Consider the following 72,089-nt stretch of genomic DNA (forward strand, 5'->3'; position numbering starts at 1 on the left):
AGGAAGCGGCGCTTGTGGATCGTCTCCAGGCGCGGCAGAAGGTAAGTGAGCCCGCTGTTGTGTAGCTTGTGGGAAAGGTCCCGGTGGTACAGGCGACACCGGCGCCTCCATCTCTTTCGGATTATCCGCCGCCATCTTAGGCCAAGAAGCCACCTGGACATATGATTTCTTGCCCGGCCCGTACGTATGGTTCACCGGCATGGAAGATACAACTGGCCAGTCCGCGGACTGTGAGAGCGGTGGCGGAGATTCCGCTTGTGGCTGCAAGGTACCTCCATCTCCCGGCAGCGAGGGAGCGGTCTGCAGCGCGGCCTCCTCTTCCATCGGCGCCATCTTGGAGGGGACTGGCGCGGAAGCCGACGTGGCCGTAAAATATCTAGCAATATTAGGATCCGAGGACATAAAAGTAGACCTACGGCGGCCCGAACGTCTGACCATGTTCGGTTATAAGGGCCAAGGGTCCAGGAGCTCTGTAACGTGCATGTTCACCGCTGCATGCTCAGGCCATGCCCCCCTGATCTAGGTTTTAAGTCTGTCAGTGGAGGTGTAATCTCTGAACAAAAGCCCTCACTTTCCAAATGCAGACTTTCTAATGTCTGCAGAGCTTGTTGTTCTCTCTGGATTAGTTTGCCAGTATCCGTGGTCGTGCTGGCAAATTGTTTGTGCAGTCCTAACTTATGTGCGAACAAATTAATATCCTTTACCCAATAAAATTTTTCAAAACGTGGTACTGGCGTGAATGTGAGTCCTTTTTTCAATAACGTGATTTGTGCCTTTGTTAATGACAGTGCTGACAGATTAATAATCTGGGTAGTCTCTAAATTTTCCATTGTTTTCTCAATTATTTTGTATTGTAACCCCACTTGTCCCTGTCCCTCGACTAAACATTGCTCTATCCTAAAAAAAACGGGGCTATGGGTGGTGTTGCAAAGAGGTTTGATTGTCCTGACATTATTGGACCCTGATTCTGTTGCACTGTAGCATTTGTGATATTTGTGCTTCCATGTATTAGTGCTGATAATACTGTCTCTGGGGTATTCTGCACTTCTAACGTTGTTTTGGATCTTGTTAATATAGTATGGTTAGTTTGGTTCTGAGGTCCCAGACCAGTTGTATTGGAAAATACAAAACCACCCAAAAAGGAGGGTTCTCCAATTTGTAAAGGCTGAGTACATTCTGACGTATTACTCGTCAGATTACCAGTTTTTTTCAAATGACGAAATCTGTTATACCGGACCTTTCTTCCCCCCCCAGTATGGTCTTTATTATTTGTGGTTTCAGCCCCAGAGGCTTCGGATTCAGAATAATCCGTATACCTGGTGTTTCTCACCGGATAACTTTGTCTATTTTTCCAATTATATATACGATCAGTGTCGAAATCTAATTTGTCACGGATGTTTTTCCGATGCTTTCTTTCTTTTATTTCCTCTTTTAGGGCCTCCAAACTTTTTTGTAATCTGAGCTCCTGGTTTTTAAAATCCGGATGTTGTCCGAACGTAAGTATCTCCTTTATTTCCTGATTTAGTTGTTCTGCTGTACGTTCAAAATAACGTCTTTCGTAGTCCACCATAAATCTCATGAGTTTCAATGAGTTCTCTGTCAGGACATTATCCCAACCTTCTATATATTCCGGCTCCTCTATATGGATATTAGGTCTTAATGTATTTCTCAGGCCCCTATAAACAATATTTTGATTGATATATGTCTCAAGGCTAACTATTTCCCACCAAGAGCGATAATACTGTTTATAGGTTTTGTCCAGATTTTTGAAGCCAGTTTGTATGTCTGTATTATTTAAAGGGATAGCTTGATTTGAGAATACCTGATTTGCCTCCTGGGTGAAGCTATCTTTATTTATACCCTGTGCCAAAAAACCTGCCATAACATTCAATATCAATGGAAATATTTTCCAATATTAGGGCACAATTTGTGGCCTAATATATTGAATCAAAATCAGATAGGGATGCATTTTACCTTCGAAATCCACCCAAGTAAAATCTGTTTTCTGGATCTACTGATCCAGAAGGGAGAGGACAGTCAGATATTAACGGAAATTTATCGCAAGCCAACCTCGACGAACAGTCTCCTCCACTGGACGAGTTGGCACCCAACAGCCTTGAAGAAAGGAATACCGGTGGGACAGTATTTAAGAGCAAGGAGAAACTGTACTACAAAAGAGACTTTTAAAAAGGAAGCGGATGAGCTCTTTAAACGATTCAGAGCAAGAGGCTATCCGCGAAAATGCCTAAAAAGAGCGTTTAATCGCGCCAAAAGCGCGAATAGAGAGGATTTAATATCTAAAAAATATAGAAAAGACCCGACACAGAATAAAAAAAAGGATAAGATGCATTGGTACCTACGATTGCAACAACCAACAGATAATGACAATTTAAAAAAAACATTGGAAGATACTTACCAGTGATGAAGAGCTGAGCACGGTCTTGTCGCCATACCCAAGTGTCACATACAGAAGGGGACAAAATCTTAGGGACAAGCTTGTCCACAGCTTTCTTCCTAAAAGAGAGACAACAAATAAAAATTGGCTAAAATCCAGTATTGTAGGTTCCTTCCCGTGTGGCAATTGCACTCTGTGCAAATATGTACCCAGAGTGAAGAAATTCAAAAACCCAACAGATGGACGTGAATACATGATAAGAGAATTCTTTAATTGCTGTAGTAGCGGCATTATTTATGTTGCATCGTGCAATTGTCCGAAATTATATGTGGGTAAAACCACACAGGAATTAAGACGGAGGATATCAGGCCATATCAGCGCCATCAACACAGAAAAAGACACGTCACTTTATAGGCATGTCACATATGCCCACGGTGGTAATCTTGAAGTCCTAAAATGTTGGGGACTGACCAAGATTAATTTGGGACCAAGAAGTGGCCATTTAGATCAGAAACTACTGCAGGAAGAAGCTAAATGGATACATAGATTACAGACCCTGAGTCCAAAAGGCCTCAATGAAGGCTTCTCTTATACTGCCTTCATTTAACATAAAATAAGCATACAAATGAAAGAAAATTACTATTGTTATAAGACTAGACAATAAGGGACGTAAATAGACCCTCTTATATCTGCGAGGGTAGTACCCCCCATCCGGCACATTATTAATTCAATAATAGTGCATATATAATTTCTGTGAAATGTTGAGTGCCTGCAGATCTCACAGACTCTATAATCCATGCCCTATCAAGTACATTGGTCCCTAGAAGTAGCGTACAGGCAGCTGAGGTTAGGTAATCACTAGTCACCCTTCTAAAAAAGACAATTAACTTAAAAGCGGATCGGGCCAATATTGTACTTCCCACAGATCTGCTGATTCAAATGGCAATAATAAGCGATACAGAATTAGGTGGATCGCTGTTAGATATACCTTTGTGATTTAAATGACAATAGAATCTACAGTAGTCCCTGCATAGTAACAAGGGCTTGGCAAAGGATGGACATATACTCATTTATATAAAAATAAAAAGTACTGCGGTACTTGGAGAATGATCGTATATATTACTGTCAGCGATTCAGCATTGCCAGATGAACAGCAGAGTGGATGGTATGAATTAGTTAACTGGCGTTGAATGAATGGCAGTTTACGTCGCTTAGATGGGAGGTAACAATAACACCCGACCTACCTGCGACGGACCAAAACAGCAACGAGCGCAGAGTATATACGTAAGATGACGCGCTCGTATCGGATAGGATCGGAAGCATGTGAGTAAAGGGTAGCAGAGCACTCAGTGTGCACAGATATGAGATGGGCGGGACTTAGCGGTATACAAATAGAGGTCACCGCGAGCGCGCGCACGCCTATACCCCACTTCCCCTGACAAAGCCACGCAAGTGGCGAAACATGTCGGGAGGGGTGTATTAGTCTAGTGCTTCATGTTTTAGGCCTCATGCACACGACCGTTGTGTGCACCCGTGGCCGTTGTGCCGTTTTCCGGTTTTTTTCGCGGACCCATTGACTTTCAATGGGTCCGTGGAAAAATCGGAAAATGCACCGTTTTGCAGCCGCATCCGTGATCCGTGTTTCCTGGCCGTGAAAAAAATATGACCTGTCCTATTTTTTTCACGGCCAACGGTTCACGGACCCATTCAAGTCAATGGGTCCGTGAAAGAACACGGATGCACACAAGATTGGCATCCGTGTCCGTGATCCGTGGCCGTAGGTTAGTTTTTATACAGACGGATCCGAAGATCCGTCTGCATAAAAGCTTTTTCAAAGCTGAGTTTTCACTTCGTGAAAACTCAGAACCGACAGTATATTCTAACACAGAAGCGTTCCCATGGTGATGGGGACGCTTCTAGTTAGAATACACTACAAACTGTGTACAAGACTGCCCCCTGCTGCCTGGCAGCACCCGATCTCTTACAGGGGGCCGTGATCAGCACAATTAACCCCTTCAGGTGCGGCACCTGAAGGGGTTAATTGTGCTGATCACGGCCCCCTGTAAGAGATCAGGGATGCCAGGCAGCAGGGGGCAGACCCTCCCCCCCCTCCCCAGTTTGAATATCATTGGTGGCCAGTGCGGTCCCCCCCCCTCTATTGTAATAATAGGTTGGTGGCCAGTGTGCCCCCCCCTCCCTCCCTCTATTGTAATAATTCGTTGGTGGCACAGTGTGCGCCCCCCATCGGCCCCCCCTCCCTCTATAGCATTAACAACATTGGTGGCCAGTGTGCGGCCTCCCATCTCCCCCCCCCCATCATTGGTGGCAGCGGAGTTCCGATCGGAGTCCCAGTTTAATCGCTGGGGCTCCGATCGGTAACCATGGCAACCAGGACGCTACTACAGTCCTGGTTGCCATGGTTACTTAGCATGGTTACTTAGCAATAGTACAATAGTAGAAGATTCATACTTACCTGCTGCTGCGATGTTCGTGTCCGGCCGGGAGCTCCACCTACTGGTAAGTGACAGGTCTGTGCGGCGCATTGCTAAATTAACCGTCACTTACCAGTAGGAGGAGCTCCCGGCCGGACACGAACATCGCAGCTCCCAGGTAAGTAGGAATCTTTTACTATTGTACTATTGCTAGTAACCCGCTGCCACCAATGATCGGGGGGGGGGGGGGGGAGATGGGAGGCCGCACACTGGCCACCAATGTTGTTAATGCTATAGAGGGAGGGGGGGCGCACACTGTGCCACCAACGATTTATTACAATAGAGGGAGGAAGGGGGGGGGCGCGCACTGTGCCACCAACGATTTATTACAATAGAGGGAGGAAGGGGGGGGGGCCGCACTGGCCACCAATGATATTCAAACTGGGGAGGGGGGGGTCTGCCCCCTGCTGCCTGGCAGCCCTGATCTCTTACAGGGGGATATGATAGTACAATTAACCCCTTCAGGTGCGGCACCTGAGGGGTTAATTGTGCTGATCACGGCCCCCTGTAAGAGATCGGATGCTGCTAGGCAGCAGAGGGCAGTCATGTACACAGTTTGTAGTATATTCTAACTAGAAGCGTCCCCATCACCATGGGAACGCCTCTGTGTTAGAATATACTGTCGGAAATGAGGTTTCACGATCTAACTCATATCCGACAGTATATTCTAACATAGAGGCGTTCCCATGGTGATGGGGACGCTTCAAGTTAAAATATACCATCGGATTGGAGAAAACTCCGATCCGATGGTATAAAAGGGACTCCAGACTTTACATTGAAAGTCAATGGGGACGGATCCGTTTGAAATGGCACCATATTGTGTCAACGTCAAACGGATCCGTCCCCATTGACTTGCATTGTAATTCAGGAAGGATCCGTTTGGCTCCGCACGGCCAGGCGGACACCAAAACGACTTTTTTTTCATGTCCGTGGATCCTCCAAAAATCAAGGAAGACCCACGGACGAAAAAACGGTCACGGATCACGGGAAAACGGAAACCCGTTTTGCGGACCGCAAAAAAATACGGTCGTGTGCATGAGGCCTTAGACAGCGGTCAGTGAGGGAGTTTAGGAGCATTAGGAGCGGCACGATCAGGTTATAGGCAGGGCTCACTGTGGAGGACAAGCAATCAGTATATTTAATATTGAGCCAACATCAATCCTCATAGAGGACAGAGTTAGCAGGAGCCAGCAGGAGACTAGCGCACCCACCTGTGTTACCAATCAGCTTGCAGAGTGTGAGTGCTTGAGGAGACATTTGATTGCAAATTATTGCTAAAGTTGGAACATCTCCCAAGCAGAGGCATATCCAGATACAATGTATGCCCTGACAAGCTGATACACTTGGACGGAGTGTGTTAGTGATTGGGCTCCATGAAAAATCTATGGATGAGATTGACCTACAAACATTCATCAAAATAAATAAATAATAATAAACAATACAAAATAATAAAATAAATAAAAGACAAAAAATAATAAAAAATATAAAATAAAAATAAATATATTGGTTGACTAACCTTGTCTCCCAGAGTGATGTAAACCACACACTCACAAGTCTCCTGGTCCTAGCACGCCCAAAGTAATGCACCTGATAGGTACAAATATATCAAATAAGGGCTGTATTGGATAAGCTCCGTGAGTTGCTACTAGCAACCATCAGCAGACAATAGCTAAATTTGACATCTCACTGAACCCTGATCATTTTAATAATGAGTTTCCTTATTGAGTGTATATTTTAAATGAACAAAATAAAGATATAATTTTATTATTAATTAGAGACCCCTAAAGGGATTTTTGGTCCAACAGACCATTCAGCATATTGTATATTATATCCCGAGGGACTTAGATTTATCTCTAGGTGAATCGTGACATCAGAATAAATTAGTATATCATATAAATACAATAAAGAAAAGAATACATCACCGTGCATAATATATGTGAGTTAAAAAGACTGTCTGAGATTTTTTAACTGATGACCTTTCCTCTGATTGGTGGGGGTCTTTTGCCCGGGACCCCCACCGATCAGCTGTTTGAGAAGGCTCTGGTGCTCGCAGTAGTGCCGCTGCCTTCTCGCAGCTCACCAAGCACAGCGCCGTACATTGTATGGCGACTGTACTTGGTATCGCAGCTCAGCCCCATTCACTTCATTCACTGACTTTCCAAATAACACAGCATGTGGACAGGAAGTCAGTCTCTATTCCTATGGGAGCCTCAATGTCAGTCTCATAGGAATGAATAGAGAGAAGTAACTGACTTCCTGTCCTGTGTCAGTTGCAGATCAGAGTGCTGGTCACATGACACAGCTGAGGATCAGGAGGGAGGTTATAACTCACAAATACAGTCACTGGTAAGAAGATTACCTTCACTACGGATTACATCATGTACCTAACAGGTCAGAGAATAAAAATTGTGGGATTTCTACCTTAAATACAAAAGTCTGTAGGTAGAACTGTCCCCCCTTCTAAGGACAATAACACATATCATTATTCTCAAGATGGATTATTCCATTGTGCTGCCTGGCAAAACTTAAGCTCCAGCCTCTAGATGCGTGCACTAGAAAGAAAAAGAAATTCAGTTGTTTATTTTGTGGAGATAATATATTTAAGTATATTAAGGGCAAGCTTCGATTGGACATCTGACTGGTAATGGTAAAATCAACGCTCAATGTCACGAGAAGGGGATGGGGAAGGTGCAAACTGACTCCACCATTCCTCTGTCCCTACCGCACTTACCCGTCCTAGGCAACGGAGCGCAACTGATCCCTAACCTGCGTAAGTGCGGAGGAACAAACAAACATACAAACAAAGAGAAGTCGAATAGCAAGGTCAAAACCAGGAGGTCAAGGCGGTACAAGGGAAAAGGCAAAAGCAGCGTCAATGAACAAACCGAATGTCAATACCAGGAGAAGCAAGTCAGGCAAAAGGAGCAAGCAAGAGAAGAAGTCAAGTAACAAGCCGAAGTTCAAATGTCAAGTCAAAATGCCAAACGAATCACACAAGGTATAGGACCTTAATTACAGGCAACCTGTGGCCAGCAGGTTGCCTGTTAAATAGGGGAGAGCAGGAGTCATGTGACGTGGCCAGCGTCACATGACTCATCCCCCTGAAAACAGCTGAGCGCCGAGTGCCCAGTTCGGTGCTCAGACACTTCGCAGGCAGTCGCTATGGGAGCGGAGGATGGTAGCCACGCTAAGGAGGTCTGCGCGGTTGGGTCCTCTCCTCCCCCCCCTTGCTCTGGAGACGAGGACGTCCTCACTCCGAACTTATCGCAGGGGGCCGGCGGCACTGAATGGACGGAGTGCGAAGCCGGCGCCCTGTGACACTCAAGCCTCAATTCAACTTTCAAGCGCAAGTTTCTTCATAAATCAGGCGCTTCCTCCTGCAGTCCGTGCACCTACGGTAAACTGAGCTCTATGGCAGCTCAGAGATGAATATGGAAATGTTTGTTTCCACGTCTCACTGGGTCGATGCTCTGCATGGCAGCGGCGATGCAAAGTCAGGTTCTATTGACACCTCCATGTTTGTGCCAGCCTGGTTTCCACACCAGGTGCTGATTCACCTCCTCCCTCCCTTCTGTTGACCTCAAGGGGCTTTCTTCCACCACCAAAAGAATCAGGGCAGGGTATTGCTTCTATTCTGTGTCCTTTCTGCATTATCAAGCAATTCATCCTTCAATGGGATGATCCACAATCCCGTATAACATTTGATTTTCTGTATCAATTTGTTAAAATCATTTGCTGCAATGTCTCCATCCACATATGTATTATATTTATTTATCTGAAGGGTTGTTTTATTCTCTAAATAAATCACATTTGTGCCATCTACTCCCATGCCTCTACTTATGAAGAAAGCCATTACCAGTGTCTTCAGTTCTCACATACTGCCTGCTATTCCATTATTTTTTCTTTCGTAAAATTGTATAAATCCTTAAAGTACATTCTTTAATCCTTGGGCTGTAGTTTCTCTTGGCTGACTTTGAAAAGCTTCCAGACACACTGCAATGACACCATTAGACAGAGAAGAAAAGAGGATTGAGTAGATCCTCTGACTGTGACAAGTAAATATTGAAGGCTTCACAGTCCTAACATATAACATCTTTTTTTCCTCACACATATAGTCGCACCCAACATATAGTCGCACCCAACAAATAAAAAGTGCATTGTTTATTACTTTCTTGTAACAGTGTATCCCCCACATCCAACATAAAAAAGCGGCAAATATAACTTAGTATAGAAATGAAATGAATTAATTCCCACCACTCCGTAACCTAGCCTACAGACCTACCTAGCAGGTATAAGGGGCAAAAAAATGCACAAGAGAGGCTACAGACTGGTCTGCGCAGCAGCATTCATGTCATAGGCAGAGTGTAAACACCAGGAACCACACCTAAAGGAAGGACAGGGGATCCTCGATCCAGCAGCTCTGGTACAGTATCAAGGTGAAGAATGAACAGAAACATGGCAGTACATAAGCTGCTCCCTACATACAAGCATTATGTCTCACCTGGTGGCTCTGGTCTGGATGAACAGGTCAATCACTGCATGGAGAAATGGCAATGGTGAAGCAGGACAGTAGGGCAGATGCAGGAGAACCTGTGATGTAACCTAGCTATACTAGATGAATGGATGAGCATCTTTTGTTTCTGGGTTGCAGATGTAGCAGATTGTACTGGTGTAGCAGGGTTGGAGGTAGCTAAAGTGATGTATCAGAGTTGGGTGTACTACAGCTGACCTGACACTGTACAGTTGGATGTAGAAGAGCAAAACTGATATAGCAGAGCTGGACAGGCATGGAAGAGATCTGATGTAAAGAGCTGGATATAGTAAAGCTGAATTGCTGTGGTGGAGTTGGGTGTAGCAGAGCTGATCTGGTATAGCAAAGTTGGATGTAGCAGAGCTGAACTGAAGTAGTGGATTTCGATGTCAGACAGCTGATTTGATGTATTAGATATGGTTGATCCAATGCTGCATCACCATAGTAGAGTTGGATGCAGCTGGACTGAACTGGAGTAACAGAGCTTGGTGGTGACCGGGTAAATGGTAACAAAGACAGACAATTCAGGCAATGGACAGCAGGAATGCCAAGATCCTGAATAAAAAATAAAACCCAGTGACATGGCGTGACTTAATCTGTTTGGGCCGCATTGCTGTAGTAATCCAACATGCTGGAGGGGGGATAGGTCCAGCTGGATAAGAGGGATGGTGCAGCGCTTGGTGCTAGATCCCGGACAGGTGAGTAACAACCAGTTTATAATATGTAAAGAAATAGCCAAGCACAAAATGTAGTATTAGACAGCTTATTCACCCCAATTTGATAATCAAGGAGTAATAGAATTGCTTATCTATTAAACAAGGTGGACACCCAATGACAGTTAAATAACACAGCTTATTCACCCCAATTTGAAAATCAAGACATAATGGAATTGCTTATCTATTAAACAAGGTGGACACTGTTCAAATAGATATTGCTTTACCCTACACAGAGATTAATGCAAAGTGGGCTGTCTCCTATGGATTCCTTCAGCTTCAGAGTACAAAACCTGCACTGTCCCTGCAGTCTCCCTATGCTCTCCCTACAGTGTGTAAATACTCTCCCTGCAATCTCCCTACACTGTCCCTGCAGTCTCCCTATCCAATATTCCACAATTAAATGCTTCTTGAACACTGTCCCTGGCACTTTTCATGTTTTTCCCTATGCTCAGATCACAGTGAAATGGTGGAGACCATGGGGGATGAGGCTTTTAAAGGACTGTGACATCACAGGGGATGGCCATCTGCTGATTGGCTAGCTGCACAGCTTTATGGGTCAAAATTGTGTTCCCAGGCTTATTACTTTCACTTTATAACATGTGTAGCCGCTATTTTAGGGGGAAAAAAAAACAATTCATTACCACGAAGCGCAGGGAAATTCGGATTTGTTGCTAATCGAATTTTTCCTAAACTTTGGATCGAATTCCACCTTGGATGCTTCGATTTGCTCAACACTAATCTTCAGACATCTCATTTAATTGTAAGACCATCCATGGAAATCATTTGGTGAAATGTATACAATGTTCATAATGTATGTATATCATATAATGCCATCTGACAGCACATTTTATGTAAGTAGGTTCAAATATGGAGGCTGATTACTGCTATAACAGTACTGACATATGTGCAATGACCCAGGAGGAGTGCAGGGAGGATAGGAGTGGTGATTGTGGCCCTGAGGGTTGTAGCAGTATTCACCGTTCGCTGTGGCAGTCTTCCATGTTACATTACCTAGGGCTGTGCAGTGACTGGAGAGTGCACCGTTTCTTCCCTTGGTACTGGGAACCCTTCCTGATGGAAGTTGAGGTGCCCTTAATGGTGGGTAGTTGGCAGGGTACAAGACAGAAGGGCAGATGCAGAGCTTGTGACAGGTTGAGACAATAATCAGTTTATTTGCTTGCAATAAAAAAAACTAAATACTTCTTTACTGGATTGATGATGGGATCAGTAGTAAATATAGCAGCAAAAGGTACAGTTCCAAAGTATATAATGATGCATGTCTTCTCCGAATAGCTGTGTGTAGGAAACAACGACGGTAGTTGTAGTCCTCCCTGAGTCTGTCTTTCTAGATACATTTTGCAGTTTCTCCTAATTACCACGGGCATGATATTCTGTCTGGTTAACTCTTTCTGCAATTTTGAACTGAGGAGTGCAGATCTTTAGGGCCGAAGGAATATATCCTTTCTACAGCAGCAAACTCTCAATGCCAAAAAACGAGCAAATACCTTGCTGTTTGAAGCTTGCATGACCTGGTTGGTTCTGGTCTCTTTTTCTCACATTTAGGGTCCATTCACACGTCCCTAGTGTATTGCGGTTCCGCAATATACCCGGCCGGCACCCCCATAAAACCAATTGCGGACAAGAATAGGACATGCTCTATTTTTTTTCTGAAGCCGCGGACCGGAAGTTCAGGGCCGCGCTCCGGAAATTCAGATGCGGACAGCACACTGTGTGCTGTCCGCATCAATTCCTGCCCCATAGAGAATGAATGGGTCCGCACCCGTTCCGGATAATTAAGGAACGGGTGCGGACACATTCTACGGACGTGTGAATGGACCCTTACTTTGATAGTAAAGCTAATTCAAATTCTCTGGCATCTGTAGAGCCTAACCTAGCTCGCAGGAGTTTTGCACATGTAGGTCTTCTTCCTTGCTCTCCTCAAACTTGGCTTACTTAACCAGAAGGGAGGCTTAGTCTATTACCCTGGTAACCTAACTGCAGATTTCAACCATTCCAAAACAGAGGGTGAAAAATGTGGCAACCCAGCAGCATTTCGAAGATAATTTTCACAACACAATTTACAACATTTAGTGCAGATTTTGCTGCTGTGTAATGCTGGTATATCCATTTCAATATTTTACACTGCAGAAAATCCACAATAAACTTGCAATGTGTGATCATACCCTAATGCATTTTATAGAGTGTGGAGCTTCATTTTTTGATCTGAAAGACTTAAAGTGTATCTCCAGTACAGTAGAAACTTTGTAATATATGTTTATTAAAGAATTAGGTTTCCTTCTGGGCTTCTCAGACTGCATTCTTCCTTTCACTCAGCCTGTTATCTCTAAAGACACCATCTTCATCTCCAGCCTCACACACAAAAAACTATGGAGAGAGGAGGGGGAATGAGGAGACTGCTGCCGCATAGTAAGCGATTTATTATTGCACTCTGAACAGGGGTAGAGCCTAGTGTTGATCGAGCATGCTCGGCACATGGCGGTATTTGGTATTCGTCTCCTCCCCGCACGTTTGTTGGCTGCATTACAGTGATTGGCTGGCCGGAACGCGCCATTGGGTGCTATATAGCACCCGATGACACGTGTTTGGCTCAGTGTTAGCCAGGGAGAGCTGTGCTGAAGAAGGGAAAGATAGTGTAGGGAGTGAATTTTTTTTTTTGTAAGTTGAAAAACTTGTCAGAGACCCAAAAGTCCTTTTACGGACTATTGTTCTGTGTGGCAGCAGAAATATATATTTGTAGCGCAACATGCGCTAAAATGCTAAAACTTTACAGACCCAAAAGTCCTTTTAAGGACTATTGTGTGTGGCAGCAATATCTATTTTTAGCGCATCCTGCGCTAAATAGCCTGTAATAGGTAGACCGCTGCAGACAGAGACATTATCTGCGCTCCTGTGTAACTTGTGCGCATCCCAAAAATATCTGGGACATCCAGTGTACTTTTTCCGGACAGTGACATTAACTGCGGTATATCTCCTGTGTAACGTTTCCACATCCCAAATACCTGTGACATTCCCTGTAATTTTATATTAGCCGCTGGTGACATCAGCGACATTATCTGCGGTATTTCTCCTGTGTAACGTTTACACATCCAAAATACCTGTGACATTATCTGTAATTTTATATTAGCCGCTGCTGAAATCAGTGACATTATCTGCGGTATTTCTCCTGTGTAACTTTTCCACATCTCAAATTACCTTTGAAATTCCCCATAATTTTTTACTACTAATAGCATGGCTGTGATTGACCAAGTGCAGCATGTGACCCAGCCTCTATATAAGCTGGAGTCACGCAGTTGTAGGGATAGCATGCTGCTGCTGTGAGGGATAGATTAGGAAAGACTCTGATATCTGCACTTGGTGTGAAGTCTGCAATCTACAGCGTTTTTTGTTTTGGGGGTGCAATGCAACATTTGTGTACCCTGCCCTGAGCCAAGTGAGACTGAAAAAAAAGTTTTAATCCGTCTGTTAGTTAGGTGGGCGTCGGCAGCCATTTTGTGAAACAGCAGTGCACCAGCACTGCATATGTGCCAGGGGAAGGAAAAGTAATACCGTCTGTGAGTTTAGGGACCCAGGGGGTCACATATCCCCATTTTTTTCAGTAAAGTACCCCTGTGCTGCATTTCTGAGAGTGAAATATAATCAGTTAAATCCGTCTGTTCCATTGTGGGGTGACATATTTACATTTTTTGTTGTAAAGTAGCTCTGAGGCCTGCACTGCATATGTGACAGGCAGGCACATAAATTTAGCAAATCCATCAGTTCCTTTGTAGGGGTGACATAGCCACCATTTTTTATGTTAAAAACCCCTGTGCTTCATTTGTGACACTGAAATATAATCAATCTGTTTCATTTAGGGTTAAAAAAAAGTTTTTTTTGGGCAATAAAGTACCTTTTTGTCCTGAAGTTTAGTTGTTCAGTGGCTCACTAATTATGTATTATGAATAGAGGTGCTCAACTGCCAGTACACCCAGAAACCGTTTGATATGTTAAGTTAATACGTAAAGATGTGATGGCACACTCTCATCTGGTATACAATGGAATAGTTGTTTTGGATAAAAAAGTAATTTTATTATTAACATAAAAACAGGAACAGTCTTATATGCTGGACGAGATGTAGTATATTGATAATGCCTTGAAAGGTGTGATATATAGTAACTGATGAGGGATTGCCCTCTCTCTAAGGAACTCTTGGATTGGTATACTATTTGTTTCGATGATGGTGTGGCTTGTCTTCATATTTACATATGATGTTACTTTCACAAATAAATAAAGTGCTTATGTGCATAAAGTGTTGTGTGTAGACTGCGTAGGTATAAATGCTGCGTAGAGTTGAATAAATAAACGATTGGATGCAAGCTAGATATAGGCTTGGTTCAAAGTGCTATGTGCAAGCTGGATACATGAAAGTGCTGCGTGCAGGCTAGGTACACAAAATTATTTGGTATAAGCTGAGTGCAAGGAATTGTAATAAAGGTGTTAAATGTGAGCTGAGTACATAAAAGTGCTGCGTGCAAGCTGAATACACAAATAAATGTTATGAAAACAGGTTAAGTATATAAGAACCGTTGGTTGCGGTACACATGAATCTTGAGTGCACTAAAATAAGGTCCAAAGGTTAATACAAGTAATGTATGCAATAAAGTAAGAAATACGTTCAGATATAGGCATATATCACATAAGTTGAACTTATACCCATTTTTAAAGTGCACCTGCACTGCATATGTGCCAGGGGAAGGGAAAATAATACCGTCTGTGAGTTCAGGGACCCATGGGGTCACATATCCCCATTTTTTTCTGCAAAGTACACCTGAGAGTGAAATATAATCAGTTAAATCCATCTGTTCCATTGTGGGGTGACATATTTACATTTTTTGTTGTAAAGTAGCTCTGAGGCCTGCACTGCATATGTGACAGGCAGGCACATAAATTTGATCTTCCATTTTTGGGTGTAAAGTACCTCTGTGCTTTATTTGTGAGAGTGAAATATAATCACAGTTAAATCATTCTGTTTCATTTAGGGTTAAAAAAAAAATTTTGGGGAGCAATAAAGTACCTTTTTGTCCTGTGCTGCATTTTTGACAGTCTAATAAAACCGCCAAATACTGCAGTTACATTTTTTGCTGAAAAATTCTATTTTTTGTTGCTATAAAGTACATTTGCGGCCTACACTGCGTTCCTGTGAGTCAAATAAAGCCATTAAATACTTTTGTTACATTTTTGGGCTTTAATCTTCCATTTTTGGGTGTAAAGTACCTCTGAGGCCAGCACATGTGACAGGCAGGCACATAAATTCAGCAAATCCATCTGTTCCATTGTAGGGATGACATATCCATCATTTTTTATGTTAAAAACCCCTGTGCTTTATCTGTGAGAGTGAAATATAATCACTGTAAAATCCTTCTGTTTAATTTAGGGTTGAAAAAAAAACTTTTTTTTGGGGCAATAAAATACCTTTTTACCCTGTGCTGCATTTCTGACAGTCCAATAAAACCGGCAAATACTGCACTTACATTTTTTGCTGAAAAATTCTAATTTTGGTTGCTATAAAGTACATTTGCGGCCTACGCTGCGTTCTTGTCAGCCAAATAAAACCATTAAATACCGCTGTTACATTTTTGGGCTTCAAATTCCCACTTTTGGGTGTAAAGTACCTCTGAGGCCTGCACATGTGACAGGCAGGCACATTAATTCAGCAAATCCATCTATTCCATTGTAGGGGTGACATATCCACAATTTTTATGTTAAAAACCCCTGTGCTTTTTTTTGGGAGCAATAAAGTACCTTTTAGCCCTGTGCTGCATTTCTGGTAGTTAAAGAAATACAGTTAAAAATTTGTTTTAATAAAGTACCTTTGTTGCCTGCACTGCATAGCAGACCGGGCAATAAGTTTAAAAAAACTCGTCTGTTCCAGTGTTGGGTGACAGTAACCCATTTTTCCAGTCCAAAAACCCCTGCTCTACCTAGGTGACATCTGTTACTTTGGTGGGTGACCTAAAAAAAATTAGGAGAGCGTCAAACAAGGAACATGGCACTGGTCGTGGTGCTGCTGGTGTTGGTGGAGCTCCTGTTGCAGGGAGAGGATGTGGTCGATCTGTGCCAGCTACACGCACAAGTGAAACACCTTCCTCAGGTGCGAGTAGGTGACAGAACCTTCAGCGTTATTTGGTTGGGCCTAATGAGGCTCTACGAATGGTGAGGCCAGAACAAGTACAGGCGATAGTAGATTGGTTGCTGACAGTGCCTCCAGTTCCTTCACATTGTCTCAGACCCAGTCCCCTGCTGAAAGATCAGAGTTGGTACATGCAGCCCATGGCCAAAAGTCTTTCACCTCACCCCCTTGCAAATCAACCAAGCAGTCTGATCCCCAAGTCATGCAGCAGTATCTTCTGCTTTTTGATGACTCTGCTGGCAGGATTTCCCAGGGCCATCCACATAGCCCTTTCCCAGAAGTGGAAGAGATTGAGTGCACCGATGCCCAACCACTTATGTTTCAGGATGAGTAAATGAGAGGACCACCGCAACACGTCTCTGATGATGACGAAACCCAGTTGCCAACTGCTTTGGCTTTGGAGGGCAGGGGTGAAGACTGGGTGCCGAAAATCGTCGTCGTTAGCCGGCGCATGCGCAATAGTTACTGTCATGCCGTACAAGGAATGGGCATCACAGTGCGCATGCGCCGGCCAAAGGAATGAGTGCAGCTGCGCGGGATATCGGCACCATAACAAGTTAGTACAAAGGCGGTCAGAGGGAAAGGATGGGCGGGCAGAGGGTAGGAAGGGGCGGGGGGACGCAATGAGAAGGCTGAGCAAGCAGGGCACCTAAGAGAGTAACGCCACCCTGGGCACTTGCGAGCCCTCATTTGCATATCTTATAAAGATCGTTTTTGAGGGTTCTATAAGTCCAGGATTGATGCCACAGGTAACGTTTTTGTTAACTGTAAGCATGCTAGGGAGCTGTGGGAAGGGTTAAAAAAGTGAAATGCTGGTGACAGACTCCATTTAAGTCTTTTCCCTATCCACATTTGTTTGCAGAGCAGTTGCCATGCTCTTAACCACATTTTGCAGCCCTCTAGCCCTTTCCATTACTTTTTCAGAGCCATTTTAGTGCTCCAAAGTTCGGGTCCCCATTGACTTCAATGGGATTTGGGTTTGGGGTCAAGTTCAGGTGCCGAACTCGATCTTTTTTGCAAAGTTCGGCCGAACCCGTCGAACCCGAACTTCCAGCTGTTTGCTCAACTCTACCTGTGACATTCCCTGTAATTTTATTTAAGCCGCTGCTGACATCAGCGACATTATCTGTGGTATTTCTCCTGTGTAACGTTTCCACATCCCAAATACCTCTGACATTCCCTGTAATTTTTTATTAGCCGCTGGAGAAATCAGCGACATTACCTGTGGTATTTCTCTTGTATAACGTTTACACATCCGAAATACCTGTGACATTACATGTATTTTATATTAGCCGCTGCTGACATCAGCGACATTATCTGCAGTATTTCTCCTGTGTAACGTTTCCACATCCAAAATACCTATGACATTCACTGTAATTTTATATTAGCTGCTGCTGAGTTCCACATCCCAAATACCTATGACAGTCCCTGTAATTTTATATTAGCCGCTGCTGAGTCTGACATCAGCGACATTATCTGCTGTATTTCTCCTGTGTAACATTTCCACATCTCAAATAACTGTGACATTCTCTGTAATTTTGTATTAGCTGCTGCTGACATCAGCGACATTATCTGTGGTATTTCTATTGTATAACGTTTCCACATCCCAAATACCTGTGACATTCCCTGTAATTTTATATTAGTCACTGCTGACATCAGCGACATTATCTGTGGTATTTATCCTGTGTAATGTTTCCACATCCCAAATATATAAACATAGAAACATAGAATGTGTCGGCAGATAAGAACCATTTGACCCATCTAGTCTGCCCAATATACTGAATACTATGGATAGCCCTTGGCCCTATCTAATATGAATGATGGCCTTATGCCTATCCCATGCATGCTTAAACTCCTTCACTGTATTTGCAGCTACCACTTCTGCAGGAAGGCTATTCCATGCATCCACTACTCTCTCAGTAAAGTAATACTTCCTGATATTACTTTTAAACCTTTGCCCCTCTAATTTAAAACTATGTCCTTTTGTGGTAGTTTTTCTTCTTTTAAATATTCTCTCCTCTTTTACTGTGTTTATTCACTTTATGTATTTAAAAGTTTCTATCATATCCCCTCTGTCTCGTCTTTCTTCCAAGCTATACATGTTAAGGTCATTTAACCTTTCCTGGTAAGTTTTATCCTGCAATCCATGTACTAGTTTAGTAGCTCTTCTCTGAACTCTCTCCAAAGTATCAATATCCTTCTGGAGATATGGTCTCCAGTACTGAGCACAATACTCCAAATGAGGTCTCACTAGTGCTCTGTAGAGTGGCACGAGCACCTCCCTCTTTCTACTGTTAATGCCTCTCTCTATACACCCAAGCATTCTGCTAGCATTTCCTGGTGCTCTATGACATTGTCTGCCTACCTTTAAGTCTTCTGAAATAATCACCCCAAAACCTCTTTCCTCAGATACTGAGGTTAGGACTGTATCACTGATTTTATATTCTGCTCTTGGGTTTTTACGCCCCAGGTGCATTATCTTGCACTTATCAACATAAAATTTTAGTTGCCAGATTTTTGACCATTCCTCTAGTTTTCCTAAATTCTTTTTCCACTTCGTGTATCCCTCCAGGAGCATCAACCCTGTTACAAATCTTTGTCTCATCAGCAAAAAGACACACCTTACCATCGAGGCCTTCTGCAATTTCGCTGATAAAGATATTAAAAAATATGGGACCCAGAACAGATCCCTGAGGTACCCCACTGGTAACAAGACCATGGTCTGAATATACTCCATTGACTACAACCCTCTGTTGCCTGTCCCTCAGCCACTGCCTAATCCATTCAACAATATGGGAGTCCAAGCACTAAGACTGCAATTTATTGATAAGCCTTCTATGTAGGACAGTATCAAAAGCCTTACTAAAGTCTAGATAAGCGATGTCTACTGCACCTCCGCCATCTATTATTTTAGTCACCCAATCAAAATAATCAATAAGATTAGTTTGACATGATCTCCCTGAAGTAAACCCATGCTGTTTTTCATCTTTCATTCCATGGCATTTTAGATGTTCCACAATCCTCTCCTTAAGTATGGTTTCCATTAATTTCCCCACTATTGATGTCAGCCTTACTGGCCTATAATTGCCCGATTCCTCCCTACTACCTTTCTTGTGAATGGGCACAACATTTGCTAATTTCCAATCTTCTGGGACGACTCCTGTTACCAGTGATTGGTTAAATAAATCTGTTAATGGTTTTGATAGTTCACCGCTAAGCTCTTTTAATAGCTTTGGGTGTATCCCATCAGTCCCTGTAATTTTTTATTAGCCGCTGCTGACATCAGCGACATTATCTGCGATATTTCTTCTGTGTAAAGTTTACATATCTCAAATACCTATGACATTCCCTGTAATTTTTTATTAGCCGCTGGTGAAAGCATTGACATTATTTGCGGTATTTCTCCTGTGTGAAGTTTTCACATTCCAAATACCTGTGACATTCCCTATAATTTTTTATTAGCCGCTGGTGACATCAGCAACATTATCCGCGGTATTTCTCTTGTGTAACGTCTCCACAACCCAAATAACTGTGACATTCCCTGTAATTTTTAATTAGCCACTGGTGACATCAGCGACATTATCTGCATTATTTCTCCTGTGTAACGTTTCCACATCCATAATACCTATGACATTCCCTGTAATTTTATGTTAGCTGCTGCTTAGTCTGAGATCAGCGACATTATCTGCGGTATTTCCCCTGTGTACAGTTTCCACATCCCAAATACCTATGACATTCCCTGTAATTTTGTATTAGCCGCTGCTGACATCAGCAACATTATCTGCAGTATTTCTTCTGTGTAACGTTACTTCATCCAAAATACCTATGACATTCCCTGTAATTTTATATTAGCCACTGCTGAGTCTGACATCAGCGACATTATCTGCGGTATATCTCCTGTGTGAAATTTCCACATCCCAAATACTTTTGTTAATTTTTTTGCGCATATACTTACAAATCCTACGCTACTGTACGTGTGACATACTTTCAAGCATATATAACATTTAATATGAAGAAGGCGACAGGGAAGTGGCCATGAAGCTGATGGTGCACGCAGAGGCCGTGGCCCTGGGCGCGTTGAAACTGTGCCTGCTGCAAGAGCACAATAAAAACAATCATCCACGATACCTAGCTTCATGTCCCAGTTTGCAGGGCGGTGCAGGACAATGCTCTCAAAGTCAGACCAGTACGACCAGGTGGTTGGTTGGATTGCAGCAGATAATGCTTCCAGTCGGTTAAGAATAAGCACCACCCTGTCTTCCACCAAGTTCAGTCTCAGAAGCCAAGAGTCTGGTCAATACAATCCTCACCCTGATCCTCCTTCCTCCCACCATGGAGAGTCTTGCCAAACAAGTGATTCCACACTCGGATATTCCGAGGAGCTCTTTTCAGCGCCATTCCTTCATTTGGGCCTCTCGACAAGCCCACTTGAAGAGGGACATGAGATCTTGTGCCCTGATTCCCAAACTTGAGCATCCACAGTCACAAGAAGATGATGGTGGGGAACGGCAATTGGTGTTTCACGAGGTGGATGATGATGATGATGAGACACAGTTGCCAATAAGTCAACGGCGTTTAGTGTCTCAAGAGGTTGATGATGAGGATGAGAGACAGTTATAAATAACTGAGGTTGTTGTTAGGTCAACAAGTCAGGAGGATGAGCAGAGGATGAGCAGAGTGAGGAAGTGGAAGAGGAGATGGTGGATGATGAATTCACTGACCCAACTTGGAAAGGTGGAAAGCCGAGCGAGGAAAGCAGTACAGAGGGGGGAGGGATCCTTAGCACCGCAAAAGGCTGGAAGAGGCAGTGGGGTGGCAAAAGGGAGAAGCACACCCTTGCGGAAAGCTCCCTTGCCCAGTTGTAGGTGTTCTGCAGTCTGGCGCTTTTTTGAGGAAAGTGCAGACGACAAAAGAATTGTAATTTGCAACCTGTGCCATACAAAAATTAGCAGGGGCGTGAACAATAGCAACCTCACCACCTTCAGCATGATCCGCCACATGGCATCAAAGCACCGTAATAGGTGGGCTGAACGCCTTGGTCCACAATCTCTGTCTGTGGGTCACAACACTGCCTCCTCTACCCCTGTGCTACATGCTGGCCAATCCCCTGTCGAAGGCGCAGGCCCGGATGCCTCCCACTCTGCACCTGGATCTTCGCAAGCACAATCAGCGACCACATCCACTTCCATGTCCCAGTGCAGCGTACAAATGTCCTTACCCCAGGTATTTGAATGCAAACGCAAATACCCAGCCACAGGCAATAGCACTAAATGTGCAACTTTCCAAATTACTGGCGCTGGAAATGTTGCCATTTAGGCTTGTGGACACTGAGGACTTCCATAGCCTGATGTCGGCAGCCGTCCCTCATTATGCAGTCCCCAGCCGCCACTATTTTTCACGGTCTGCCGTGCCCACCTTACACCAGCATGTGTCCCGTAACATCACCAATGCCCTGACCAACGCAGTTACTAGGAAGGTCCACTTAACCACATGGACAAGTGCTTTCGGTCAGGGATGCTACATTTCCTTGACGGCACACTGGGTGAATGTTGTGGAGGCCGAGAGCGAGTCATACCCTGGGATGGTACAGGTTCTACCAATGTCAAGGATTGCGGGCCCTAATTCCATCAGGGTTTCCGCCACCACCTACATAAGTGGCTCCAACCCCCACTTCTCCTCCTCCACCTCCTCCTCCACTTCCACCTCAGAATTATTCTCTTGCAGCACCAGTCAGCCATCAGTCGGTAGCTGGAAGCAGTGTAGCACTGCAGTGGGGAAGCGTCAGCAGGCCATGCTTAAACTGATCTGCTTAGGTGACAAATAGCACACCGCCACAGAGCTGTGGCAGGGGATACGAGACCAGACTGAGCTGGCTCTCGCCACTCAACCTAGAACCAGGCATTGTTATGTCTGATAATGGCCGTAACTTGGTGGCGGCTTTGGAGCTCGGCAAGCTTACACACATCCCATGCCTTCAACTTAGTGGTTCAGCAGTAGAACAACCGAGCATCCCGTGTTGTTTGACCCGAGCACCCGAACACCCGAGCACTTTGGTGCTTGATCAACACTAGTAGAGCCTTATCTTATGACATATAGTATTTTAAATCAGGAAAATGAGACCATCTCACCCTGTAATTTTTTTGGAGCCAGTTTAATGTGCACCAAATCTCACTTGACCAAGCGGTGTAGCAATCCAAGAAGAAAGCCTGATCCAACACCATTTAAAACTGGGAAGGACTTCTAATATTTAAAGTGTACCTCCAGTTATAAAAAATACTTTCCATAAAATAATAAAACAGGTGAGTATAAGAAACTTTGTAATCTAATTAAAGAAAACAGCTCCTATCTCCTTTTTTTCAGGGTTTTCCTGCAGTGGATAGTGTGGTCTACATTACTGATATGATTTTTTATCTAAAACTGAATAAAGGATTTTCTAGTTTTAAATAGAGCTAGATCTAGTTTTCTTCTTATATATACAGTAGTAATATAAAAAATACAACATTTAAAAATGCTAAGATGTCAATCGAAGTAAGCAGGAAGGAGAAAACCAGCCTAATAAAAGCAGATAGGAGCCTTTTTATTTAACAAGATATATCACAACATTTCTTATATTCAACTGCTTCATTTATTTATAAAAAATATTTTTAGAACTGGAAGTATGCTTTAAATATTAGAAGTTCTTCAGGGTGGGATATGCTCTTTTTAGAAGCTCTTTTTTCTGGCCAAAAGAGGTGTAAGAAAATGGGTTTTCCGAACTGGAGAACCCCTTTGAATGAGCAAGATCCCCTCTCCTTTTGGATGCTTGTATGGATCTTGCATGTCTCTTTCTTCTCTTGACTGTAGGGATTTACCATATTTTTTTGAACTATAATAGGGACTGGACTATAAGATGCACCTAGGATTTGGAGGAAAAAAATAAGAAAAAATACCTTCCATCAGACCTCAGAGCAAACCCCCAAAACAGTATCCCATTCTTCATCAGACCTCAGATGAGACCCCAAAATCAAACTCCCAAGCTCCATCAGCTAGAGATGAGCCCCCCAGCCTCCATTAGCCTCTCATAAGACCTATCAACCTCCATTAGCCTCAGATCAGCCTCTCATCAGACCCCACAGCCTCCATTAACCTCAGATAAGACCCCCATCAGACCCCCCAGCCCCATCAGAGTCAGATCAGACTCCCAATCAACCTCAGATCAGACCCCCTGCCCAGAACAGCCTCATATGGGACCCCACAACCTCCATCAGCCTCAGATCAGCCCCTATCAGACTCCCATCCCCGAACATACTCAGTTCAGACCCCCCAATTAAACCCTATCAGGATCATATCAGTCCCCCAGCCCCGCTCAGCCTCAAATCAGCCCTTATCAGTCTCAAATCAGCTCCCATTATACCCCCAGCCCCCATGAGACTCAGATAAGACCCCCAATCAGACCCTATCAACCTCTAATCAGAACCCCCCCCCCAGCCCCACTTGGCCTCAGATCGCACCCTCCAACCTCCATCGGACCTCAGATCAGTCATTTAAAAAATAACTAAACTTGACGCCGAATGTCCAGGGCTCACCACTCGATTGCTTACTCCGGTTCCTGCAATGTACTGTGTCATAGTCCACAGCATAGTTATTATATATAACCTTATTTTAATTTTAAATTTTTTCTTGACTGTGTCTTTTGATCCAAAAATATTTTACATTTTGGTTATTTTCAAAATGCAAAAAAGTCTATTTATCTGTGTTTTGGACATTCTTCAGATAAACTAATAATTAGTGAAAATATAATTCTGTCTAATTCTGTCTTATTTTTAATATGTGTGTTGACTGTACAGTCGTGGCCAAAAGTTTTGAGAATGACACAAATATTAGTTTTCACAAAGTTTGCTGCTAAACTGCTTTTAGATGTGATGTAGTGAAATTGTAGTAAATAATTACACGCACTTCATACGTTTCAAAGGCTTTTATCGACCATTACATGACATTTATGCAAAGAGTCAGTATTTGCAGTGTTGGCCCTTATTTTTCAGGACCTCTGCAATTCGACTGGGCATGCTCTCAATCAACTTCTGGGCCAATTCCTGACTGATAGCAACCCATTCTTTCATAATCACTTCTTGGAGTTTGTCAGAATTAGTGGATTTTTGTTTGTCCACCCGCCTCTTGAGGATTGACCACAAGTTCTCAATGGGATTAAGATCTGGGGAGTTTCCAGGCCATGGACCCAAAATGTCAACGTTTTGGTCCCTGAGCCACTTAGTTATCACTTTTGCCTTATGGCACGGTGGTCCATCGTGCTGGAAAATGCATTGTTCTTCACCAAACTGTTGTTGGATTGTTGGAAGAAGTTGCTGTTGGAGGGTGTTTTGGTACCATTCTTTATTCATGGCTGTGTTTTTGGGCAAAATTGTGAGTGAGCCCACTCCCTTGGATGAGAAGCAACCCCACACATGAATAGTCTCAGGATGCTTTACTGTTGGCATGACACAGGACTGATGGTACCGCTCACCTTTTCTTCTCTGGACAAGCCTTTTTCCAGATGCCCCAAACAATCGGAAAGAGGCTTCAACAGAGAATATGACTTTGCCCCAGTCCTCAGCAGTCCATTCACCATACTTTCTGCAGAAGATCAATCTGTCCCTGGTGTTTTTTTTGGAGAGAAGTGGCTTCTTTGCTGCCCTTCTTGACACCAGGCCATCTTCCAAAAGTCTTCGCCTCACTGTGCGTGCAGATGCGCTCACACCTGCCTGCTGCCATTCCTGAGCAAGCTCTGCACTGGTGGCACTCCGATCCCGCAGCTGAATCCTCTTTAGGAGACGATCCTGGCGCTTGCTGGACTTTCTTGGACGCCCTGAAGCCTTCTTAACAAGAATTGAACCTCTTTCCTTGAAGTTCTTTATGATCCTATAAATTGTTGATTGAGGTGCAATCTTAGTAGCCACAATATCCTTGCCTGTGAAGCCATTTTTATGCAACGCAATGATGGCTGCACGCGTTTCTTTGCAGGTCACCATGGTTAACAATGGAAGAACAATGATTTCAAGCATCACCCTCCTTTTAACATGTCAAGTCTGCCATTTTAACCCAATCAGCCTGACATAATGATCTCCAGCCTTGTGCTCGTCAACATTCTCACCTGAGTTAACAAGACGATTACTGAAATGATCTCAGCAGGTCCTTTAATGACAGCAATGAAATGCAGTGGAAAGGTTTTTTTGGGATTAAGTTAATTTTCATGGCAAAGAAGGACTATGCAATTCATCTGATCACTCTTCATAACATTCTGGAGTATATGCAAATTTCTATTATAAAAACTGAAGCAGCAATTTTTCCAATTTCCAATATTTATGTAATTCTCAAAACTTTTGGCCACGACTGTACTTATGCATCCTAAATTTTTGAAATGTATTTTTAGCATTGCATTAATATGTATTTTGTCACAGACGTGTGAAGCTATCATTCAGTGAACCCTGCTACTCATTATCTGTTTATTCTAAAACATTGCACATCACACCAAATATTCCAGACAGAATTTCATCAGAGCTGATCTTTACTGTAACTTTAGTGTACTGAATGATAAACTGTGTTTATTATCTTTACACATCATTCCCCCGGGTGAAAAATATTTTTGAGTAACAGTTGTACATTATTGTACTGAACAGCCCTGAGGCCATGTAAGCAAAAATGAAATCAAATTGAGATAGAGACTAAAGACACAAAGATGCAGCAACACCTTGCAGACACTATGTGTATATATATATATATATATATATATATATATTTCTACAGTTGTAACACTGGCCACTAAGTCTAAAAAATATTAAACTTCTTGTCTTTTGACAGTAGCTACATGGACCATAGACACAATGGACAGGAGTTGACTAGGAGATTTGTCTGGGCATGCTCTGTAATGTGTGCAGAGGTCAGAAAGGAGCTGATAAGCTGTGATACCACCTATTGTGAATAGTAACTAGAGATGAGCGAAAAAATAAAAAATGTGATTTGGCTGCTTTGCAGAATTTTACAAAAGAATTGCATTTCTTTGTAAGTAGTGGGTGCAATGACAGAGGGTGCGATTGTGTCGCTCCCCGTCATTGTACCCCTCAGATGCCACGTTCATAGCTGATTGCGACATCTGATAGTAATAACAGAATGTAAAATAAAAAAATAAATAAATTAAGTCATACTTACCTCATCCTTTTGCTCACGACACCCAACGTCATCTTGATTAAAGATTAGTGTTGAGCGAGCATGCTCGGCCGAACACCAGTTCGGCTCGAGCATCGCTATGCTCGGCACATCACGGAGTTCGGCTGAACACCGCGTGTGCTCGAGCGTGATGCTCAAGTCAGTGTATTTAAATCTAATTTAGCCTCTATTTCTATGCAGAAGATTGCTGTACAGTGAGGGAATCACTCAGTGTGAGTCAGTGGCTTAGGAGTCCATGCTCTGACTCCATATATAGCTATGTCCATATATGGAGTCAGTGCTTTGGGACACCCCAGTGTATTTAAATCTAATTTAGCCTGTATTTCATAAAAGTTTCTGCCGGGATTAAAATTCACAACCTCCTGCATTAGAGGCAAGTGACTTAACCACTGAGCTAAAATAGCTGCATAGCCAGTTACAACAAAAAAAAAGTTTGCGACAGGATTTGAACTCACAGCCTCTGCATCACAGCCCAGAATTTTAACCACTTCACTATATATCTATTCAGCTATTAAAGCTGAGTGGTTAAGTGCCTTGCTTCTAATACAGAAGTTTGTGAGTTCGAATTCTGGCAGAAACTTTTCTAAAATACAGGCTAAATTAGATTACATACACTGGTGTGTTTCCAAGCACTGACTCCATATAAGGACATAGCTATATATGGAGTCAGAGCAGGGACTCCTAAGGGACTTGAAAGGCATTATTAATGCTGAATAGAGGTTTCGAGGTTTTAGAACAACATATGGTCCAATCCACATAATGTGTAGTAGTATTAACAAGATTGCTCACCTAATTGTGGAATGTCAAGGTCTAGAAAACGAGGTAGGAGTCCAGTGGATGTGACAGTCTGGATGACTGGAGTTTAGTGAAGTTTACTGTAGTCAAATAACAGTCCAAGTTCGGTAACAGATGAATGGCAATGGTTGTAGCATGGGGCAGAGGTGCAGTCAGGTACCGTAACAGTCCAAGTTTGGTAACAGATAAGCACAACAGTTTGTAGGAAACTCAGGAGCAATAGCTGGACTGGAGGCTGGAAGCACAATAATCTGGGAAGGAGGAAGTGGCAAGGCCTGGTGCAAGAAACCTGCCCATCAGATTAAGGAAAACTACTGTCCAGAATTGCCAGTTGCTCAGTGAGAAGAGCTACTGCCTAGCACACAGGAGTTTTTGGGTTCAGATCCTGACATAACATCTCTTTCAGGGAAGGACTTGCACATACTGCATCCATCATAACAGCATGGCTTTGCAGAAGAAGTGTTGAGGTGCTGAATTTGTGTGCCTACAGTCCAATAGAAAACATTTGGTGCATCCTGAATTGAAAAATCCAGCAAAAAATAAAAAAATAAAAGACCCATTACTGTTCAGCAGCTAGAATCCTACATCAGACAACAATATGACAAAATTCCTCTCCCAGAAATCTAGCAATCATCTCCTCACTTGCCACACTTTTACAGACTTTTAAAAATAGAAGAGGGGAAGCTACACAATGATAGATATTGCCCTGCCTGAACTTTTTAGAGATGCATTGATGCCATAAAGTTCTAAAGGAGTCAGTTTTTTTAATGAAATGGTAAAATGGCTCACTTTCAACTTCTGATATGTGTTGTGAATAAAATATGAGTCTATAAAATTTGCAAACTCTTGCATTCTGTTTTTATTTACTTTTATATACAATTTACACAGTCCAAACTTTTTTGGATTCGAGTTTGTACAAAAAGTGTTAGATTTGCTGTCTTTTGTCCATCATGCTTCCCTAAAACAGAAATATTTAAAAAATGCTCAGAAAAGTGCAGCAACATCAGAAATAGTTATTTACTTCCCACATAAACTAGCATCGCCTGTCATCATATGAAAACTAAATGCTTGCTTCTCACAAACAAGCTAGAAACATGGTCTGATGAATGTTCATTTTCTGTACAAAGTTAAATACGAAAGGAAAGTTTGTGCAGATCTAATTAAGAAGTTATGATAAATTTTCGAGAGAGATCGTTCATTTTCACAGAGCTAATTATTTTGTTAATTTATAACTGCAAAATAATGTAATAATGTTTTCCTGATGATGATCAGATGGGAACCAAAAGAAATAATGTCAGGAACAAAGACTCACAATTACAAACTTTTCTATCCTTACTATATTGAACTATATTTAGGATATCTGTTAGTTGTTTTAACTTAAAATACCTTTGTCAGAAATATTATTTGAGTGAGTCATAGAACAGAGGCACTGAACACAGGGATATATAGTTTTCTACTATTTGCTTTAGTTTTTCTCATGTAAAAAGCTGGATTCATAGAAAAGCCTATGAGTCCTGCTGATTCCTGCTTTCCCTCCCCACAGAAGCCGGTGAGTCCCCACCAACCCATAAAGAAAGCCTATGAGTCCTCCTTCTCCCACCCACTGAAGAGATACTGTCAGAATATGACAGCAATGTAGCATGCACACCCGGGAATAGTGAAGCCCTAAAACTCCCCAGACCCACTATCTCTGCCTACTTGCATGGTCACTATATGAGATGACCCTACAATTGGTCGATGGTCCCTGCATTATAATTACACAGGAGGACAAGTTACTTCACAACATTGAGGTAAAGAGCTGCCTCATCCTCCTCTCTGCTCTGCTTGCCAGGGGTTATGATCCTTAATATAGCTGATCAGATCTTATGCTGAATCTCTGTAGGAATGGAGTTCATGAGGAGACATGAAGTGCAGAGAGGAGGTAGGGAGGTAGGGATGTGGTAATGAGCAGAAGTACTTGTATGAAGTTTCCATTACCACAGCCCCACATTACCACAGTCTGTCCTGTCCCTCCCCTCTGTACTTCATGTCTCCTCATGAACTCCATTCCTACAGAGTTTCATCTTATCAGTTGTATTCAGGATCATAATCCCTGACAAGTAGTAGAGGAGGATGAGGCAGCTCTTTACCTCAATGTTGTGAAGTAACTTGTCCTGCTGTGTGATTAGGGCAGGTTTTTGTGTATAGGACGGTGGCCATTTTGTTTCTCCTAATGATTGCTCCCTAGACAAAATGAGACATTATAACTAATGAAAGGTATTTGGGAATATATTTATAATAAAGTAATATTTAGGTATTTTTATTTTCTTAATTCCCGGAGAACCCTTTTAAATAACAAATAACCCCTATATTTGATACTTTTATTTGGTCTTTATGCTAAAAAGGCCAGTTGGCATTACAGTCATGTTTTTTAATCTGCTGTCAGTCATCTTTTATGGATCTTCTATGGAAGATGTTTTTGACATTGATGGTTACATCAGCAGATAAGATTGGGCATCCAAAACACATATGGAAAAATATCATTTTTACTTAAAAAGAAGCAGTAAAAAGGTGATAAAAACACTTTTTCAACTTTATAAAAAATGTTTTTTTTCTGTATGAGCCTAAACTTGAAAAGAAATATCATATTAAGAGAAAAATGGTGTAAGTGAGTGATGCCCCCATAACAAACAATGTGTATTTTTGGCAATTTGTTACAGTAAATCACAGTATATAGAAGAAATATCTTATTAAGGAAGGAATTTTTTATTTTGATTGAATTGGAGCTGTAGAATACTCTGCCAAGGGAGTTAGAAATAGACGGCACACTTGACAAATTTATTAAAGGATTTGATGCCCTTCCTGTATGGAATCATATCAGTATTTAGAGCTATTCAATTATAATTGAAATATTGATTGAAGGAACTAATCTTACTGCTAGAGATGGATTAGAAAAGGATATTTTCTTCCTCGATAAAGATAAATTGGAGAAAAGACCAACAAGAATTTAGTTTCTTCTTCCTCTGTTACTGTTAGTAATAAGGCAAATTTGTTAGACTGCATCTTTTTATTCAGTTACACTCAATTAAAAGGTATTATTGTACTTTGTAGAATGGACTTTATTTCTATGACTTTATAGAATTGTATTTTTTTTTCACTTACATACCAGAATAATGTAATATAAATAAAATAGTAAAAAAACATGATAAAAAAAAAACAAAACTCAAGATTCTTTCTGGGAGCAACAATCTTAATGAAGCAAATTGACAGATACATTTAATCAGTGATGATGACGTATACTTGAAATAATGGATTTCGGTTGTATCAGTTAAACTTGCTAGAATTATGTCTCTATGACTACAATATAATTGTATCTTTTTCTTTTTTATTCATGAAAAGTTATGTCTGTATTTTTCTCTATTTGTTTTTAAACTGTCAGGTAATCAACAGTTAATCAATGATGATTAAGCACACATAAAGTTATGAATGCTTTAAGATATTGCATAACTTTCACCTTCTATGCTAGATGTCACAATTAGTGATGAGCGGCAGGGGCTATATTCGAATTTGCAATATTTCATGAATATTAGGGAAAATATTCGTCATATATTCGTGAATTCGCTATCTTCGTTCATTATTTTTTATCAATGCGAAAATAGCAGTGTAAAATTTGCAGCAATTTTCGCGACAGTGAGGAAGAACTCCTGATCACTGTAAGTTATTTGACATTACAGCAGTGTATTTGATTACATTTCACATGCATGTCAGAACAATCGCTTTATATGCAGATAGAGTGTTATAAAATATTTGCGATTGTGAAAATCGTCACTTATGATGTGAATGTTTTTTCACAATACATACAACTTCACATTTTATCAGGTCTAAGTAGATATTACTGATTGGTGCACTAAGTATTGTTGTGACATCACAGCACTATGTCTGTAGCATATATGTATGGACAGCATAGAAATATCTCTCACATGCAATATTGCACATCCATTTTCCTGCCGCACACTATATACCCCCCCTCCAACACACACACACAGTCTATAGATTAGAGTTTGTGTCCTGTTGGTCAGTACTCAGGAGAAGCTTTCTTTGTCTTACCTCCAGTATTTGCTGGTTCATTTAGAGTTACCCAGGGTGCACCACGGGGAGACGAACCAGCTTTACACCCCATACCGTACCGTCACTTCACTAGACAGGTACGTCTCTCCTCAGCTGGCCAATATCCGATTGCTCAGATCCCACACACATACAATCGCAATACAATCCGATCTTATAACGGTAACATTCAATCTAATATTTCCCTTTCAAATACTTAAATACTTTTTGATGTTTTGTTGAGGACATTATTTTCAATACTTGTATTTAAAAAAATTGGGATTATATGCTTGCATCTTTATCCTGCAGCGCATGTTGGAGCGGGGCTATGAGCGGACCCGGGTCCAGGCTGAGAAGCAAAGGATTGTGAGGAAGATCCATTTCGAGCTCTTAAGGAAGTTCAATGGCAGGCACCCTAGGATGGCCATATTAAATAAATGATCTGATTTGAAGAGGAGAAACCTGGAAGGGATCAAAGAGATCCATGACAGAATATGCCCAGGTACAATGTTTACATTACTTTTGTATCTCTCTGCAACACTCTGTAATGTATATATACAGTTATGAAAATAAGTATTTCATCCCTTTACAAATGAATACTTATTACCAGGTGTGACATGTAGCAAATCAGCAGGTTACATCATACATCTCTACCTCGCCATCAGTATTTACACTCACCTAAAGAATTATTAGGAACACCATACTAATATGGTGTTGGACCCCCTTTTGTCTTCAGAACTGCCTTAATTCTACGTGGCATTGATTCAACAAGGTGCTGATAGCATTCTTTAGAAATGTTGGCCCATATTGAGAGGATAGCATCTTGCAGTTGATGGAGATTTGAGGGATGCACATCCAGGGCACGAAGCTCCCGTTGCACCACATCCCAAAGATGCTCTATTGGGTTGAGATCTGGTGACTGTGGTGGCCATTTTAGTACAGTGAACTCATTGTTATGTTCAAGAAACCAATTTGAAATGATTCGAGCTTTGTGACATGGTGCATTATCCTGCTGGAAGTAGCCATCAGAGGATGGGTACATGGTGGTCATGAAGGGATGGACATGGTTAGAAATAATGCTCAGGTAGCCTGTGGCATTTAAACTATGCCTCATTGGCACTAAGGGGCCTAAAGTGTGCCCAGAAAACATCCCCCACACCATTACACCACCACCACCAGCCTGCAGAGTGGTAACAAGGCATGATGGATACATGTTCTCATTCTGTTTACGCCAAATTCGGACTCTACCATTTGAATGTCTCAACAGAAATCGAGACTCATCAGACCAGGCAACATTTTTCCAGTCTTCAACAGTCCAATTTTGGTGAGCTTGTGCAAATTGTAGCCTCTTTTTCCTATTTGTAGTGGAGATGAGTGGTACCCGGTGGGGTCTTCTGCTGTTGTAGCCCATCCTCCTCAAGGTTGTGCGTGTTGTGGCTTCACAAATGCTTTGCTGCATACCTCGGTTGTAACGAGTGGTTATTTCAGTCAATGTTGCTCTTCTATCAGCTTGAATCAGTTGGCCCATTCTCCTCTGACCTCTAGCATCCACAAGGCATTTTCACCCACAGGACTGCCGCATACTGGATGTTTTTCCCTTTTCACACCATTCTTTGTAAACCCTAGAAATGGTTGTGCGTGAAAATCCCAGTAACTGAGCAGATTTTGAAATACTCAGACCGGCCCGTCTGTAACCAACAACCATGCCACGCTCAAAATTGCTTAAATCACCTTTCTTTCCCATTCTGACATTCAGTTTGGAGTTCAGGAGATTGTCTTGACCAGGACCACCCCCCTAAATGCATTGAAGCAACTGCCATGTGATTGGTTTACTAGATAATTGCATTAATGAGAAATAGAACAGGTGTTCCTAATAATTCTTTAGGTGAGTGTATATATATTTATACACACAGCGAGGTACAGATGTATGATGTAACCGGCTGATTTTGTGTGTTTCACACACACATAAATATATACAGTATGTGTGTGTGTGTGTGTGTGTAAATACATAAACTGCCATCATCATTCTGTATTTCAGTAAAAGGCCCTGTCCATCATTACATTAGATACACCCCCTACTTAATTTGCATTTGTTATGAGTTCTGAGTTGTTTGTCTAAATTGTGAACATTGTGTCATTACAAGGGTTCCTGTTCCCTCCGTCCAACGCAGGCCTTCAACAGAGGATCTAGAGGTGGTGGTGTTGTCCGCTGAGGAGGAGGAGGGAGAGGAGGGAGAGCAGGCCAGACCCTCCAAGCAGCAGCAGCATGAAGCTCCACCCCCACCTGATGTGGGCGAAGAGGTGGAGGTGCAAGAGGCTGGACCCTCCCAGCAGCTGGATTCCCCCCACCTAGCTTCTGATGACGATGAAGAGGAGGAGGTTGTCACAAGCCCCCACCAGGAGGGTAAATATGTGCACATAGCAATATAATTATTTATCTATTCCTCTTAATCTGAATTGCAAGTCATTTTCATATTTTTTTTATCCTAACAGTACTTAATAATTAAAAAAAAATTAGGCAGATGCAGTAGGAGCATGAAGCCGGCATGCACGAGATGCAGATGTGCAAGCATATGCGGAAGATTGAGGCGCTGCACCGCAAATGGATGCAGGAGATGTTGGACATTCATGACCAACTAAAAAAGTTGCCTTAGAGCCATGTTTGTAAATAAATGTTTTTTTTATTTATTTTTTTTTTCAGTTCAAACGTCTGCTTCAGTTTTTTTATATTGTTTTGATTTTGGGTAATTTTAAACGATAAGGTTGCAGTAAAGCCCCTTTACTCCAGGGTCAAACTCATCAGGATCAGGACAGATAGATGCAGCAGCAGGTAAATGATAAAGTGTAGTATAAGGCCTACACATAGCTCAGCCAAAATCATCAGGACAGACAGCAGCAGGTAAATGGTAATGGTGTAGTATAATGCCTACACATAGCTCGGCCAAAATCATCAGGACAGACAGCAGCAGGTAAATGGTAATGGTGTAGTATAAGGCCTACAAATAGCTCGGCCAAAATCATCAGGACAGACAGCAGAAGCATGTAAATGCTAACGGGGTAGTATAAGAACTACACATGGCTCGGCCAAAATCATCAGGACAGATAGCAGCAGGTAAATGGTAATAGTGTACAATCAGGCCTACACATAGCTGGGCCAAACTCATTAGGACAGACATTAGCAGGTAAATGGTAACAAAGTAGTATAATGCCTACAGATATCTCTGCCAAAATAATCAGGACAGACAGCAGCAGGTAGAAGGTAACAGTGTAGTATAAGGCCTACACATAGCTGGGCCAAACTCAGCCAGAACAGACAGTGGCCGGTTTGTTGTTTGTAGCAGGAATATGTTCCCAGGAATGGGCCCCCGCAATACTGGGGCAACACCAAAAATAAACTTATACACCTCTGACAGCAGGAGATTCTTTACTCTTCAGCAGGAATGTGTTCCCATGCATGCAAATTGCAATATATTCCTTTGACAATTTCTATTTAAAAGTATTTTTAAGATTGTAAAGCCCCATGGCACAGCCTCCATTAAATGTGTGTTTATTATTATACAGTGGCAAAAGTGAATGGTGCCAAGTACAAATACAAATACAAACTTAGGTGATTATTTAAAGAAAATTATTAATAATTGAATTACAATTAATGTGTTTGATTAGTATTGTGTATAAAAATTAAAAATACTTTAAAAAAAACAAAAACATAATATTCAATACAAGTATCCATAAGAGATTAATAACTTCAATTAAACTATGTGAATTTGTAGTATCTGCTTAATCCATCAAAATTGCATATTAAAAAAATATGTCCCAAACCAATTGTGTCATTAAAATATCAGGTATACTGATTGAAAACATAATTGAGGGGGCCAAGAACTAACCAGCATGGATCCGAAATAGCGTCCCGTTTGGTTAACTGCGCATGTTGGCTCATTGCTTCTGCATTACATAAAGAAACATGTGATGCAATCATGTGATCGCATCGAAGGAGGAACACACACAGGCCATGAGTGTCCATAGACAGGGAATTCATGGCTTCAAGAATATTATATATACCACAGTTTATATTGCAAAGTGAAAAGCTATGATTATATAAAAATCACATGTGCAAATTATTATTACATAGTTGTCAAGAAGTAACTTCAAATTTAAATGTACAGTATATATAGATATATACATATGGCAACTCTCCATTCCCAAAACCGGATTACTACAAGGATGAGTATACGCCAGTCACACCCAACCATGTAGAGAGGTCAACATGGAAGTCAGACATCCTGTTCAGGACGACAGACAACACCATTAGAGATGGCCTTGCGGTTTGCCCGGCGGTCGTTTCGTGGCGAACTTTGCGTGCTCACGATTCGCTGAACATGCGAACATATGGAGATATTCGCGCCCGCCATATTCTTTTACATTATGAAGAACTTTGACCCCTGACACATCCATCAGGTGGTACAGGACAGCCAATTGAGACGTTTCAGCACATGGACATACCCCCTACCTTATAAATAAACCTGACCTGGCCGCCATTTTACATTCAGTGTTTTGCCAGTGTAGGGAGAGGTTGCTGTGTGGAGCAGGGACAGGCTGTTAGGGACACCAAACGCTAGTTAATAGGGCCACAAAAGTTTTTTTAAGGACTGGTATAGGTGTGCTATCGATAGGTGTGATACACAGAGGGGTGCGATATACTTATAATATACTTTTATAATGAGTCAAAAACACATCTATATAGTGATCACCTGGAAGTCAGGGGCCTAGGGGCTAGGGGCTTACTAGGGCCATTTTTATATCGGGTAAGGTTCCGGGCGGGGTCGCCCTTATCAGGGCGGGTGGTCTGTGGTTAGGCTATCAGGGCCAGAATAGCACCCCCCTATAGGGCAATATCAGGGACAGTTCTTTGCCCACCCTGTCCTTCAATACAAAATCACCATCTAGCCCAGGGATAGATATTTTTTGCTTTCCCTCCGGGATTTATGGATGTGCACTGGAACCCCCCGGATTGTGGTAGGACATATGGTTTCTGATTTGGTGCCGCCGAGCACCTGATTTAGTGCCGCCGAGCACTTGTTATTGCCTACCACATCTATGCTTTTTGCTTAACTTTAATAATTTAATTTATTTTCATTTTGAGGGATATCTTTTCCATTCACACGTCCGCAAAACGGGTCTGCATCCGTTCCGCAATTTTGCGGAACGGGTGCAGACCCATTAATTTTCAATGGGGCTGGAATGTGGTGTCCGCATTTGCGGATCCGCACTTCCGCATCCGTGCTTCCGTTTTTGCAAAAAAATAGAACATGTCCTATTCTTGTCCGCAATTTCAGAAAAGATTAGGCATTTTCTATTATAGTGCCGGCGATGTGCAGTCCGCAAATTGCGGAATGCACATTGCCGGTGTCCGTGTTTTGCACATACCCGCAAAACACTTACGGACTTGTGAATGAACCCTCATAGTAACATTATTAAAGGTTACGTTTTATCTTTATGTATATTCTAATGGATTGCCTTCCTTGTACAATGTTATAATATACTTTCTATGTTAGAAAGTATATTATAGTGCATTTGTATTGTGCGGCAGTTGTGTGCGGTTCTGCTGCGATACTGCAGGTATATAGAGGGACAAGCATTATTGGAACAAATATTTTCTACTGGTGTGATATACCAGTCGTCCCCAAAAAAAACTGATTATATATACCAATATTCTTTCTTCATAGTGCATTTGGGTACTGTATAGTGCATTTGAGCATGCGCGTACACGGAAATTATATTGCCAATATTTTGCATTAAAAAAAATAATGAATGGAGATCGCAAATTCGAATAATACATCTGGTCGGTCACTGTCCATGTTGTGGGACTATTTGTGCACTTCTAGTAATTATTTATTGGCTGCAAATACAGTCAGGTCCATAAATATTGGGACATCGACACAATTCTAACATTTTTGGCTCTATACACCACCACAATGGATTTGAAATGAAACAAACAAGATGTGCTTTAACTGCAGACTATCAGCTTTAATTTGAGGGTATTTACATCCAAATCAGGTGAACGGTGTAGGAATTACAACAGTTTGCATATGTGCCTCCCACTTGTTAAGGGACCAAAATTAATGGGACAATTGGCTACTCAGCTGTTCCATGGCCAGGTGTGTGTTATTCCCTCATTATCCCAATTACAATGAGCAGATAAAAGATCCAGAGTTCATTTCAAGTTTGCTATTTGCATTTGGAATTTGTTGCTGTCAACTCTCAAGATGAGATCCAAAAAGCTGTCACTTTCATTGAAGTAAGCCATCATTAGGCTTAAAAAACAAAACAAACCCATCAGAGAGATAGCAAAAACATTAGGCGTGGCCAAAACAACTGTTTGGAACATTCTTAAAAAGAAGGAACGCACTGGTGAGCTCAGCAACACCAAAAGACCCGGAAGACCTCGGAAAACAACTGTGGTGGATGACCGAAGAATTCTTTCCCTGGTGAAGAAAACACCCTTCACAACAGTTGGCCAGATCAAGAACACTCTCCAGGAGGAGGTAGGTGTGTGTCATTGTCAAAAATCAAGAGAAGACTTCACCAGAGTGAATATAGAGGGTTCACCACAAGATGTAAACCATTGGTGAGCCTCAAAACCAGGAAGCCCAGATTAGAGTTTGCCAAACGACATCTAAAAAGGCCTTCACAGTTCTGGAACAACATCCTATGGACAGATGAGACCAAGATCAACCTGTACCAGAGTGATGGGAAGAGAAGAGTATGGAGAAGGAAAGGTACTGCTCATGATCCTAAGCATACCACCTCATCAGTGAAGCATGGTGGTGGTGGTAGTGTCATGGCGTGGGCATGTATGGCTGCCAATGGAACTGGTTCTCTTGTATTTATTGATGATGTGACTGCTGACAAAAGCAGCAGGATGAATTCTGAAGTGTTTCGGGCAATATTATCTGCTCATATTCAGCCAAATGCTTCAGAACTCATTGGACGGCGCTTCACAGTGCAGATGGACAATGACCCAAAGCATACTGCAAAAGCAACCAAAGAGTTTTTTAAGGGAAAGAAGTGGAATGTTATGCAATGGCCAAGTCAATCTCCTGACCTGAATCCGATTGAGCATGCATTTCACTTGCTGAAGACAAAACTGAAGGGAAAATGCCCTAAGAACAAGTAGGAACTGAAGACAGTTGTAGTAGAGGCCTGGCAGAGCATCACCAGGGATGAAACCCAGCGTCTGGTGATGTCTATGACTTCAGGCTGTAATTGACTGCAAAGGATTTGCAACCAAGTATTAAAAAGTGAAAGTTTGATTTATGATTATTATTCTGTCCCATTACTTTTGGTCCCGTAACAAGTGGGAGGCACATATGGAAACTGTTGTAATTCCTGCACCATTCACCTGATTTGGATGTAAATACCCTCAAATTAAAGCTGACACTCTGCAATTAAAGCACATCTTGTTCGTTTCATTTCAAATCCATTGTGGTGGTGTATAGAGCCCAAAATTTTAGAATTGTGTGGAAGTCCCAATATTTATGGACCTGACTGTATGAGCTGAAGGTTTTTCAGGTTCGCCTGCCATTAAAATGAATAGGACCCGCCGCGAACTTGCGGTTCGCGAACATTTGATCTCGTTCACGCGATCGCGTTCGCGAACCGTCCCGGCAGATGTTCGTCCATCACTAAACACCATGTTCGTACCTAAATCCTGATTAAAACAAACAAGAAAATAATAAAATAATAAAATGTAATTAGGTTCCTCAATCAATTTTGTACAATGTTAACTGCACAAAACCTTTTGACAAGGGAAGCCCACATGCGGTCCCCTTGACATAGAAAATCAGATCCTGTAGGTTCAAGAAAAAACGTACAGTAATCCGGTCCTATACAATGCAGATGTCTGCATGGGGAGAAGATTTCAGGGCATCCAGGGAGAGATGGGGTAGATAGATAGATTATAGCAGGATGGACCACATGTGTATATCTATCTACCCTATCTCTCCCTAGAAGCCCTGCATTCTTCTCGCCCTCCAGACATCTACATTGTATAGGACCGGATTACTGTACATTTTTCATGAACCTAAAGGATAGATTTTCTATGTCAAGTCCGCAAAGATGAAGCAGAGCTAAATTCGTTTTGTGGGGTAAGTTTACCTGCAGTTCTATGTTACTCGAGAACACATGGTGCCTTCAAAACAGACTACAAACTCCGCTCTGCTGGATGACAGTGCCTGTCAGCCCCTTCCTGGTGATATCTGGCCCGGGCTGTGTGACACTACCCCCCATGTGTCGTCAAGCCTCTCAGCTAAAGGCTTATTCAGCAGCCTGACTTGCGATCGATTATCCACAATATTGAAGGGAAGCAGATGTTGGGCGATAACCCTTGCCAGGAGCCCATTAAGTGAGCGCACCGTCGGTCCGTGGGTGCGTAGGACGTGGTGCATTCAAATGCCTCGGCAACTGCCGGACTGCAGTGCAGGCGACAGAGGAGGGTACAGAGGAGGCAGAGGTCTGGCTGCCAGTGCCAGTACCTCTAGGAGAAGGAGTGGGGGAATGGGAATGAATTGTTGGAAGGGGTGGGGTGGCTGCAGGACAGTGGCAGGAGCTGCTGTCCCCTGCGCACTGCTGTGACCACCCTGCATCTGTTCCCACTCCTACCAGTGGTTGACTCTCAGTTGCTGGGTAAGGGCAGTGGTACCCAACCGAGCAACAGACCTCCCTCTCCTCACTCTGGCATGGCATAGCTGACAGATGGCAATTGTCTGATCGTCTTCTGCCAGGGTGACGTAAGCCCAAACAGGCGACTCACACACCAACCTCCTGTCAAATGGGGTGGTGCTGGCTTGCGCCTGTCCAGGCTTGGTGCGCACGGGTGAAGGCAGCACCTGCTGCTGCTGCTGCCATACCTGCTGCTGCTGCCACCGCCTCCTGCTGTCACTACCAGTGGAGCTCCTGCCACTGCGCTCCCTGGTGACCTTGCGCACCGTTTGCCTGGGCTGCCTACCTTGCTCATCAGTTCTGCTGTCACCTGACAAGGGAGGTGGCACCCATTCTTGGTCACCCTCCTCTTCTTCGCCTGTATTGTCTGACCCAAGGTTGACCAGTGATGGACTTTGGGGAACAGCAGACATGGAGCCCCTGACCTGGCTCCGCTGTCCCCCGGCTCACGCCTGGGTCTCACTAGGTGTGGGGGTCCTGCTCATACGGACCAAGCTGCAGCTCACTCTACTGCTTTACCTCCCCCAAGATGTCCCTCTCGCTGTCGCTGTCAAACAGCATCAGGGATGAGTCTTGGGGGCTTGTCCTACAGGATGTGGACAGCTGCTGCTCAGTGCCGGGGCAGAGGACTCTGTTCCACTGGCTTGTGTCACATGACACAAATGCTTCAGTGTCCTGAGATTAAATGGGGCGGCTGCCACGCCCAAAAAAATCTCTGATGAGGCAGACGCCCCTGCCAGCTGCACCCGCCCCTCCAGCACTGGAACCGACTCCCCTACCACGACCATGGCTGCCGGGATGCCCACGTCCACTCATGATCGATTCTGAAAACACTGTGTTTTTAAACACAAAAAAAATATAGAAAGAAAATGAAGAGGGAATTTGGGCTAACTTTATTGGGTTTGAGAAAATGGGGCAAAAATGAAATAAAATAGACATGAAACCCTAAGACAATGACAGAAAACCAGACAGCACAAACAAAAGACGATGCCAATAATCCCTCCCTAGCACACAAAACCATAAGACAATGACACTAAAACACCAAGCAAAATACTTTTTTGTTGTTTTTTTTGTTTTTTTCACAGACGAACGACGATGATAATAATCCCTCCCTACTCTAGCGCACAAAACACTAAGACAATGACACTGAAACAGCAAGGAAAATACTTTTTTTTATCAGCTACACTCACTAACTAAGCTACACTGACTATCTCCCCTTAACTAACTATCTGTATTATCTATTTGAGCTAACTAAATAGCTATATAATGTCCCTAACACCCTGCACTGGAACCTATCAGCTACACTATTCACTAACTAAGCTACACTGAGTATCTCCCCTGTGGCGAAAATAACCTCGCCACTGGGTTTTGGAGGGGCCTGTTTGCCAGCCTCTTGCCTCAGGATTATGGCCCATATACTAACTTTGAAGGAGAAGACAGATCGGCCGCACAGCCTAAATCTGTAGAACTGTTTTAGGCAGGAAAGCCAAATGTGACTTCCATGGAATTTGGGAACCTTTGCTCGGATCTGGGTGATTTTTGGATATGTTGTTCACCCAGATGAGAGATATCCATGGATGTATAAATTATGGGGATATGTGGGGTTTTGAGGTGGTTTCTGTGTTTTTCAGAAAAATTTGTGTTTTCTGCCTGTGAGTAATTAAGTTAGCCCATTATGTTTGGTAATTGTATCACAGGCAGAGCCCATTGTGTTTTGGTAATTGTATTTTGTTGATTGCGTCAAAGACAATGCCTATTCTGTTATTGAGTGCGTCCCAGGCAATGCCATTGTGTTCGTTAATTGCGTTACAGACAATGCCATTGTGTTTGTTGAATGTATCGTTTTTGTGTTTAACTGTAAACTGTAAGGATTGGCTGCTATGTTATGTCCTCAGTTCCCAACCAGGTCCACGGGGGTGGTACCCTTGTTGGAACATGTGTATATAAGTCAATGCTTGTGTGTTCAATTAAGAGTTCCTGCTTTACCCTTCATCATGTTGAGGCTGGTGTTTGGATAACTGATTGACACTGGGGATTGCTATACGCTGAAGATTTGCTATACTCCCCTGGCTATAACTACTAGCTCTTGTAAGAGCTGTTCCTGCTCTCTGGATTTAAGAGAGGTTCACCCACTGGAAGCTGAATTCCGGTCTTGGGTCAAACGTTGGTGGAGGACGGTGAGACCCCAACCAAGCTGCGGCGGTTCGTGGTGTCTGTGGTGGTTACGGGGTCGAGTGGAGTGCTTGGAGTCCTCGGGAAGCACTACGACCATGCATCAACGGAGGTACCTGGTCGGGGTGCCAGGAGATCCGTTACATCCCCCTAACTATCTGTATTATATGTTTGAGATAACTAACTATATAATGTCCCTAACACCCTGCACTTGAACCTATCAGCTTCACTAATCACTAACTAAGCTACACTGAGTATCTCCCGCTAACTATCTGTATTATATAATATACTAGCTGAAGGACCCGGCTTTGCTCGGGTATATTTAATCTATTTAATTTCATGTTTGTGTGTGTCGTTAAAAGATATCAACACTATCCACTATAACAGTGACATCTAAACCACCCCACCCCCAAAACAGTGACCTCCACAGCACCCTACACCTTAACACTGACCCCCCCCCCACAGTGCCCCGTCCCTTAAAATTGGACCTACACAGCAACTCACCCCCTTAACTTTGACCTTTATAGCAACCTCCCCCTTTAACAGTGACTTTCATAGCATACCACCCCCTTGACAGTGACCTCCACAGGGGCCCGCCCCCTTAACAGTGGCCTTTACTGGATCTGGGGCTTGTCCTTTTGAACAGCTCACTCTAAGACAGCAGCACTGTACTGTCTGAGTGTGAGCTGCAGGTAGAAAGTCTCCCTCCCTCCCACCTCTGCAGGTGACAGAAGTTGATTTTTACCTTCATTTTTTCAATCCCCGTCGGCTCAGAAGTGGGAGGGGTGTGGCCTAACTGGATCAGGGGTGTGGCTTTGTGGGCCTGGGGGTAGTGTTTTTAAGTCTTTTGAGGGTGGACATATTGTGGCAGGGGGCGTGTCCGGGCTCCTTCCTGCAAGAGTGACGCTCCTCTGGGCACCTTACTGGCTTATTTGCATACCAAATAAACTGGATTTTCAGAGGATAAAAACATCTATTGCTGGAACAAAGGCACATCTGCAAATAAGATAAGGTACTAAGTGCTATTAGGCCATGGCTGTACTTCAATAGCGATTATCCTGGCGAAAGATTTCCTCTTAGGCTGCGCTCACACGGGCGAGATTTCCACGCAGGTGCAATGCGGTAGGTGAACGTATTGCACCCGCACTGAATCCCGACCCATTAATTTCAATGGGGCTGTTCAGATGAGCGGTAATTTTCACGCATCACTTGTGCGTTGCGTGAAAATCGCAGCATGCTCTATATTCTGCGTTTTTCATGCAACGCAGGCCCCATAGAAGTGAATGGGGTTGCGTGAAAATCGCAAGCATCCGCAAGCAAGTGCGGATGCGGTGCGATTTTCACGCATGGTTGCTAGGTGACAGTCTATTCACTGTATTATTTTCCCTTATAACATGGTTATAAGGGAAAATAATAGCATTCTGAAAACAGAGTTAATTTTTTTATTTTTTTTTAACCCTCAATTGATCACCTACTAAGCATTCTGTTTTCAGAATACTATTATTTTCCCTTATAACCATGTTATAAGGGAAAATAATAAAATCTACACTACAACTAACCCAAACCTGAACTTCTGTTAAGAAGTTCGAGTCTGGGTACCACAGTCGGTTTTTTATCACGCGCGTGCAAAACTGACTGAAATTGCGTACCTAATCGCGCGGGTTTGCCGCAATACACCGCGACGCATCCGGACCTAATCCGGACACGCCCGTGTGAACCCAGCCTTAGGGTCCATTCACACGTCCGTATGTTTTAATCCGCAGCAAATTGCGGAACGGAAGGTGGACCCATTCATTTCAATGTGTAGAAAGAGTAGAGGGCCACAGCAGCATATCCAAAAAATCTTCTTTATTGATCAATCACCGCTGACACGGCATAAAAATAGCAGCAACGTTTCGGCTAAGGTTAGCCTTTGTCAAGCATATTTTACAATTAAAACACCAGGTATATAACAATCATGTCAATGCCACCCACAATGTCAATAATCCAATCAACAGACGTTTCACTATGTTACACCCCCCCTAGTTAACATTCACCAGGCTGTTGTATAACATTCATTAACACTTCCAATGAACATGAACAAAGATCACACATTTATATATTCACCTGTGTGGCATGTCGATGTATACATATCCTCATGGTGACTGGCGTCTCAGAGTGGAGAGTGCGCATGTCCGCGAGCGTCATCAGGAGGCGACTAACCCAAGGCAGCACCGCAACTGCTGATGACGAACATCACAACGTGGTAGTTGGCGTCCCAATGCTCGCACTGCGCATATCCGCAAACGTCATCAGAGGGCGGCCGGCTAGCGTCACGATGCCGCACCTTCTACTGACGTGGCAGGCAGTGTGACGGGGGAGGCAACAAAGTTGTGTGACGGCGGAGGCAATGCAGCTACAAAATAGAACATGTCAACGTCGCCTAGAAACAGAGCAACGCGCACAACAATAGACACAATGACACATAGCGCCAATGCAATGCGTCTCGCATCATAGTTAGAACAGAGATCGCCCTACAAAAGGATAGATACAATACCAACACAAGTGTATACATGCCATAGTGTGCATCTACACGTCAGTATACAGTGTGGTGAAAATATAATGCGTCACACATAATGCATCACATATCATGGTTGGAACAGGGTTCGCCTTGTAACCGGATAGACATACAACCATCACAGGCATATACCTGCAATGATGTGCATCCATACAACAGTGTAAAACAAGTGTGCCCAATATGTAATGTCATAATAAAGAAAAATCATCAAGGTTGATGACCTGTCTGTTGAAAAAAGATGGTTATCAATCATTAATCAAATGGTTTAGCATGGTCATGTGTTAAATTGGTTTTCATGCATAAAATGTAAAATCAAAACTAAGAATACAGAGGAGAGACTAACTAATTCCAGCCACATTGAACTCAAGATTGAGTCCAAATGGCTGCAAGGACTTCAATGTAAAGATCCATTTGAGTTCCTTTTTTCTCAGTATCGCATCCTTGTCACCACCTCTCCGAAGAAGACCCACATTGTCTATAACTCTGAAGCGAAGCTGGTTAACAGAGTGCCCAGCCTCAACAAAGTGTTTGGCAACAGGCTTATCCATGTTCTTATTGCGTATGGTGCTCTTGTGCTTATTAATGCGTTCCCTGACCTCCATGGTAGTCTCTCCCACATAGGTGAGGCTACACGGGCATTGGATCGCATATACCACGTCCCGTGACCTGCAGGTATAATAACCTTTGATTTTATATTTTTTACCACTATATGGGTGGAAGAAGTGATCACCTTTAAGCACATTTCCACAATTACAGCAAGATAAACACGGATAAGTGCCATTTTTGCGCGGGGCAAGTAATTTCTGTGTGGCCATTGTCTGGTCATGGACATCAGTTTTAACCAACCTATCACGTAGGCTAGGGTTCCTCCTGTATGCCATCATCGGCGGGAACTTGAATTCTTCTATATCTGGCAACCCCCTTTGGAGTATGTGCCATTCCTTCCTGAGGACATGCGCAATATCGCCACTGTCCTGGCCGAAGATGGAGACAAAAGGAACCCTAGCCTTAGGTTTGGTCTTAGTGGATTGCTGAAGTGTGGAACCTCTGTCAACCAACTTCACCTTGTGTCTAGTTCTGTCAAGAAGATGTTTGGGATAGCCACGTTCCACAAAACGTGTACACATGGCATCCACCCTTTGTGTGCAAACATCTTCATCAGAAACTATACGTCTAACCCTTAAAAGTTGACTCCAGGGTATGGAATCAAGCATTTTACGTGGGTGATAGCTATCATGCATAAGGAGGGTGTTTCTATCAGTGGGTTTCTGATAGAGGTCCGTAGCTAAAAGACCCTCCATCACATAAACCCGCACATCAAGGAACTGCAATTCACTAGCTGAAGAAGTAGCTGTGAACTGCAGTCCTGGGACACCCGCATTCAAATGTGAGTGGAAACAGTCCAACTCATCGGTCGTCCCTGTCCAGATCATGAAGATGTCGTCGATGTAGCGCCACCAACATAGGACCCTCCCAAAGAAAGCGGAGCGATAAACCAGCCTGTCCTCAACCTCGGCCATAAAGATGTTAGCATAAGTTGGGGCCATATTAGACCCCATGGCCACACCCCGTTGTTGCTGGTAGAAGGTGTCCCTGAAGAGGAAGTAACTCCTCCTCAGGACAACCTCCAAGAGGTTGAGGACAAACCGGCGCACCTCCGGGGAGAGTCCCATGTCGGCGAGGGCCACATCGACGACACCTAAACCATAAGTATGGTCAATAGATGTGTACAAGGACACTACATCAAAGCTTACCAATAAGAATTGGGAGGGTAACCGTAACCCATGTAGCTTGGATAGAAAGTGTCCTGTATCCTTGATATAGGATGGGGCGGAGGTCGCCCGGACCTGCAGCAACCTGTCAAGAAAGACAGACAATGGGTTAAATACAGAGCCCCTACCGGAGACAATTGGTCGACCCGGAGGGTTGTCCAATCACTTATGTATTTTGGGGAGTATGTATAACATCGGGGTGATAGGGTGTGGCACCGTTAGATATTGAAATAAACCATCATCGATGATTAAGTTAAATCTTGCCTCACCCAATATCACCCCGACGTCCCGCATAATGTCCCACTTGGGATCCCCCGGCAGTCGTTTATATACTTCGGAGTCACCCAATTGTCTGTCAATCTCGCCGGTATACATTGCAGTGTCCATAACGACCACCGCCCCACCCTTATCGGCTGGTTTGATGGTAATGCGGGTGTCGCGTTCTAGTGACATGATAGCCTCTCGCTCTGGTTTAGAGAGGTTATTCCTATCAGGAAAAGTGGTTTTCAAGGCATTGATCTGTCTATGCACTATGTGTATATAGGACTCCACCACGTGGTTTGAATGAGGTGGTGAGAAAGTGCTAGGTTTCCTGAGCTGCAGCTCATTACATGTTAGCAAAGTATCACTAGCTTTGTCAGGTAACAATACTCTGCCATCAACATTTTTAGATGCAAAAAAACTTTTTAAACGTAAATTTCTAAAGAAACGCTGTAAATCAAGCTCTAAGGAAAAAAAGTCCCTCTCAGTGGTGGGAGAGAAGCTAAGACCCCGGCTTAGTACTTGGATCTGTACAGGAGTGAGTGTCGTTGACGAGATATTCACAACGAGTTGTATTATCTCCTCGGATTGCGCCTGGTTGGCCTTCCAGGCATCGCCTGATTCGTTGGTGGTTTCCCTTTTGTATGACCGGTGATGCTTCCTTCCGCCCCGGCGGCATCCCCATCGCCTTGCTGGCCTAAAAAAGGAGCTGACGTAGAGGGTTCATCCGTAGAGTCGGAGTCAAAGGTGGAAAAGCCAAAGTGGCTGCGGTCAAATCTTCTATTGCGTCTTTTCCACCTTTGACTCCGACTCTACGGATGAACCCTCTACGTCAGCTCCTTTTTTAGGCCAGCAAGGCGATGGGGATGCCGCCGGGGCGGAAGCAAGCATCACCGGTCATACAAAAGGGAAACCACCAACGAATCAGGCGATGCCTGGAAGGCCAACCAGGCGCATTCCGAGGAGATAATACAACTCGTTGTGAATATCTCGTCAACGACACTCACTCCTGTACAGATCCAAGTACTAAGCCGGGGTCTTAGCTTCTCTCCCACCACTGAGAGGGACTTTTTTTCCTTAGAGCTTGATTTACAGCGTTTCTTTAGAAATTTACGTTTAAAAAGTTTTTTTGCATCTAAAAATGTTGATGGCAGAGTATTGTTACCTGACAAAGCTAGTGATACTTTGCTAACATGTAATGAGCTGCAGCTCAGGAAACCTAGCACTTTCTCACCACCTCATTCAAACCACGTGGTGGAGTCCTATATACACATAGTGCATAGACAGATCAATGCCTTGAAAACCACTTTTCCTGATAGGAATAACCTCTCTAAACCAGAGCGAGAGGCTATCATGTCACTAGAACGCGACACCCGCATTACCATCAAACCAGCCGATAAGGGTGGGGCGGTGGTCGTTATGGACACTGCAATGTATACCGGCGAGATTGACAGACAATTGGGTGACTCCGAAGTATATAAACGACTGCCGGGGGATCCCAAGTGGGACATTATGCGGGACGTCGGGGTGATATTGGGTGAGGCAAGATTTAACTTAATCATCGATGATGGTTTATTTCAATATCTAACGGTGCCACACCCTATCACCCCGATGTTATACATACTCCCCAAAATACATAAGTGATTGGACAACCCTCCGGGTCGACCAATTGTCTCCGGTAGGGGCTCTGTATTTAACCCATTGTCTGTCTTTCTTGACAGGTTGCTGCAGGTCCGGGCGACCTCCGCCCCATCCTATATCAAGGATACAGGACACTTTCTATCCAAGCTACATGGGTTACGGTTACCCTCCCAATTCTTATTGGTAAGCTTTGATGTAGTGTCCTTGTACACATCTATTGACCATACTTATGGTTTAGGTGTCGTCGATGTGGCCCTCGCCGACATGGGACTCTCCCCGGAGGTGCGCCGGTTTGTCCTCAACCTCTTGGAGGTTGTCCTGAGGAGGAGTTACTTCCTCTTCAGGGACACCTTCTACCAGCAACAACGGGGTGTGGCCATGGGGTCTAATATGGCCCCAACTTATGCTAACATCTTTATGGCCGAGGTTGAGGACAGGCTGGTTTATCGCTCCGCTTTCTTTGGGAGGGTCCTATGTTGGTGGCGCTACATCGACGACATCTTCATGATCTGGACAGGGACGACCGATGAGTTGGACTGTTTCCACTCACATTTGAATGCGGGTGTCCCAGGACTGCAGTTCACAGCTACTTCTTCAGCTAGTGAATTGCAGTTCCTTGATGTGCGGGTTTATGTGATGGAGGGTCTTTTAGCTACGGACCTCTATCAGAAACCCACTGATAGAAACACCCTCCTTATGCATGATAGCTATCACCCACGTAAAATGCTTGATTCCATACCCTGGAGTCAACTTTTAAGGGTTAGACGTATAGTTTCTGATGAAGATGTTTGCACACAAAGGGTGGATGCCATGTGTACACGTTTTGTGGAACGTGACTATCCCAAACATCTTCTTGACAGAACTAGACACAAGGTGAAGTTGGTTGACAGAGGTTCCACACTTCAGCAATCCACTAAGACCAAACCTAAGGCTAGGGTTCCTTTTGTCTCCATCTTCGGCCAGGACAGTGGCGATATTGCGCATGTCCTCAGGAAGGAATGGCACATACTCCAAAGGGGGTTGCCAGATATAGAAGAATTCAAGTTCCCGCCGATGATGGCATACAGGAGGAACCCTAGCCTACGTGATAGGTTGGTTAAAACTGATGTCCGTGACCAGACAATGGCCACACAGAAATTACTTGCCCCGCGCAAAAATGGCACTTATCCGTGTTTATCTTGCTGTAATTGTGGAAATGTGCTTAAAGGTGATCACTTCTTCCACCCATATAGTGGTAAAAAATATAAAATCAAAGGTTATTATACCTGCAGGTCACGGGACGTGGTATATGCGATCCAATGCCCGTGTAGCCTCACCTATGTGGGAGAGACTACCATGGAGGTCAGGGAACGCATTAATAAGCACAAGAGCACCATACGCAATAAGAACATGGATAAGCCTGTTGCCAAACACTTTGTTGAGGCTGGGCACTCTGTTAACCAGCTTCGCTTCAGAGTTATAGACAGTGTGGGTCTTCTTCGGAGAGGTGGTGACAAGGATGCGATACTGAGAAAAAAGGAACTCAAATGGATCTTTACATTGAAGTCCTTGCAGCCATTTGGACTCAATCTTGAGTTCAATGTGGCTGGAATTAGTTAGTCTCTCCTCTGTATTCTTAGTTTTGATTTTACATTTTATGCATGAAAACCAATTTAACACATGACCATGCTAAACCATTTGATTAATGATTGATAACCATCTTTTTTCAACAGACAGGTCATCAACCTTGATGATTTTTCTTTATTATGACATTACATATTGGGCACACTTGTTTTACACTGTTGTATGGATGCACATCATTGCAGGTATATGCCTGTGATGGTTGTATGTCTATCCGGTTACAAGGCGAACCCTGTTCCAACCATGATATGTGATGCATTATGTGTGACGCATTATATTTTCACCACACTGTATACTGACGTGTAGATGCACACTATGGCATGTATACACTTGTGTTGGTATTGTATCTATCCTTTTGTAGGGCGATCTCTGTTCTAACTATGATGCGAGACGCATTGCATTGGCGCTATGTGTCATTGTGTCTATTGTTGTGCGCGTTGCTCTGTTTCTAGGCGACGTTGACATGTTCTATTTTGTAGCTGCATTGCCTCCGCCGTCACACAACTTTGTTGCCTCCCCCGTCACACTGCCTGCCACGTCAGTAGAAGGTGCGGCATCGTGACGCTAGCCGGCCGCCCTCTGATGACGTTTGCGGATATGCGCAGTGCGAGCATTGGGACGCCAACTACCACGTTCTGATGTTCGTCATCAGCAGTTGCGGTGCTGCCTTGGGTTAGTCGCCTCCTGATGACGCTCGCGGACATGCGCACTCTCCACTCTGAGACGCCAGTCACCATGAGGATATGTATACATCGACATGCCACACAGGTGAATATATAAATGTGTGATCTTTGTTCATGTTCGTTGGAAGTGTTAATGAATGTTATACAACAGCCTGGTGAATGTTAACTAGGGGGGGTGTAACATAGTGAAACGTCTGTTGATTGGATTATTGACATTGTGGGTGGCATTGACATGATTGTTATATACCTGGTGTTTTAATTGTAAAATATGCTTGACAAAGGCTAACCTTAGCCGAAACGTTGCTGCTATTTTTATGCCGTGTCAGCGGTGATTGATCAATAAAGAAGATTTTTTGGATATGCTGCTGTGGCCCTCTACTCTTTCTACACGTTCTTTGGATCACTTTGGATCTGTGGTCCCTTGCCCAGCTGCTGCATGCCCTCCATTACCGCTCTACACTAGCCGTTTGCTGTGCTGCTTCTGAACAACCCTTTTTCTACACCATTCATTTCAATGGCCCCGCAGAAAATGCGAAAAGTACTCCCTGTGCTTTCCGCATCCGTTGTTCCGCTCCTTTATGCGGATCCGCAAAAAAGATAGAGCTTGTCCTACTTTTGTCCACAAAATGCGATCCGTCGTCCCATTGTAGTCAGTGGATCCGCAAAAATGCCTAAAACATGCGGAATGCATCAATATGTCATCCGCATGTCATCTGCATGTCATCCGCAATTGCGGATCCGTTTACAGAAAATAGAAAAAAATTAAGGCCAGCCCCCTGTGACATGTGAGTCTGTTCCTGGGAAAGTAGTGTTTGCAGGATCTGTAAAATCAGTAATCAGGCATCAGTATGTCTTTTGAAGTAGAAAAACATAATTTTAATCCAGGAGCGCCCATCCCTATGGGACACAAGAAGTGAAAGTTACCAGGACAGTGTCCAGAAGGATCGGTCATGGGAGAGATTGGGAAGGAGCTGTGCTCTACTGCATGGGCATCCAGCGACTCAAAGAAAAGAGAAAACATCAGTGAGTAATGACATTTAAATTATATTTTTACCCACAAATCCTCATGTAGGCCTCCCAAGAAATATGGACTGTAAGCGAGCCTATATGTCCTGGAGCATGTTGGACCATCCGCAGTACTACTGTCCTTTACTAATATGATCATATGAGTACAGGATAATAGTACCGCGGGTAGCCCAATGTGCACAGCACACAATATATGCTAACTTAAATCAACCCCAAATAATAGAATTCACTGCTCAGTGCATCTGTATGTACTTTTTGCATTGCATACTTTAAATTCACCCCCACCTACAATACATTTTGCTACCTGTTGCATAGCAACGGAGCTCTGTGCAGCTGCATCTGTATGTACTTTTTACCTTACATTATCAATCCTGTTCTGCCCATTCCTGAATGCACTATCCCTCTCTCACACGGAGCGTTATTCCCACTAGGGAGATGCTCCTGTGAAATGGCTATTATATGTAAATTTCTGTTTGTATATAAAAAATCTTATATGTAGTAAATACAGTTGTGTTCAAAATTATTCAACCCCCACTGAAATTGAGTGTTTTGGCCAGTTTGACATTGATTTTGATCATTTCAGTCATCTTGTTTACAATTAAATCAAAGAGGCACTTGTAAGTCAGACAAATATAACATAACATTTATAATGAAATAACCACAAATGTCTTTTCTGTGCTCACATTATTATTAGTTTTATTCAACCCCCAAGTGACATTCAATCTTAGTACTTAGTACAACATCCTTTTCCAGTTATAACAGCTTTTAAACGTGAAGCATAGCTTGACACAAGTGTCTTGCAGCGATCTACGGGTATCTTCGCCCATTCTTCATGGGCAAAAGCCTCCACTTCAGTCACATTCTTAGGCTTGTGCGCTGCAACTGCTTTCTTTAAGTCCCACCAGAGGTTCTCAATCAGATTTAAGTCAGGTGACTGCGATGGCCACTTCAAAATGTTCTAGCCTTAAATCTGCAACCATGCTCTAGTGGACTGGTACCTCTTGAAGCTCATCAAGAGAATGCCAAGAGTGTGCAAAGCAGTATTCAAAGCAAAAGGTGGCTACTTTGAAGAACCTAGAATATGACATATTTTCAGTTGTTTCACACTTGTTTGTTATGTATAGAATTCCACATGTGTTAATTCATAGTTTTGATGCCTTCAGTGTGAATCTACAATTTTCATAGTCATGAAAATAAAGAAAACTCTTTGAATGAGAAGGTGTGTTCAAACCTTTGGTCTGTACTGTATATATATATATATATATATATATATATACACAGAGTGTACAGAAGTGTATAGTAGAACCATCAAACCCACTGGATCTTCAAGAACCAAGTTATTCTGAGTCTATTAATTTGATTTTAAATGTTTAAATATAGTAAATTAAAAAAATATACACAGGTATGATGTAATTGCAAATTGGACCACCTTACATTTAAAATTGTATAAAAATTGATCTAAAAAGTCATATGTACACAAAATTTGTGTGGATATATATTTTAATATTTTGTAATAATATATACATATTTTATACATAATATATATAATTTTAATATTTAAATGTATATTTATAGCACAGTGGACAATCTCTCAGAAACTAGCGATTCTGAATTAAGACCACCAGAACTACAGCAAAATCCAGAAGTTCCTATATTGGAGCAAGTTTCTGAGGCATCACAACCTCAAGAGCCTTCAGATCAGACCCAGGAGGATATAGGATTGCAGACAATTGAGGAGGAACAACCAGAAATATCTTCTGGGTGCACCCCTGTTTCTGTTGCACCAGAGATACGTTCCTCAGGTGTCACGGATGATGTTGCAGAAAGCTGGAACTTATAAATAAACATCCGACTGGCTTGATCCCAAACTAAGGAGCATATGGGTGAGCCCTATAAAACCCCTAAAGCTCTCCCTGACTGCTATGCCCATGCAAGGGTCTCTATGGTAGACGATTGCATGCCCACGTACCTAATACTGTGTGACACCTGAAAACCCTATAATAGTGAGGGGACACGACCACCGGCTCCCTGCACTTAATACGGATGGAGTCAGGGTCACCTAGAATAAAGCCAGCAAGGAAACACAAATAAAGAAAAAAGACTTATCTGAGGAAACAGCAGCAGCAGCCTCCAACAGTGAACACCTCATCCAGGAAGTAGTATAAACCGCAAAGTGAGGCAGTATGGGAGGGAATATAAAGGGAGACAATTAGTCTAAATAGGTGACACCTGGGAGAAGGAAAGGAGATGACAAAATGTAACCAAAACAAAGAACGTCATGCAAGAGGTAGAGAAGAACGTCTGCCAGACCTTCTCACAGAACTGGCGGTGACAGTACCCCTCCCTCTACGGGTGGACTCCGGACACTCAGTGCCCACCTTCTCAGGATGAGACCTATGGAAAGCCCTGATTAAACGAGTGGCCTTAATGTCCGCCACTGGGACCCACATCCTCTCCTCAGGACCATAACCCTCCCAATGAACGAGGTACTGGAGAGAACCGCGGATAATGTGAGAATCCACAATCCTAGAGACCTGAAATTCAAGATTACCATCAACAACAATCGGAGGAGGAGGCAAAGAGGAGGGTACAGTGGGTTGGACATAAGGTTTTAATAGGGACCTGTGAAAAACATTATGGATCTTCCAAGTCTGAGGAAGATCAAGACGGAAGGCAACGGGATTGACGACGGACAAGATCTTGTAAGGCCCAGTAAACTTAGGACCCAACTTCCAGGAGGGAAGCTTCAGTTTGATATTCTTTGTAGACAACCACACCAGATCACCCACATTCAGGTCCGGACCAAGGACACGTCTCTTATCCGCCACACGCTTATATCTCTCACTCATCCTCTTCAGATTAGCCTGAATATTTTGCCAAAAAAAAGACAAAGACGAGGAAAATCTCTCATCATCAGGTAAACCAGAAGACCCAGAATGTCCCAAAACTGCGGATGAAAGCCATATGCACCAAAAAATGGTGACTTATCAGAGGACTCCTGGCTACGGTCATTTAAAGCAAACTCAGCAAGGGACAAAAAAGAATACCAATCCTCCTGATTCTCCACCACAAAACAGCGCAGATATGTCTCCAGATTCTGATTGAAGTGTTCGGTCTGACCATTCGACTGCAGGTGAAAAGCAGAAGAGAACGACAACCGAATCCCCAAGCGAGAACAGAAGGCTATCCAGAATCTGGAAACAAATTGCGTGCCTCTATCAGAAACGATGTCTGAAGGAATGCCATGCAATTTACGACTTGGGTAACCCAGGAAAGGGAATAAAATGCGCCATTTTGCTAAAACGGTCCACTACCACCAAAATCACAGTCTTCCCCGGGAAACGAGGCAGGTCCGTAATGAAGTCCATGGACAGATGCGTCCAAGGACGGGAAGGAATGGGTAACGGGAGGAGAGAACCCGATGGCCGTGAATGAGGGACCTTGGCACGAGCGCTGGTCTCGCAGGCTGCCACAAAACCCACAACCGTCTTACGAAGAGCCGGCCACCAGAATCTCTGAGCAATGAGATCCACTGTGGCTCTACTCCCCGGGTGCCCAGCAAGGACCGTATCGTGATGCTCCTTAAAAACCTTGTGTCATAAAGCAAGAGGCACAAGCAACCTCCCAGGAGGACAAAGATCAGGAGCCTCTGCCTGGGCTGCCTGAACCTCTGCCTCCAAATCAGGATAAAGAGCAGAGACGACCACCCCTTCAGCTAAAATGGGACCCGGGTCTTCAAAGTTCCCCCCTCCCGGAAAACAACGTGACAGGGCATCCGCCTTCACATTTTTAACCCCAAGGCGGAACGTGACAACAAAATTAAACCTAGAGAAGAACAAAGACCATCTGGCCTGTCTCAGGTTCAGACGCTTGGCCGATTCCAAGTATGCCAGATTTTTATGGTCGGTAAACACGGTAATAGGGTGTCTGGCTCCCTCTAACCAATGGCGCCATTCCTCAAAAGCTAATTTGATGGCCAACAACTCTCTATCTCCCACATCGTAATTACTCTCTGCAGAGGGGAGTTTCCTTGAGAAAAAAGCACAGGGTCGCCATTTGGCAGGAGAGGGACCCTGAGATAAGACAGCACCCACACCTCCTCAGAAGCATCCACCTTAACAATAAAAGGTAGAGAGACATCAGGTTGTACCAAAATGGGAGTGGAAGCAAAACTCTCTTTGATACTAGAAAAGGCTTTAAGTGCATCTACCGACCACGAAGAAAAATCGACCCCCTTTTTAGTCATATCAGTGAGTGGCTTAACAACAGAGGAATAATTCAAAATGAACTTTCTGTAATAATTGGCAAAACCCAAAAACCGCATCAGCGCCTTCTGAATCTCAGGAAGCTCCCAATCAAGCACAACGCGGACCTTCTCAGTGTCCATGCGAAAACCAGAAGCGGAGAGAAGAAAACCAAGAAATTGAATCTCCGTTACTGCAAACACATATTTTTCCAGTTTAGCGTACAATTTATTCTCCCGCAGAATCAGCAAGACCTGACGTAGGTGGTCTTGATGAGTCTTGAAATCAGGAGAAAAAATCTAAATGTCATCTAGATACACCAGTACAAATTTGCCCATTAAATGATAAAAAAATGCTGTTCACGGGGAGGGGGGCAGCCATGGAAGAGTGAAGACGCGCTCACTGAGAGCTCCGCCGCACTCCTGCAGTAATCTTCAGCCATCCTGATGGGGAAGTCGATCAAAAAGGGTAGAGCCCGTCCATCGGCTCCCCTGGCCTCATCTCAAGGTGACTTACCTCTCCTCTTCGCCAGACACTCGGCCGCTTCGTCTTCAGCCTGCCAGGAGCGCCGCACGGGCCTGCAAGATGGCGCCGACGCGCCACTCCTTTGCTCACAACCTGCGCGCCCGGACCCTCTGGAGAGCCCGACCCGGTTCTCTTGCCGTCAGCGATCCTCCTCAGTGCCTCCGCTCCCTCTCTCCTCACCGGCGACAGGTAACGGCGGGTCCCGGGGATCGTCTCCCCGCCCGCTCATGATACCTCAGGCGTCCTCTCCCCCCTCCACCCGAGTTCATAGATTGGGGCCTCCTGCTGGAGACTCAGAGCCGGCTAAAGGGCCGCAATTGCAGTCAGCGGCCCTCCTATCACTGCCCCCTGATGTGGGCCAGGAATTGGGTTCTGATGATCCGGACCCCCCGTACTGCCTCCATTTGGGCAGAGGAAACGACGTCCTATGAATCGTCGCCGAAGATCTTCAGCTGACTGGGACACTTGAACGCCACCGTGGTGCCTCGTGCTTGTTCCTTATTGGCATCTACAGTGTTTAACCTTGTTTCCTTCTACTGTTTTAGGAATTGTGGTTAGTTTGTCTTGCAGGTGAATCGTCATTGAAGATATTCTGCTGGCCGGGTCGTTTGATTGTCCTCAGGCCGCTTCCATTGATACTATGAGTCTGGACGCTTATGTCATTTAGCCATATTCGCTCCCTTCTCCTGGACCCCGTTTGGATGGCGGGACTTATAATTTGTTCATTGTTCTTCTGTCGTGAATTGTGGTTGGTTTGCTCTTCCTAGGCTGTCAACTTTCCCACGTAGCTTGAGGCACCCTCTGGGGAATTTCAGCTCCCTAGTGATTGCCTCCTTTGGTCTTTCTGACCCTGATAGTTGTCTCTCCTCTCTTTTCCTACTACTGTTTGTCAGTTCTTCTTTCCCTTCTCCGTCCTTATCCCTAGTGTTTTTTCCTTGTGTTTTCTCCCCCCTCCTGTTGCAGGCATGACGTCACTCAAATTGGCATCATTCAACGTGAAAGGCTTCAACTCCCCAGAAAAGAGATCCCAAGTGCTCTACCATTTCCACCGACAAAGAGCCCAGATTGTCTGTTTCCAAGAAACTCACTTCAAACACGGTAAGGCTCCTGCCATTCGTAATAAGTATTACACCTCCTGGCACTTTGCGGATAACCCGGATACCAAGTGAGAAAAGGTGTCGTCATATCGATACATAAATCTCTCCCCCACCAGGTGCCGGGCTGTGTAATTGATCCCGGGGCTCGTTACATTATCCTCACACTTCTGATAGGGGGCCGGGAATTTACTCTTATTAATGCCTATGCCCCAAATCAGAATCAGGTTTCCTTCCTGATTGATTTAATTGACAAGGCCTTGCCCCTAATTCGCGGAACGGCCATTTTTAGCGGGGATTTTAATCTTACTTTTGACCCCACGCTCGATAACTCCTCGGGACGGGCATCCCTTTCCTATACAGCCATCAAAAAAGTGAAAAGAGCACTGTTGCAGCTACAACTACTTGACCCGTGGCGCTTGCAGCATCCTTCGGATAAAGACTACACATTTTACTCGACCCCGCACTCTTCCTATAGTAGGATAGATTACATCCTAGTCCAGCAATCCACCTTGTCATGGCTAGACTCCACTTCTATTGGCAGCATTTTGTGGTCTGACCATGCCCCGGTGTATTGCTCCCTCACGCTCCCGTTCTTGACTAAAAGTGAATGGACTTGGCGATTGAATGAGTCCCTCCTCCTTGACACTGTATGCGCGCAGGACCTTACTGGCACTGTCGCTAATTTTGTGTCTGATCACGCTTCGGACCCCACACTCCTTCCTACGCAATGGGAAGCTCTCAAATGTGTTCTCAGGGGGGTCTTCATTAAACATGGCTCGCGCCTTAAAAAAGAAAAAGCTGCCTCTCTTAGGGCTGCTTTGCAGAAAGTGGCCTCCTTGGAACTGGCCCACAAGCGAGCCCTCTCTTTGCTGGTGCTACGCGATCTCCATAATGCACGAATGGACGCGAGCCTGCTTTTGGACTCTTCCTATAAATGGATAGTTCAAACATGTCGCAGCAAGTTCTACGAATACGGCAATAAGTGTGGCCGCTTGTTGGCTAGGGCACTTAGGGGTCATATTGCTGCTTCTCATATCCCAGCGGTCAAAAACTCCCGGGGTCAATTGTTGCACACGACGGAGGACATTACCTCGTCCTTTCAGTCCTTTTACGCTGATTTGTACAATCTTCCCGACCTCTCTGGCAGGGAAACTAATGTGTCGCCCTACCCGCTGAGCGACTGCCCTACGTTGTCTGCCGAACAATCTGCCAGCTTGGAGTCGCCTTTTTCGGAGGGGGAGCTGAAGGAAGTGATCAAATCCCTCCCGGGTGGTAAGAGCCCGGACCCTGATGGGTTCACCGCTGGCTTCTTTAAATCTTTTTCCACCATCCTTGCTCCCTTTCTGACGAGGGTCTTCAATGCGGTATCTCCTCAATGTCCCTTCCCCTCCCAATCCACTATGGCCCACATCGCGGTTATTCCTAAGCCCGACAAGGATCCCCATTTGTGTACCAGCTATCGTCCTATTTCCTTGTTAAACGTAGATTTAAAAATATACGCCAAAATATTAGCCAATAGACTGAACGCTTTCCTGCCTTCTCTAATTCACCACGACCAGGTGGGTTTTGTCCCGAGGAGGGAGGCTCGTGACAATACCCTCCCGACCTTGGATATTATTCACCACGCAAAAGTCTCCAATACCCCTCTTATGATTTTGTCCCTAGACGCAGAGAAAGCCTTCGATCGTATATCTTGGCATTCTCTCCGCTCTGTCCTTTCCAAATTGGGCCTGGGCCAAACCTTTCTTGGGAAAATACTTAGTCTTTATCTCCAGCCTTCAGCTAGAGTTAAAATTAACAGTACCCTTTCCCCTCCCTTTTTCATCCGCAATGGCACGCGCCAGGGATGTCCCTTATCTCCTTTTATACTTTTTGGTGATGGAACATCTCCTCTCTGCGATCCGTGCCAACCCGGACATATCTGGGGTCACAATTGGTTCTGTGGAACATAAATGCGCGGCCTTTGCGGATGACCTCTTGTTGTATATCACTAACCCCCACGTCGCCCTCCCGTCCCTATTACGCGAGATTGCACTCTTCGGTAAATGGACGAACTTTAAAATCAACATGACCAAATCTGAGGCACTGAATGTATCCCTACCTCAAACATTAGTCTCGTCGCTTAAATCTACGTTCCCATTAAAGTGGCCATCGGCGGGGATTAAATACCTGGGTGTTAAACTCCCGGCGGAATTATCCGCCCTTTTTAAGTTAAACTTTGCCCCACTTTTGCAAAGTTTCCAGAAAGACTTGGACTCTTGGCACCGTCGGGACTTTTCTTGGTTCGGCAGAGTCAGTATTTTGAAAATGAATCTACTACCTAAACTGCTCTACCTCCTGGAGACCATACCCATTCGACTACCGCTCACTTTTTGGCCGCAAATTAGACGCTGCTTCACGCGCTTTGTATGGGCCCCGGGCAGGCCGCGGATAAAATGGGAGGTTCTGACTCGGTCTAAAGAGCTTGGGGGTATTGGTTTGCCGGATTGTAAGTTATATTATTATTCTGCGGTATACGCCAGGCTTCTGGATATGTTGCGATCGGATTCTAGCAAATTGTGGGTCCATATAGCACGCAGCTCCTCTTCACATGCGCTCACGGTCCTTCCTTGGCTATCCGGCAAGCCAGGCTTTAAAACCCCCCCACTGTCTTTCACGGCCAATCACACGCTCACGACGATTGCGTCCATTAATCGCCGTACACTCCTCATTGATACTACTGGCCCTCTAACGCCGATCACCGATAACCCGGCTTTCCGCCCAGGGCACTCCTCGAAGCCCTTCCTCACTGGAACCAAACTGCGCCCCCTTCGGTTCTGTGATGTCCTCACAACCTCAGGACTGAAGCACTTAAGCCAATTGATGGAGCCTTCTCATATACACCCCAGGCATAACTTTGAATATCTACAACTCCAACATTTTTACTCTTCTATACGTTCCACCCACACCTTGAGCAGGAGCCTTACAGTGTTTGAACAGATGTGCCTAGCCCCCTCTGCAGTCTTCCGGGACATCTCTACCATTTATAACTTGCTTACTCTCCAGACTTCTGACCAACTCCCCTCCTTCTGCCACGCCTGGAATCGTGACCTAGGGAATGGCCTCACTTCTTCTCAATGGAAGCGGGCTTTCCTTCTCTCTCATAAAGCTGTAATTTCCACTAAGGCGCAGGAAACGAATTATAAAGTTCTCTCCAGGTGATACAGAGTGCCGTCTTTGCTTCATAAGTGGTTTCCATCTGTTTCAGATCGCTGCTGGAGGTGTCATACCGTTGAAGGCACCTTGTTACACATTTGGTGGCACTGTACCGTCCTGCGACCTTATTGGAACTTTGTGCATCGCATTATACGAGAAGTGACGGGAATTCCCATCCCAACACTCCTGAAGCACTTCTGTTGTTTATCTTTGATTTGACTATACCTGCCTTTAAGGTCTCGCTCCTTAAGTATATGTTACAGGCTGCAAAAACGGTCATCCCTCGCCACTGGAAATCACCTACACCTCCCTCCCTGGAGGAATGGTTTGAAGAAGTTGCTCTACATCAGTGGATGGAGGATCTTATCTGCGTCTCCCCCCAGGACGCCTCTCGATTCGTTCACACCTGGGGCCCTTGGGAAACTTTCCGGGGGTCAGATGAGTTTCGTAATGCCCGTCTTTAGTCCCGCCCTTCCCCACATTCTGCTTTCCCTGCTCCTTCTTTTCTTGTGCTTGATCTATCTTTTCTGTTGTGTTTATGTCTTACTAGGGTTAGACCCCTATAGCCTTCTCTGTCCCACATGATCAATTTACTTCTTTTACTCATGTATTGGCGCGTGTTTTTTAGTGCCCTTCCATGTGGGAAATTACACCTTACTGCCTTTTCCTTCTGGAGGCTGCTCTATGCTGTTCATGGCATTGTAAGACACTGTATTATGCTGCCCTTTGTGTACCACATCTACTTATTTGAAAATCCCAATAAAAACCTTGAATAAGAAAAAATGCTGTTCACAAAATGTTGGAAGACGGCCGGAGCATTCTTTAAACCAAAGGGCATAACCAAATTTTTGAAATGACCCTCAGGGGTATTGAACATATCGACATATCCTCAACATAAGCGTCACCCACAGTCAAACGGATATTGTGAACTATGCCCTTTAATGATCTTTGATAAAGTGGAGCGGAATCGATAGCAAAAACAGGTATATCCTTTTCCAAAGTGCATACCTGGAAACCATGACAATGGAAATATGACAGGAAGGAGTAGTCTCCTCTCTCTCTCTAAGACGCCTGTCAATACGAACAGCTAGAGACATGACAGACTTTAACAAGGCTGGTCTCTCATGAAAAGCAAATGCATCTTTCAATCTTTCTAAAATACCATGGCAAAATTGACTTCGGAGTGCAGCATCATTCCAACCAGTATCAGCTGCCCATCTCCGAAATTCAGAACAATATATCTCTGCGGACTGTTTACCCTGGAATAAGAGACGCAGTTTAGATTCAGCCAGAGCAAAAAATTAATCCACCGATCGGAGGGGCCGTGCCCCCACCAGCAGCAAAAAGGCCTAAGACTGAGCGTTATCCCTGAGCAGTGAGATGATGATCCCCACCCTCTGCTCCTCATCACCAGAGGAATGGGAAAGTAGGCGAAAATTGAGTTTGCAAGCCTCTCTAAAGCGAACAAAATTCTCACTATCCCCGGAGAACGTATCCGGAAGCGAGACCTTAAGCTCGGAACAAACCCCATGAACGCCAGCAGAAGCGGTCACCTGAAACTGAGACACAGTTTTACGGAGATCTGTTACCTCCAGCGAAAGACCTTGCATGCGGTCAATCAAGGCTGAAACCGGATCCATGCTTAAGATGGTTATGTCGGTTTATAATGTCACGGATGATGTTGCAGAAAGCTGGAACTTATAAATAAACATCCGACTGGCTTTATCACAAGCTAAGAAGCATATGGGTGAGCCCTATAAAACCCCTAAAGCTCTCCCTGACTGCTATGCCCATGCAAGGGTCTCAATGGTAGACGATTGCATGCCCAAGTACCTAATACTGTGTGACACCTGAAAAAACCCTATAATAGTGAGGGGACACGACCACCGGCTCCCTGCACTTTATACAGACGGAGTCAGGGTCACCTAGAATCAAGCCAGCAAGGAAACACAAATAAAGGAAAAAGACTTATCTGAGGAAACAGCAGCAGCAGCCTCCAACAGTGAACACCTCATCCAGGAAGTAGTATAAACCGCAAAGTGAGGCAGTATGGGAGGGAATATAAAGGGAGACAATTAGTCTAAATAGAAAAAAATAAGGGGTTGGGTCAGCACAACCTGCCTGTAGGTGCACATCACTATGGCGAAATACATATACAAACGGAAAATGCAAATGTGATCGCACACTACATCCAGCACTCTGCCCTCCATGCTGGACGAGACATTGGTTTATATTTTGGCCAAAGCATAGTAAGCCACTCACCGCGTCAAGGTTGTCTCATGAGTGGTCCCTAACTCTTGTTCCTACCTGTTCATGGGCCATGACAGCGATCACATTTGCATTTTCCGTTTGTATATGTATTTCGCCATAGTGATGTGCACCTACAGACAGGTTGTGCTGACCCAACCCCTTATTTTTTTCTTTGTAGTATATATTGGAGGCGTGGCGATCTCCTTGGAGTCATTGCACACCTGACCAGTTAATCTGTCCTTGAGGCTGGTTTTAAAGTCAGTATAAAACTGAGTCTGCTTGTATAGAACCTAACATTAGCCATCTGGCTCCAGGAGAAGTATATGGTGGGTTCAGCATGCATGTTGGTACTTGCATCCCTGGATCCGATGAAAGCTGTAATGGCACCGGACGGGGTTACAAGCAAAGTGTACTTGGCTTGCATGCTGACCTGGATTTTATGTGGCTGTCATGGCCCATGAACAGGTAGGAACAAGAGTTAGGGACCACTCATGAGACAACCTTGACGCGGTGAGTGGCTTACTATGCTTTGGCCAAAATATAAACCAATGTCTCGTCCAGCATGGAGGGCAGAGTGCTGGATGTAGTGTGCGATCACATTTGCATTTTCCGTTTGTATATGTATTTCGCCATAGTGATGTGCACCTACAGGCAGGTTGTGCTGACCCAACCCCTTATTTTTTTCTTTGTAGTATATATTGGAGGCGTGGCGATCTCCTTGGAGTCATTGCACACCTGACCAGTTAATCTGTCCTTGAGGCTGGTTTTAAAGTCAGTATAAAACTGAGTCTGCTTGTATAGAACCTACCATTAGCCATCTGGCTCCAGGAGAAGTATATGGTGGGTTCAGCATGCATGTTGGTACTTGCATCCCTGGATCCGATGAAAGCTGTAATGGCACCGGACGGGGTTACAAGCAAAGTGTACTTGGCTTGCATGCTGACCTGGATTTTATGTGGCTGTCATGGCCCATGAACAGGTAGGAACAAGAGTTAGGGACCACTCATGAGACAACCTTGACGCGGTGAGTGGCTTACTATGCTTTGGCCAAAATATAAACCAATGTCTCGTCCAGCATGGAGGGCAGAGTGCTGGATGTAGTGTGCGATCACATTTGCATTTTCCGTTTGTATATGTATTTCGCCATAGTGATGTGCACCTACAGGCAGGTTGTGCTGACCCAACCCCTTATTTTTTTCTTTGTAGTATATATTGGAGGCGTGGCGATCTCCTTGGAGTCATTGCACACCTGACCAGTTAATCTGTCCTTGAGGCTGGTTTTAAAGTCAGTATAAAACTGAGTCTGCTTGTATAGAACCTACCATTAGCCATCTGGCTCCAGGAGAAGTATATGGTGGGTTCAGCATGCATGTTGGTACTTGCATCCCTGGATCCGATGAAAGCTGTAATGGCACCGGACGGGGTTACAAGCAAAGTGTACTTGGCTTGCATGCTGACCTGGATTTTGTGTGGCTGTCATGGCCCATGAACAGGTAGGAACAAGAGTTAGGGACCACTCATGAGACAACCTTGACGCGGTGAGTGGCTTACTATGCTTTGGCCAAAATATAAACCAATGTCTCGTCCAGCATGGAGGGCAGAGTGCTGGATGTAGTGTGCGATCACATTTGCATTTTCCGTTTGTATATGTATTTCGCCATAGTGATGTGCACCTACAGGCAGGTTGTGCTGACCCAACCCCTTATTTTTTTCTTTGTAGTATATATTGGAGGCGTGGCGATCTCCTTGGAGTCATTGCACACCTGACCAGTTAATCTGTCCTTGAGGCTGGTTTTAAAGTCAGTATAAAACTGAGTCTGCTTGTATAGAACCTACCATTAGCCATCTGGCTCCAGGAGAAGTATATGGTGGGTTCAGCATGCATGTTGGTACTTGCATCCCTGGATCCGATGAAAGCTGTAATGGCACCGGACGGGGTTACAAGCAAAGTGTACTTGGCTTGCATGCTGACCTGGATTTTATGTGGCTGTCATGGCCCATGAACAGGTAGGAACAAGAGTTAGGGACCACTCATGAGACAACCTTGACGCGGTGAGTGGCTTACTATGCTTTGGCCAAAATATAAACCAATGTCTCGTCCAGCATGGAGGGCAGAGTGCTGGATGTAGTGTGTGATCACATTTGCATTTTCCGTTTGTATATGTATTTCGCCATAGTGATGTGCACCTACAGGCAGGTTGTGCTGACCCAACCCCTTATTTTTTTCTTTGTAGTATATATTGGAGGCGTGGCGATCTCCTTGGAGTCATTGCACACCTGACCAGTTAATCTGTCCTTGAGGCTGGTTTTAAAGTCAGTATAAAACTGAGTCTGCTTGTATAGAACCTACCATTAGCCATCTGGCTCCAGGAGAAGTATATGGTGGGTTCAGCATGCATGTTGGTACTTGCATCCCTGGATCCGATGAAAGCTGTAATGGCACCGGACGGGGTTACAAGCAAAGTGTACTTGGCTTGCATGCTGACCTGGATTTTATGTGGCTGTCATGGCCCATGAACAGGTAGGAACAAGAGTTAGGGACCACTCATGAGACAACCTTGACGCGGTGAGTGGCTTACTATGCTTTGGCCAAAATATAAACCAATGTCTCGTCCAGCATGGAGGGCAGAGTGCTGGATGTAGTGTGCGATCACATTTGCATTTTCCGTTTGTATATGTATTTCGCCATAGTGATGTGCACCTACAGGCAGGTTGTGCTGACCCAACCCCTTATTTTTTTCTTTGTAGTATATATTGGAGGCGTGGCGATCTCCTTGGAGTCATTGCACACCTGACCAGTTAATCTGTCCTTGAGGCTGGTTTTAAAGTCAGTATAAAACTGAGTCTGCTTGTATAGAACCTACCATTAGCCATCTGGCTCCAGGAGAAGTATATGGTGGGTTCAGCATGCATGTTGGTACTTGCATCCCTGGATCCGATGAAAGCTGTAATGGCACCGGACGGGGTTACAAGCAAAGTGTACTTGGCTTGCATGCTGACCTGGATTTTATGTGGCTGTCATGGCCCATGAACAGGTAGGAACAAGAGTTAGGGACCACTCATGAGACAACCTTGACGCGGTGAGTGGCTTACTATGCTTTGGCCAAAATATAAACCAATGTCTCGTCCAGCATGGAGGGCAGAGTGCTGGATGTAGTGTGTGATCACATTTGCATTTTCCGTTTGTATATGTATTTCGCCATAGTGATGTCCACCTACAGGCAGGTTGTGCTGACCCAACCCCTTATTTTTTTCTTTGTAGTATATATTGGAGGCGTGGCGATCTCCTTGGAGTCATTGCACACCTGACCAGTTAATCTGTCCTTGAGGCTGGTTTTAAAGTCAGTATAAAACTGAGTCTGCTTGTATAGAACCTACCATTAGCCATCTGGCTCCAGGAGAAGTATATGGTGGGTTCAGCATGCATGTTGGTACTTGCATCCCTGGATCCGATGAAAGCTGTAATGGCACCGGACGGGGTTACAAGCAAAGTGTACTTGGCTTGCATGCTGACCTGGATTTTATGTGGCTGTCATGGCCCATGAACAGGTAGGAACACGAGTTAGGGACCACTCATGAGACAACCTTGACGCGGTGAGTGGCTTACTATGCTTTGGCCAAAATATAAACCAATGTCTCGTCCAGCATGGAGGGCAGAGTGCTGGATGTAGTGTGCGATCACATTTGCATTTTCCGTTTGTATATGTATTTCGCCATAGTGATGTGCACCTACAGGCAGGTTGTGCTGACCCAACCCCTTATTTTTTTCTTTGTAGTATATATTGGAGGCGTGGCGATCTCCTTGGAGTCATTGCACACCTGACCAGTTAATCTGTCCTTGAGGCTGGTTTTAAAGTCAGTATAAAACTGAGTCTGCTTGTATAGAACCTACCATTAGCCATCTGGCTCCAGGAGAAGTATATGGTGGGTTCAGCATGCATGTTGGTACTTGCATCCCTGGATCCGATGAAAGCTGTAATGGCACCGGACGGGGTTACAAGCAAAGTGTACTTGGCTTGCATGCTGACCTGGATTTTATGTGGCTGTCATGGCCCATGAACAGGTAGGAACAAGAGTTAGGGACCACTCATGAGACAACCTTGACGCGGTGAGTGGCTTACTATGCTTTGGCCAAAATATAAACCAATGTCTCGTCCAGCATGGAGGGCAGAGTGCTGGATGTAGTGTGCGATCACATTTGCATTTTCCGTTTGTATATGTATTTCGCCATAGTGATGTGCACCTACAGGCAGGTTGTGCTGACCCAACCCCTTATTTTTTTCTTTGTAGTATATATTGGAGGCGTGGCGATCTCCTTGGAGTCATTGCACACCTGACCAGTTAATCTGTCCTTGAGGCTGGTTTTAAAGTCAGTATAAAACTGAGTCTGCTTGTATAGAACCTACCATTAGCCATCTGGCTCCAGGAGAAGTATATGGTGGGTTCAGCATGCATGTTGGTACTTGCATCCCTGGATCCGATGAAAGCTGTAATGGCACCGGACGGGGTTACAAGCAAAGTGTACTTGGCTTGCATGCTGACCTGGATTTTATGTGGCTGTCATGGCCCATGAACAGGTAGGAACAAGAGTTAGGGACCACTCATGAGACAACCTTGACGCGGTGAGTGGCTTACTATGCTTTGGCCAAAATATAAACCAATGTCTCGTCCAGCATGGAGGGCAGAGTGCTGGATGTAGTGTGTGATCACATTTGCATTTTCCGTTTGTATATGTATTTCGCCATAGTGATGTGCACCTACAGGCAGGTTGTGCTGACCCAACCCCTTATTTTTTTCTTTGTAGTATATATTGGAGGCGTGGCGATCTCCTTGGAGTCATTGCACACCTGACCAGTTAATCTGTCCTTGAGGCTGGTTTTAAAGTCAGTATAAAACTGAGTCTGCTTGTATAGAACCTACCATTAGCCATCTGGCTCCAGGAGAAGTATATGGTGGGTTCAGCATGCATGTTGGTACTTGCATCCCTGGATCCGATGAAAGCTGTAATGGCACCGGACGGGGTTACAAGCAAAGTGTACTTGGCTTGCATGCTGACCTGGATTTTATGTGGCTGTCATGGCCCATGAACAGGTAGGAACAAGAGTTAGGGACCACTCATGAGACAACCTTGACGCGGTGAGTGGCTTACTATGCTTTGGCCAAAATATAAACCAATGTCTCGTCCAGCATGGAGGGCAGAGTGCTGGATGTAGTGTGCGATCACATTTGCATTTTCCGTTTGTATATGTATTTCGCCATAGTGATGTGCACCTACAGGCAGGTTGTGCTGACCCAACCCCTTATTTTTTTCTTTGTAGTATATATTGGAGGCGTGGCGATCTCCTTGGAGTCATTGCACACCTGACCAGTTAATCTGTCCTTGAGGCTGGTTTTAAAGTCAGTATAAAACTGAGTCTGCTTGTATAGAACCTACCATTAGCCATCTGGCTCCAGGAGAAGTATATGGTGGGTTCAGCATGCATGTTGGTACTTGCATCCCTGGATCCGATGAAAGCTGTAATGGCACCGGACGGGGTTACAAGCAAAGTGTACTTGGCTTGCATGCTGACCTGGATTTTATGTGGCTGTCATGGCCCATGAACAGGTAGGAACAAGAGTTAGGGACCACTCATGAGACAACCTTGACGCGGTGAGTGGCTTACTATGCTTTGGCCAAAATATAAACCAATGTCTCGTCCAGCATGGAGGGCAGAGTGCTGGATGTAGTGTGTGATCACATTTGCATTTTCCGTTTGTATATGTATTTCGCCATAGTGATGTCCACCTACAGGCAGGTTGTGCTGACCCAACCCCTTATTTTTTTCTTTGTAGTATATATTGGAGGCGTGGCGATCTCCTTGGAGTCATTGCACACCTGACCAGTTAATCTGTCCTTGAGGCTGGTTTTAAAGTCAGTATAAAACTGAGTCTGCTTGTATAGAACCTACCATTAGCCATCTGGCTCCAGGAGAAGTATATGGTGGGTTCAGCATGCATGTTGGTACTTGCATCCCTGGATCCGATGAAAGCTGTAATGGCACCGGACGGGGTTACAAGCAAAGTGTACTTGGCTTGCATGCTGACCTGGATTTTATGTGGCTGTCATGGCCCATGAACAGGTAGGAACAAGAGTTAGGGACCACTCATGAGACAACCTTGACGCGGTGAGTGGCTTACTATGCTTTGGCCAAAATATAAACCAATGTCTCGTCCAGCATGGAGGGCAGAGTGCTGGATGTAGTGTGCGATCACATTTGCATTTTCCGTTTGTATATGTATTTCGCCATAGTGATGTGCACCTACAGGCAGGTTGTGCTGACCCAACCCCTTATTTTTTTCTTTGTAGTATATATTGGAGGCGTGGCGATCTCCTTGGAGTCATTGCACACCTGACCAGTTAATCTGTCCTTGAGGCTGGTTTTAAAGTCAGTATAAAACTGAGTCTGCTTGTATAGAACCTACCATTAGCCATCTGGCTCCAGGAGAAGTATATGGTGGGTTCAGCATGCATGTTGGTACTTGCATCCCTGGATCCGATGAAAGCTGTAATGGCACCGGACGGGGTTACAAGCAAAGTGTACTTGGCTTGCATGCTGACCTGGATTCTATGTGGCTGTCATGGCCCATGAACAGGTAGGAACAAGAGTTAGGGACCACTCATGAGACAACCTTGACGCGGTGAGTGGCTTACTATGCTTTGGCCAAAATATAAACCAATGTCTCGTCCAGCATGGAGGGCAGAGTGCTGGATGTAGTGTGCGATCACATTTGCATTTTCTATTAGTCTAAATAGGTGACACCTGGGAGAAGGAAAGGAGATGACAAAGTGAAACCAAAACAAAGAACGTCATGCAAGAGGTAGAGAAGAACGTCTGCCAGACCTTCTCACAGAAATGGCGTTGACATCAGGCACTCGAAGAAGGCGCTGTCAGTTGCCATCAGATTCCGAACTAGATAATCGTGTGCTCGAATATTTAAATCAAAATCAAGCTTTAAGTAGGGAGGAAACTTGGCTCCTTACTTAAACCTTTGTGTCTGTGGAACAACAAACTATATGCATATCAAATGTGGCAGCACTGATTTATTTATTTGCTGGGCCTGTAAAGCCTCAAGAGGTTGTGCATAGTATAGATAGAGCACAAGATCGGATGTTAAATTGGATACCATATACCAGTGATGGCGAACCTTTTAGAGACTGAGTGCCCAAACTGCACCCCAAAACCCACATATTTATCACAAAGTGCCAACATGGGAATTTCCCCTGAATACTACAGTCCAGTATAGTATATCTTCCATGTACTTTTCGCTATAAAAGCCTGTTTACACTCTGCCTGTGCTGTTCATAGTGCGCCTGCGCTGATGAATGGCAGGAAAAGTCTAAGGCCTCCTGCACATGACTGTAGGTGTCCCGTTGCCATATTGTGGACCCGCAATACATGGGCACCGTTCCGTGTGCATTCTGCATCACGGATGCGGACCCATTCACTTTAATGGGTCCGCAAATCCGGAGATGCGGAATGGTGCGGAACGGAAGCACGGAACGGAACCCTACGGAGTGCTTTCATGGGGTTTCATCCCGTACTTCCGTTCCGAAAAAGGATAGAACATGTCCTATCTTTTTGCAGATCGTGGACCCATTAAAGTGAATGGGTCCGCGATCCACTGCGGCTGCCCCATGATCGGTGTTCATGCATTGCGGCCCGCAGCACGGCCACGGGGTGCACACGTTCGTGTGCAGGAGGCATAAGGCATAAACTTTTCCAGGGTGCAAGTGTCCACAGAGAGGGCTCTGAGTGCCGCCTCTGGCACCCGTGCCATAGGTTCGCCATCACTGCCATATACTGTATTCCTCCGGCTTGTTTTGCTTCACACGACCCACCCATTGTCCAACGTTATTCCAGTGAATATTGTGGCCCCAGTCAAACCGTTGGTCAAATATCCAGCTCCCCAGACCCATTTACCAGGGAATTATATGATTTGTAAATTGTTTTTATTTTATTTCATATAATTTTTTTTAAGTCAACTGTTATATGTTTCAATATCAATGTCTCTGAGTATTTTATATATATATATATATATATATATATATATATATATATATATAATTATTTTTAACACAAAGCAGATTGTAGGGGAGGTAGCATTCCTTCCCAAAAATCTTCTGATAACTAGAGGAGGAGACAGGTGCATTTACAGTGCATCAATCTCCTCCAGCTCCTCCACAGTAGAGAGAGAGGAACAAGTGCTTCCGTGGTGTTTCTGTCAGTGCCTCCGCACCGCAAAAATTTAGAACTAGTTCTATTTTTTAACGGTGCAGACGGATCATGGACCCATTTAAGTTGAATGGGTCTCGATCTGTATCGGCTGCCGCATGGCTGTTCCCCGTGCATTGGGGACCGCAGATTGCGTTCCCCAATGCACGGAACTGCCGCAAAACGGAAGGTTATGCTGATGTTATATACTTACCTTGTCTGCAAAGAAGTTTTTTCTTTGTGGATTGCGGGCCTAATTATGTCTGGTGTTGTCTGGTCCTTGTTCAAAACTGAACCGAGACATATTCCATTTTTTATTTAAAAAATGGGACTTCTTTGTGTTGTGTAGCTATGAACACAGATACCAATTTTAATTAACATTAAAATGATTTAATAATTTTTTTAAGACGTAATTAGAAATGAGGTATTAGAAAGTATTTACACCAAATTATTATAAAAATTTGGATTTTACAAAATACCTCAGCCCGCAGCATCAACAAAACAAAACCAGAACAGGTACAGAAGATCAGACAAGGCATGGACATCAACAACACCAGCATCAACATCATCACAGGACAGGTACAAAAGAACAGACAAAGCAACAACAGCAATGCATTACCAGGCAACACCACCAACAAGGGCAGATAGCAAAACCCCCTGGGTCAGCAGCAAGTTAC

The sequence above is a fragment of the Bufo bufo genome, chromosome 3, assembly GCF_905171765.1.
Source record: "Bufo bufo chromosome 3, aBufBuf1.1, whole genome shotgun sequence".
In the NCBI taxonomy this organism is placed as follows: domain Eukaryota; kingdom Metazoa; phylum Chordata; class Amphibia; order Anura; family Bufonidae; genus Bufo; species Bufo bufo.